General features: G+C 53.6%; 1 protein-coding gene across 1 annotated transcript; it reads right to left on the bottom strand.

The window, feature by feature from the left end:
• Positions 1 to 28,008: 28,008 nt before the first annotated feature.
• LOC138372064 (pneumococcal serine-rich repeat protein-like) lies at positions 28,009 to 56,428 on the bottom strand. Its single transcript, XM_069337248.1, has 13 exons — positions 56,287 to 56,428; positions 52,278 to 52,507; positions 49,470 to 49,784; positions 46,654 to 46,899; positions 45,835 to 46,215; positions 41,718 to 41,942; positions 40,530 to 40,823; positions 39,684 to 39,977; positions 37,437 to 37,694; positions 36,192 to 36,485; positions 34,113 to 34,406; positions 33,627 to 33,884; positions 28,009 to 28,083 (listed from the first exon to the last, which is right to left on the bottom strand). The coding sequence occupies exons 1-13, from the start codon at positions 56,426 to 56,428 to the stop codon at positions 28,009 to 28,011; spliced, it is 3,306 nt and encodes a 1,101-aa protein (XP_069193349.1).
• Positions 56,429 to 71,283: the final 14,855 nt, after the last annotated feature.

Below are 71,283 nucleotides of genomic sequence, written 5' to 3'. Positions count from 1 at the left end.
GTCCCCAGTTCAAGATCAGAGCAGATCCAAACCTCAGAGGCGAATATATTCTGAGGCCCAAAAACAAGACAGCTGTAACGAATCCTAAAAATAACAGGAAATGCGACGAACTCAACCGGAGGCCAAAATAAGGAAAATCATTGTCCTCCACTTTTTCCTGCGCATGGCCCTAAAGCATTTCGAAATGCTGAATTATGTGGTATCAATAGAAAGATGCCAGGAAAAATCCACGAAGCAAGAAACCTGACAAGTCCTTCTCACAGTAAAAGGACGGATTACACAGAATCTTTATCTTGGCATTTGTGGGGGGGGGGGGGGGGGGGAGGGTTTTTCAACACAGTCTTACACCCCAGGTTATCTTGAGTTATCTTCAGTTGATTTCGGGGCTTTTTAGTGTCCCCGCGGCCCGGTCCTTGACCAGGCCTCTACCCCCAGGAAGCAGCCCGTGACAGCTGACTAACACCCAGGTACCTATTTACTGCTAGGTAACAGGGGCATTCAGGGTGAAAGAAACTTTGCCCATTTGTTTCTGCCTCGTGCGGGAATCGAACCCGCGCCACAGAATTACGAGTCCTGCGCGCTATCCACCAGGCTACGAGGTCCCCTCAGATGCTTCAAATATCAGAAACTTGGACATTGGACATCATAAGGACGGCTGCTAACGCCCTGTACTCACCTAGTTGTACTCACCTAGTTGTGCTTGCGGGGGTTGAGCTCTGGCTCTTTGGTCCCGCCTCTCAACCGTCAATCAACAGGTGTACAGGTTCCTGGGCCTATTGGGCTCTGTCATATCTACACTTGAAACTGTGTATGGAGTCAGCCTCCACCACATTACTTCCTAATGCATTCCATTTGTCAACCACTCTGACACTAAAAAAGTTCTTTCTAATATCTCTGTGGCTCATTTGGGCACTCAGTTTCCACCTGTGTCCCCTAGTGCGTGTGCCCCTTGAGTTAAATACCCCTGTCTTTATCAACCCTGTCGATTCCCTTGAGAATCTTGAATGTGGTGATCATGTCCCCCCTAACTCTTCTGTCTTCCAATGAAGTGAGGTTTAATTCCCGTAGTCTCTCCTCGTAGCTCATACCTCTCAGCTCGGGTACTAGTCTGGTGGCAAACCTTTGAACCTTTTCCAGTTTATTCTTATGCTTGACTAGATATGGACTCCATGCTGGAGCCGCATACTCCAGGATTGGTCTGACATATGTGGTATATAATGTTTTGAGAGATTCCTTACTCAAGTTTCTAAAGGCCGTTCTTATGTTAGCCAACCTGGCATATGCCGCTGATGTTATCATCTTAATATGAGCTTCAGGGGACAGGTCTGGCGTGATATCAACCCCTAGGTCTTTCTCTCTCTCTGACTCTTGAAGTATCTCATCTCCCAAATGATACCTTGTATCTGGTCGCCTGCTTCCTACCCCCTATCTTCATTACATTACATTTGCTTGGGTTAAACTCTAACAACCATTTGTTCGACCATTCCTGCAGCTTGCCCAGGTCTTTTTGAAGCCTCAAGTTGTCCTCCTCTGTCTTAATCCTTCTCATAATTTTGGGGTGCGGAGTCTGCAGCCAGCCACACGATACTAAAATATACCTTGGTAAACACAAAGCAAACAAACCCACCCAAGCTAAGTACCTAAATTGCTCCAAGGCACACCACACCTGGAACTTAAGATGCCCCAAAGACTTAAAAGGATCCAAACGATCAACCCCAAGCATACAGCAGAGCAGAAGCCCCAACCAAAACATATACCAGCTCCCCTGCCCACAAAAACAGCGTGAAACTTACCAAGACTAAACCAGGTGGAGAGGGCACATGGCACTCCACCATCGGCCATGGTGAAAGGTGTGAAGGCCTCCGTCCAGGACAGAGGGATGGCTGGGGGGCCACAAGAAAATAGTTCAACGCAATCGCTTTCTTATTGCACCCAGTAAGCACACTGGTGACAATAAAAGTAAGAGTGTCCAAGTTTTCACTGATAAGGGCCACATAGTAAACAGGCCCCAAACCAGCTCAGAAGTAAGTAGTGCTCCTGCACAACTGAACACCCTCTGGCCAATGCTTAAGGCCTTGGTCACGGAATTGGTCGTAAGTTTGCTGTCGAAACACGGTCTCAAGTAAACAATAGACATTCGAAAGACAATTGAGCACAAGCTCAAGAAATTCGAAAAAACAATATCCTCACCTTCATGCACGCAGGGCAGGAAACACTCGCCTAAAAAAAACAGGTAGAGTCCAGTACTTCTGAAAGCGACATTGATGAGTACGTTTCAAGTACACCAAGATCCTCAACTCCAATTTCAACTTCCATGGCGAGTTCATCTGGCTCCATGGATACAACGTTAATATCATGAAGATCCAACATCCTAGAAGACTAAAGATCCTGCAATGGAATGCGCAAGGGCTGCCCACAATTATGCAACACTTGCAATGCATAGCAGCAACCAAATGCATAGACATCCTGATACTACAGGAGAGCTTGTTTCGAAACGGATTAGAACCTAAAATCTCAGGCTATCAGGGCTTCTTCCATCCATGGGTCAACGGGCAATCAGAGGAAGTGATATCTATGTGAAATGTGACCTGATCTCCAAGCACATAACCAACCCACCTGATTGTGGTCCAGAGACAGAGGTGATGAGAGTATCCATCGAGCTAAGACACGACAAGCTTGAAGTGTTTAATATTTACAGGTCTCCACGTGCTGAAATGGCTCTCTAAGTGTTATTTGGATATGTGACTACATCAAACACAATAATTTATGGTGATTTCAATGCCCATCATCGATTGGCACTGGGCTCGAACACAACAAATGAGATAGACACTCACATAGTACATCTACTAAACCATCTTTCAGAAATCCAAATCCTAAACAAGAATGAACCCACCCACATCCAAGGAGGTAGAGTAGACATTACCTTCGTTTCAGCCTCCCTAAGAAATGCAGCAACATGGTCAGTTGAGCCCACACTCATAAGCGACCACTATGGGGTTCCAAATTGATCTAAAGTCGGATCTACCCACCTCCACCAGAAGCCTGGAACTTCGCATTTGCAAAATGGGACCGATTTCAAAACCTCATCTCCGAGGGGCATAGAAACTATGATGTTCCCGAAGACATCATCGTTTAATCAGACAGAACAAGATTTTGTCAAAGTGATTCAAAGTGCAGCCAAACACTCAATTCCCCTAAAAAAAAAATTCCACCAGACTCCACAAATATCACTGGTACTATTGCGAATGTGTCAAAGAACTCAATCAGACTCAACATCTCAATAAGCTATACAAAAAGCAGTAAAGTGACCGCAGTAGGACTTTACTTTGTGAGGCCAAGGAACATGTGCATCAAGAGACAAGGATGATAAAAGAACAAAAGTAGCTGGGATGGTGTTCATATCTGAATGAACACACTTCTCTTGGAGAAATGTGGCAGCAAATCCGCAGGCCAAAGGAAATAAAGCACCTAAAGCCCAACACCCTAAGGATCTTCAACAGGAAGCCGAAGTACTGGCAACCAAGTTTGCCGAAAGAGCAGCCAGTAATCAGCTTCCACCAGATGTACTAACAGTGCAGACAGGATTAGAGGAAGAAAGGTGGCACAGAATCCTTACAACATGTGCAGAAGTCTCTGATACTAATACCCCTTTCCAACCCGTTCTCGCAAATTCGTAAAGTCAATATTGACTTATTAACTACGTGCATAGGTGATATACTAAACATAATAGATACCCTTAAAAAGATTCATAGAAAACACCGACCTTACCTAACCTTGTTAGTATCTTAAGATAAGCATCTTATTGCTTCGTAATTACAATTATTACCTAACCTATACCTATTATAGGTTAGGTAATAATTGTAATTACGAAGCAATAAGATGCTTATCTTAACATACTAAGTAGGTTAGGTAAGGTCGGTGTTTTCTATGAATCTTTTTAAGGGTATCTATTATGTTAAGTATGTCACCTATGCACATATTTAATAAGTCAATATTGACTTATTAAATTTGCGAGAACGGGTTGCCCCTTTCACACTGGATGAGCTCAATCGGGCTAAGAAAAACTCCTAGGATACATTCCCTGGAGACGACAAAATAACCTATAAAATTATTAGAAACATCAGCCCAAAGGGAGACGCAGCATACCTTAATTAATTTAAGGTATGTAGGTTTACTAATAAAGTCTGAACTTCTCAAACTTGACCTACAGCTTGGAATAGGGCAGACATAGTGCCGATACCAAAACTCAAAGATTTAGCTAATTCAGAACCCATCTCTCTTCAAAGCTGTGCAGCCAAAACGGCTGACAGAATGGCACTCAACAGACTTGAGTGGAAATTGCTAAACTATACCAGGATATGTATGTCTATAGAAGCGGGGTTGGCTCAGTGGAGTGTATTACAACTCTGTTATCTCACTTGAATGACAGACCAGGAATGCTCATATTCCTGGACCTCGAGAAAGCCTTTGAACTGGCTAGCGCCCCAGCTATTCTCTGTTGCCTCATCGACAAAGAGGTCAAAGGCAACCTGCTCTCCTGGACCAAAAACTGACTCACGAACAGAGAAGCAGGTGTGAAACTTTATGGCACAGTCTCTGAATACAAAAGACATGAAAGTAGTGCAACACAAGTAAACACTCTCAGCCCTCTTCTCTTCAACTGTTAAATGTAAAGAATAATGAAGCTGAAACTCCCACATCACTGCAGGCTGCTGAACTACGCAGACGACTTTGTCATCATAATAAAAGGAAGGGATGCGGCGCGCCTTGCACATAAATGCTTAGACTACATCAGTGAAGAGGCAAAGCAGATTGGTATCAAATTCAACCGCACCAAGACAAAGGCCATGTCCATAAAAATAGTGAAACCCAACATCCAACTCACAGTACAGGGTCAACCAACTGAATGGGTGGAAACTTATCAGTATCTAGGAATAATCCTGGACACACATAAATTTTAATGCTGAGGTCACTTAAGAGAGAGAATTGTGGCCAAGACGGCAATCCTCAGGTCGCTAACCTCCCTCTCTGGAGGAGCCAATCTGCAAGTCCTTCGCACATACTATGTACAGGTAGTCTGATCAGTGATCGATTATGCCGCACCTGCACTCACAAGCCTATCACAACAATAGTGGAAAAAACTTGAAGTAGCCTAAAACAATGCTATGAGAGCTGCCCTGGGAGCCCCTATGTGGGAGCCAGAATTGAAACTTTAAGACTGTAAATTAGTTTTCCCTCTCTTCAAGAAAGAATATATCAAAGAACAACTACGATTATCAGTAAGATAATTATTTCCCCCTGATCCAGTCCCAGTACGGCAGGCCTTGATTGTTGGACTTGGCCAAAACAACGGAAACTCTTGGGCTGCCAGACCAGGAAAAATCCTAAACACACTACAGTTAAAAAGAATAATTCTTGATAGAAGTGATCAACCACACTCAAACTGCACTTATCCCCCCACCGTGGGAGGACCCTACCTTTAAAACAGTAACAGTAATAGAAAGTCTTCCGATGAAAAAGGCTGACTATGATCCAACAAGCCTAAGTCGCATCATAGAAAAACATATGAGCAGCATTACAGTAGCAGGAGCCACCCACATCTTCACAAATGGATCGGTGGACACAGAAAATGAGAGTGCTGGCGCTGCTCTTTGCACGGACAGTGGTTAGGCATATTGGAGACTGGGAGGACCAGTACCATCAACTCAAACTGAGCTGTCTGCCATACAACAGGCATTCGCGTATATGATTGCACAAAACACTCAAAATGCAGTCATGCACACAGACTCAAAAGCTGAATTTCAAATATTAGGAAAAAAGCAGTAGAAAGACAACGTGAAAATAATTACCACCATTTTGAATCTTGGAGCAGTAGCTAAAGACCAAAGACTCAACATGACCCTAAACTGGATAACATCCCATGTTGGAATCCCATTAAATGAGACCTTCCATTCCGATGAAATTGCTAAATTGGCAACTTGTCATCCAGTGATACATAAAACAATCCAACCCAGCCTAGAGTACATAAAAAACACCATCACCAAAAAACTCTCACATCTCAACTAAGCCCATCTACACCAGAGTATAGCAGAAGGTTCGCTCTCTACAATATGGTATCTTCAGGCCAGAAGAAATCCATAGGGAAACAGCAGTTCAGGTATATAGACTACGTCTAAGTTACAGATGCTACTGGCAGACAGAGAGAATGCATCTTCTGCTAAACAATTACAGAAAAATCACTACTTCACTATCTCCTGGAATGTAAAGCAACCAACGACTTTAGATCAGCGACAGTATACATTTACTAAATCAAAAATCTACCACTTACGGGCTATTCATTCCCATGTATCCTCTTGGGAGGCTTAATCTTCCTCAATCAATCAATGTTTGTAAACTCTCCAATGACAGCATATTCATGTCAACTCGCAGCAAGACTCAGACTATGAAAAAACGGAAGACCTAGAGGTCTTCAATAACTAACCAGCTCTATAGTTTTATAGCTAGCCCTCCGAGACCGCTTCTCCCTCTCCCCCCCCCCCCCAAAAAAAAAAAAAAATTCCATCCATACACAGATCTTCAGTATCAGTTGTTGGTACTGGTAGTGGCTCCAAGGAGCGTCCACTTACGGGCTATTCATGCCCGAGCCACCTTTTGGGTGGCTTATTTTTTCCCGATCAGTCAATCTTGTAAACACAGTACAGATGTGTTAGTGTAACAAAGTGTACTCCTGAAGATGTTACATTGTTGATGAAACATCGAACAATCAAAATGGAAAGATTTAGTGATCTAGTGTTTCTTCACTTATTGTACTTCTTTGTAACAGAATAACTCTTTCCTTTTATCAGTATTAATATTAATATTAACCTCCCTAGTTATTATTATTAACCTTTCTATTTATGTCTATTAACCTTCCTAGTTATCGCTATTTTCCTTCCTAGATATTTTTATGAGCCTTCCTACTCATTACTAATAAACTTCCTAGTTATCATTATTAACTTTCCTTGCTATCACTATAAACATAGTTGAAATATAATTGACGTTCCTAGTTATTACTGTCTCTAGTATCACTATTAACGTTCCTAGCCTTTACTCGAAACCTTCCTAGCAATTATATCTTGAGGTTATCTTGAGATGATTTCGGGGCTTTAGTGTCCCCGCGGCCCGGTCCTCGACCAGGCCTCCACCCCCAGGAAGCAGCCCGTGACAGCTGACTTAACTCCCAGGTACCTATTTACTGCTAGGTAACAGGGGCATTCAGGGTAAAAGAAACTTTGGCCATTTGTTTCTGCCTCGTGCGGGAATCGAACCCGCGCCACAGAATTACGAGTCCTGCGCGCTATCTACCAGGCTACGAGGCCCCTATAGACCACAATAATGACACAAACATCAAATTAAAGTAGAAGTTGACATAAATTTAGGGATAAAAACTTTGTGAAATAAATGAGAGCTGAAAAAATGTAAGAGTGGCGACATTTTATCGGACTAAAATATTAAGCCAACCACACAACACCAAGATATTCAAAAGCCCCCCACAAGATAGTGTTACTAACCAATCACAACTCACGCAAACAATTTAATTGATCCATAGTAGAGCATTTCGCCAATGAAAATCCGTGAAGCAGAGTAAAATGGCTGCTGGCTTGGTAACTGGCCAATCAGCGGCGAGAACCCCGCCCCGGCCACAGGAACAAAGGAACTCTGGCGGTATAATCAATACTGAGGTGGGGAGATAAGGGACCAGATTCACGAAGCAGTTACGCAAGTACTTACAAACCAGTCCATCTTTTCTCAATCTTTTGCGGCTTTGTTTACAATTATTAAACAGTTAATGAGCTCCGAAGCACCAGGAGGCTGTTTATAACAATAACAACAGTTGATTGGGAAGTTTTCATGTTTGTAAACTATTTAATAAATGTAACGAAAGCCGGCAAAGATTGATAAAAGATGTACACGTTCGTAAGTACTAGCGTAACTGCTTCGTGAGTCAGGTCCTGCTACAGTCAGAGGAGCGGCGCTGCACTCTCTACTTCATGTCTATACATGTTATCACTCATTTATTTTATAGACTACCAGTTGAGGTAAAATGTTTGCCAAAAATAATTATCAACTTCATAAGTTAAAAAACGAAAACAATAAACATTGCATAATACAAAGTAGTAATTAGAAAGTTCAAAATTATTTTATATTATGACAGTATTTAAAAATAGCCATTTTTTAAGACCTATAATCAACTGGAGAATTATTATGGCCTCTGCAAGAGCTATCCGACCCCAAGGAAAGAGAGCTCAAACAAACAACCAGAGCTCAAATTTTCCATCACAGACAACCTGTAAGGAGAAATAATAATGACATCGCGAGACCAACAGACTGCAAATTACTTAGAAAAAGTAAAAGTCCTGCAAGGGAAACCTGTTTGCTGAGAAAAGCTGGATCCTTCATATGGACGCACACGAGTCGTGCTCTTGAGATACCAAATCAACTTTTCCCTGGACACAGCAGTAGAACACAAGCAAATCCGGAATGCGGAACGATGCCGCACAAAAGTAGACAAAGCAGCGACACGTCAGGTTCTGGTGACCGTCATGGGACATGTGCCAGAAACACTCAATCTTGGAAATTGGGGAATATACCGACAGAGACCATACGTACCGGAACCCCTGCGCCGCTACAGGTGTCAGAAATACGGCCACCATCAATCACGCTGCACCGGGCAGGAGAAATGCGGAGTGTGCAGCCTGAGACATCCAACCGAAGGCTGTATAGCCAAGCACAAGGTAAACCAGACCACAACAGACAAAATGTCCAAATTGTGGAGGCAAACTTCATGCCTGGAGCACAACCTGCTCTGCACGGAAAGAAAAGGTGCAGACAGCTGAGGCCAGGATAAACACACACACACACACCAGCACTACATACACCAACACCAACGTCTGGAACACTCGTGCACAGCAATAACAGAGATCCACTCACACAGAACAAAATTTTTCCAATCTATCAACTCCAAATCAGAAAATACACAAAAATGCTGCAGAAATACAACAAAAGCAAAAAAAAAGCAAACAAATTACTTTCGGAAACAACACAACTAATTTACAGTTTTACCGAAGTTCAGCTGAAAAATCATTGTGAAGATCATGGCAGAGACCGTTATCAATTGTCTACAGATGACTCAGAAAGCATTACAACAACAGACTCAGGAAATTGTGTATTAATAACTTGTGTATTAATGGACAAGATCGTGCAACAGAACACAGTTACACAAGAAATAGACAGTCTGAGACAAGACGAAGTACAAGAAGGCAAACAACGCGACATGGACATCAAGATTACCAACAACAGTCGGGTAGTCAAGACACTAGACCATTAACATTCACAAAAGCAACTGCAAGAAGCAGTGACCACTCAAGATCAACAGAATCTTACAATACAAGAGACAGACAACAATGCACTCTGATATGCAACAATATCAACAAAGAAGAGTGTTGTTGCCTGCCTGGCTGCGTGCTGACGTGGCCGTTTCGACATGGGGGGCCCTGGCCATTCCTCCTGTGTTACGGGTAAATTCCGTGGGCCTGGAATTCACGTGTAAGGCTGGTTATCCGGCCGTTGAGTTAGTTATGTGCGACATGCTTCGTGTCCTGGTGGAAGCTGTGTATGGCGTTGAGCTTGTTACGGCCCACCGGGTGATTGTCAAGTTCGTGGGGGAGGAGGAGAATCGGGATTTCCTCCGGCGGAACGAGGGGCGTTCATTGCAGTTGCCGGATGGCGCCGGCTCCGTTACGATCTCGGACCGAAGTGGTGCCCTGACATATGTCAGTGTGCACGGTGCGCCCCTGGAGTTCCCTGAAGACCTTCTCCGGCGCTTCTTCGGGAGGTATGGTGTAGTCATCAGTGTGTGGGTGAACAAGCTGTCCTCGGGGAAGTATGCTGGGAAGCAGACGAACGTCCGTACATTAGGTATGCGCCTGCGGTCGGATATCCCATCTTCTGTCCGGCTGCTGGGCTACTACGTTCGGGTGTCCTATGCCCGGCAGCCCCGTACTTGTTTCCGGTGTGGCCAGTTGGGGCATCAGGCTGCCGGGTGCTCTGAGACACCTGCTGCACCCGTTAACTTATTCCGGGAGGAGGATTTCCCGCCGCTCCCTCAGGGCGTGGATACCGGAGATGAAGTGGAGCAGGTCCCAGTCGCTACTGATGCGGCCCCTCCTGCGTCACCCGACATGCCCCCGGTGCTTGTTGTCCCTCAGCCGAGTGCGTCTGCGTCTTCCTCGACTCCTGCTGCTGCGCCTGGTCCTGCACCCTCGCCAGGTGTTCCGGCTGTGCTGGGTGTTGGGGGGGCTGCGGAGCATCCTGTTGTGTGCGGCCCGGTTCCCAATGTGGTTGAGGCTGCTGCAGTACTGCGACGGGCGTTGGTTCGCCCGGTTCGTGAGGGCCGTGGTTCTGGGTCCGCCTCCGGCTGTGAGGATGTGCGGCCAGTGCCCAAGCGTTCTAGGCGCTCTTCTACTGCTTGGGCTGATATGGAGGACTACGACACGGGTGGAGCTTCGGGAGATGGTGTGGCGATTCCGGGTGCCTCGTGCTCTACGACGCTGGTGGTGGCTGATGTCCATGTGTCTGCTGTTGACGATGGTTGTGCGTCTAATTTACCTCCTGTTCTTTCTCCTGCAGTAGGTTCTCCGCAGTGGGAGGTGGTTGCTCCTACGGGCGTGGATGGTGTGGATCCTGGTGCACGCCGAGGCATCAAGCTGGTGCTGAAAAAGGATGCCAAGCGTGGGGGGTCCCAGCAGATACAACGTTCGGTGGTTGACGAGGGGCCCTGTGAGGCAGCTGAGGAGGCTCCTAGTGTGCTGCCCATTGCCCGGCCTCATGGGAAGGTGCCTCTCCCTCTCATCTTGGCCTCCAGAGTGGCGAATGATGCTGACCATCCGTTGAGTTTTGATATTGTTGACCGTGTGCGTCCTGATCCGTGGTGCCCTTCTACCATCTGGATTCGTCGGGCTAAGTGTTTTATTGTAGGTGTGCCAGAGTTAATGCCTGATCCTCGTACGCTCAATAGTGACCATGTTTCGGAGGACATTATGCTACTTTGGGAGGCGTATTGTATTCGCTTCCCGGCGGACGAGTGGCCGGACAAGTATGAGATCTTTTCGTAGTCTGTGTGCTTGCTGTGTGTTTGGTGTGGTGTTGTGATGTTTTCTTGTATTTTTTCTTTTGTTTTCTTGTGTTTTTGATGTCGGCCCTTCAGGCCGGTGTTTTGTGACTTTGTATGGTTGTGAATTAATTTGTTTGTTTCTTGATGTACTTTGTTGTTGCATTCTTGGTCCTTCAGGCTAGTTGTTGTGTTTATGCCTGATTTGTTTTCAGGTGTGCGTGTTTATTGTAATTGTTTATTTTGGCCTAGCCTTTTGTTTACGGGGCGGATGGCTTGGTGTGTGTTTTTTTTTTATTAATGTATTGATTTTATGTTGCTTTACCTGTTGTACGTGTTTGGACAGTCTTGTGTTTCCACTGTTCTGTTTCCTGCTATGCCTCTTGTTGTATGTACTGTGATTGTTGGATTGCCATTGTATTCTGTTTTGTGCTTTGATGTATGCTGTATTTTTTATGTTTTTCTTGTGTATGTGTTTTGTTGTGCTATGCTGTTTTGTTGTGCTATGCTGTCGGCCCTTCTGGCCGGTGGTCTGTTGTTTTCCTTTGTATTCTGTATTTTTATTGTATTTAATTTGCATGCTCTGCATGTAAAAATAAAAAAAAAATAAATAAAAAAAAAAATATCAACAAAGAATTATTGAACAGCAGAGATTCACAGGTTCCAACAATACAAGAGGAGGGCATGAACAATCAATGCATCCCAATGTGCAGCAACATCAACAACGAAACACTGGATGGCAGAGATGCACAGATTCCGACAACACAAGAAAAGGCCACGAGCAATCAATACATTCCGATGTGCAGCAATACCAACAGCAAAGCGATGGACCACAGTTATGGATAGATTCCAACAATGTAGGGGATGACCACGAGCAATCAGTGCAGTCCGATGTGCAGCGACACGAGTTGCGAGGTGGAGAATATAAACGTCGATTCCGAAGAGTAGTTCTACTAGAACAGGCAACACCAATCGAAACCGTCGTCTGGTCATTACAAATACTGCAGTGAAACATACAAGGTCTTGGAAATAAAAATCCCATCCTTCAGGAAGACGCAATCAGTGCGAAAGCAGATATAATCGTTTTGCAAGAGACTCTTTTTCCCAGCCACGAAGTCCTTCAGATTAGCTAGATATCAGCACTATATTATACCGTATGAACAGGGAAGACAAAGAGGGTTAATGACCCTAGTTAGAAACACCATACCCAGCAAGAAAATAGACCCAATGTCATGTAGGGATGGAACAGAGATATTAGCAGTAACAGTGAATATGGCTAATATTGAGCTCCTCATATACAACGTCTACAAGCCCCCTAGACGTAAACTAGAAGCAGAGGCAGTACTTGCCTTGGCCATGCATGAAAATGTAATTATTGCTGGGGGTTTTAATGTTCATCATCAAGAGTTAGGTGCGATTGGGCCAGCCAATGCAGATGGGCACCATTTAGCTGCAGCTCTGCAAGAAGTACCTGAAATTACACTTCTCAATACTGAGAAACCCACTCACATTCTAGGATGTTCCCTTGATCTTACATTAATCTCAACAGCACTCAAGCATTAGGCGAAGTGGGAGGAAGACCCGGTGATCACCAGTGACCTCTATGTTACTGTCATAACACTAAACATAGAACGACCTCCTACACCACCTGCACAATATAGGTGGAATTAAAAAACTGGAATATATATACCAAGAGGAACTTGAAAATTGGAATACAACATTCACGCCTCCTGAGGATTTGAGCATACACGATACCAGTCTCCAGGAAGCCATTACTATTCCAATCATTATCCCAGGAAACACAAAACGAAAGAACTATTGTTTCTATAGAAATGAAGTTACAGAACCTAACCACAGAGTCAACATCTTCAGAAAACATCTAAATAGAAACCCCACACCAGAAGGAAGAACATCGCTAAGAGCGATGATATCCGAAGCAAGACGAGTTTCTAGAGAGGTAAAGGAGGCAAGATGGTTTGAGTGGTGTCAAACTCTAAATGATCATAGTTGTCTTTGCAAGATATAGGGTTATCTTGAGATTCTTGAGGTTATCTTGAGATGATTTCGGGGCTTTTTAGTGTCCCCGCGGCCCGGTCCTCGACCAGGCCTCCACCCCCAGGAAGCAGCCCGTGACAGCTGACTAACACCCAGGTACCTATTTTACTGCTAGGTAACAGGGGCATAGGGTGAAAGAAACTCTGCCCATTGTTTCTCGCCGGCGCCTGGGATCGAACCCAGGACGACAGGATCACAAGTCCAGCGTGCTGTCCGCTCTGCCGATCGGCTCCCTCCAGATTAAAACCATATCAGGTCGACCAGCCTGACCACAGGCATGTATTCAACCATCATTGCAGGAGGCTGAGAGACTTGCTCTCCAATTTGCAGAAAGAACAGCTTCATATCAGCTTCCAGCAATAGTCAGAAGGCAGCGAGAACAATTAAAACAAGAGAGGTTGACAGCCATTAATGAGAGCAAAGCTACAAATGACGAATGTGACTGTCCCTTCACCAAACAAGCCAAAAAAGGTGGTGGGGACGCTGCACCAGGTGCTGATAACATTCCATACTCAATGATCGCACATGCAGGTCTTGATGGAGAACAAGGGAGACGATACCAATGTATCTTGGCAACAAGGCAAACTACCGACCTCTTGGAAGAAAGCAAACATCATTCCAGTTCCTAAGCCGAAATAACCTGGCAACTACAGACCCATATCATTTACATCATGCATTAGTAAAAGTGCAGAACGGTCTTAAATAGGCTACTGTGGAAGACAGGAGACCTTCATAAACACATCTTTGGCTTTACTAGAGGAGTAGGTACTGCCAACTACATAGCAACATTACTAGGAACAGTTAACTCAGGTCCATCTATAGTGATCTTCCTTGATCTAGAAAAAACATTCAAACTTGCAAGCCCGCAAGCAATTTTACACACCTTAGTTAAAAAGGGTGTAAGGGAAATATAATAGGATGGATTCAAGATTATCTAAGTAACAGGTATGCCAGAGTAAAGTTGCAAAGACAAGTGTCGGACTACCTCTTGCATGAGAATGGGACTCCATATGAGGAGTCTTCAGTCCTAGTCTTTTTAACATCCTTATGGAAAACTTCGTTACTTCATTTGCCGAGGGGGGTTAAATTGCTAAACTATGCTGATGGTATAGCATTAGTCATTACAGGTCCTTCACATCTAAATAAAGCACAAGTGGATAAAGTAACAACTGAATGCAGAATTTTAGGGCTAAAAATATCTGCACAGAAGTCTAAGGCAATGAGACTAGGTGGCAACACTCTAGACAGGCACCTACGCATTCAAGACACGTTACACAATACAATACAGTGGGTTACACAATATCAATATCTCGGAGTGTGGATAGATTCTAAAATGACATTCAACAAGCAAATTCAATATCTGAAAGAGAAAGCAAAATCACGACTGAATATAATGAGAGCAATCACAGGGCCCCGTCTAGGAGAGGGACACAAAGTGTTAAGAATGTTTTACATACACGCCGTTCGTTCCATAGTTTATTATGCAGCGCCTGCCTTACTCACTCTTTCTCCTGGCCAGTGGGCAAACGTTGAGGTTATTCAAATGATGCAATGCGAGTCACAACAGAGGGTTCCCAGAGGGACTAAATACTGAACCTAAGAATAGAAACCAAGCTATCGTCGAGTGAAATCAGGGTAAAAGGGATTGCTGCGTGCATGCTGACCAAGATATTGACTAGACACTACAATCAGTTCACTTAAAGATATAATACCTGGAGCACTAACTTGGTACAGAAAAGCATCCAGTAGCAACAGGTGGACCCAATGTGCGACAAACACCATCAATACATTCGATATCAAAAAAACATAATCATGTCACTGAGAGGGGTGTCGTCGAAATACATGACTTCATGCAAGCCACTTGGGAATCATATCACTTATAAATATAACTTTAAAATTATTACTCTTGCAAGAAAAAAGAACCAGACTAATCCTCATCTGCTACGTAATATTATACAAATGCATATAGAAGCAAACTTGGCATCTGACAGCTTCACATACTTCACAGCTAAAATCAGTAGACCAACAGAGACAAGAAACCGAAAGGTGCAGTTAAAGCAGGAAACTATGTAAATAGTTAGAGACTCTCAAATGGGTGTTCCACTTTACAAACAGAGATGCTAGCCATTTAAAAGGCTTTGGAGCGTTCTCTTGCTAACATCGACAAGATGTTATCATATATACAGATTCTAGAACTGCCATTGAAACCTTGCAACAAGAACACATATGTGATAACATCCATCTGATCACAAATGTCATATCATTAATCCAAACACTCAAACGTCAATGCCGTCGGGTACTTATCAACTGGGTGCCAAGTCATGTGGGAATAATAGGAATTGATATTGCAGACGAAGCTGCAAAACCTGCAACTAAGAGATGAAATGTAAACATTTACATACCACTGAGTCTATCACAGATTAAGAAAGTAATTAGAAACCGAGCAATGCAAAAGATGTACAGTGACCACAACATCAGGATCTGCGGGTTGGTACAAGAATTCAACCAACTATGAACCACTTAGTTTGATGAAAGGGAGCAGAAGAACGACAGAAGTAAACTTACATCGCATCATGCTTGGTTTCCCATGTGCATGGGAAATAGGCTTACAGGTTCCAGAAGATGAGAGGAAATGTCAGCACTGTGGAGAAATGCCCGACAGATCACTGGAACATAATCTAATAGTGCAGAGTTACAAACTCATAAAGATTTCAACTTGGATTCAACAGAGCAGAAGTTGTTAAACACATGGGACAAAATCAAACTGAAGCGACCACAGGAGTCATAAATACACATACTCCGCCAAGTAAAACCAAAGCAAGCAACACTTAGTGGGCCAGCCAGAGGTTTAGGGCCAGCCAGAGGTTTAGGGCCAGCCAGAGGTTTAGGGCCAGCCAGAGGTTTAGGGCCAGCCAGAGGTTTAGGGCCAGCCAGAGGTTTAGGGCCTGTGCAGGGTTTTCCCAGCAAAAAAACAAACAAAAAAAAAACAGGGATGACTGGCCCGTTTATGTTAGGGGAGATGGCTGGCTAGTGTGTATTTCAGGAGAGATATCTGGCCAATGTACGATAGGAGAGATGGCTGACCCGTGTGAATATTAGGAAGGATGGCTGGCCTGTTTATGTTAGCAGAGATGGCATGCTCGTGTGTATCTTAGGAGCGATGGCTGAGCCGTGTATATGTTAGGAAGGATCGCTGGCTAGTCTTTTTGTTATGAGAAATGGCTGGCTAGTGAATGTTAGGAGAGATAGCTGGCCCGTGTGTATGTTAGGAGAGATAGCTGGCCCGTGTGTATGTTAGGAGAGATAGCTGGCCCATGTGTATGTTACGTAAGCTGGATGGCCGCCCGCCAAACACACCCCGAAACTACGACGTTGGTACAACGTTCGAACAAGTTTTAACACCTCCTAACCAGTTATAACAACCAATATAGTAAGTTGTAACAACGTTCTAATACGTCATAAACACGTTAAGCCAAGATGTAACAACTTTATTACAAGTTGTAAAAAGCGGAAAATAGAGACAGTTTCGGTTTGTGTTTCCAGGGCGGTGTGTATGTTAGGAGAGATGGCTGGCCAGTGTGTATGTTAAGAGAGATGGCTGGCCCGTGTGTATGTTAGGAGAGATGGCTGGCCCGTGATTATGTTAGGAGAGATGGCTGGTCCGTGTGTATGTTAGGAGAGATGGCTGGCCCGTGTGTATGTTAGGAGAGATGGCTGGCCCGTGATTATGTTAGGAGAGATGGCTGGTCCGTGTGTATGTTAGGAGAGATGGCTGGCCCGTGTGTATGTTAGGAGAGATGGCTGGCCCGTGATTATGTTAGGAGAGATGGCTGGTCCGTGTGTATGTTAGGAGAGATGGCTGGCCAGTGTGTATGTTAGGAGAGATGGTCGGCCCGTGTGTATGTTAGGAAAGATGGCTGGCCCGTGTGTATGTTAGGAGAGATGGCTGGTCCGTGTGTATGTTAGGAGAGATGGCTGGTCCGTGTGTATGTTAGGAGAGATGGTCGGCCCGTGTGTATGTTAGGAAAGATGGCTGGCCCGTGTGTATGTTAGGAGAGATGGCTGGTCCGTGTGTATGTTAGGAGAGATGGCTGGTCCGTGTGTATGTTAGGAGAGATGGCTGGTCCGTGTGTAAGTTAGGAGAGATGGCTGGCCTGTGTGTATGTTAGGAGAGATGGCTGGTCCGTGTGTATGTTAGGAGAGATGGCTGGCCCGTGTGTATGTTAGGAGAGATGGCTGGCCAGTGTGTATGTTAGGAGAGATGGCTGGCCCGTGTGTATGTTAGGAGAGATGGCTGGTCCGTGTGTATGTTAGGAGAGATGGCTGGCCCGTGTGTATGTTAGGAGAGATGGCTGGCCAGTGTGTATGTTAGGAGAGATGGCTGGCCCGTGTGTATGTTAGGAGAGATGGCTGGTCCGTGTGTATTTTAGGAGAGATGGCTGGTCCGTGTGTATGTTAGGAGAGATGGCTGGCCCGTGTGTATGTTAGGAGAGATGGCTGGCCAGTGTGTATGTTAGGAGGGATGACTGGCCCGTGTGTATGTTAGGAGAGATGGCTGGTCCGTGTGTATGTTAGGAGAGATGGCTGGCCTGTGTGTATGTTAGGGAGATGGTCGGCCCGTGTGTATGTTAGGAGAGATGGCTGGCCAGTGTGTATGTTAGGAGAGATGGTCGGCCTGTGTGTATGTTAGGAGAGATGGCTGGCCAGTGTGTATGTTAGGAGAGATGGCTGGCCAGTGTGTATGTTAGGGAGATGGCTGGCCAGTGTGTATGTTAGAAGAGATGGCTGGCCCGTGATTATGTTAGGAAAGATGGCTAACCCATGTGTATTTTAAGAGAGATGGATTGTTGGAAGTTTTCGACACCCAAATTACTAACCCCTAGCACAGCAAGATAAATGCGTTGTTAGGAAATCAAATTTACTAACAACATTAATTTCGAGCGAGGAAGAGCCAAAAGTTACCTAGTATCGATGGTGGACTATGGTATGATCCACCACGTCTCACGCGGTGGGGATTTCTTTATCTAATTCAGATTAAAACCAATTTTACCAAGTCAAAAAACCAAGGCTAAAATTTGTTTTTATTTGCATTTCTTATTTAGATTGGAAATTAATTAAATTTAACAAGAACTAAAGTGTACTTCCGTCCCAACATTAGTTTCCACGTCCGAAACATTTTGATTCACGGGAAAAATAATAATCACGTCACGTATTCAGCATTTCTTAAATGTGCTTTAAATCACGAAAAATCTTTTGATCCAGTGGTTTATGTAAAATATTATCGCGTAAAATGACGCCAATACCGTCTCATTAGTGAACGAGATGAATTAAATAGCATGACTAATTTCCCAAACGCTCGAAATTTCCCTGCCCGAAACGCTGCGCGTGCTAGTGGCTTTACAAGACTGTAATTACCATATTTGTATCTTCACATTCCTTATGTACATTCTTGTATATGCATAAATAAATAAATAAATAAATTAACGTTCACCATGATCACGGGAAGAAGACGCGTCATTTGCGCAGAGTCTCACTACAACACGAGCTCCATCTGAGCCCTGCTGAAGCAAGCCGACTATCATCGTCTAATATTTGAGTCATCCGACGCACCACAGCTCCCAAACTTTGCTGCTAGCTTCACACGACAAGGGAAATTGTGTCCGGTCGGTTATTAACATTCAATTGGGATTAATGGCCATATTTACCTGTATTAGAATTAGCCGCCAGTTACACCACAGGATTATCTTAAACATCCAGAATAAGGTTTTGGTCTAAACAAGAAGTTATTATATTCATTTGAGACTAACTGGGGGTATATTAGTTACGTTGTATGTTTTCCGCAAAGTGGAGAGAAGCAACTGGGAGCCAGCCCCCTCAACGTATTGGTTTCACGTGGGCTCGACACCACCAACCAGCAGGAGGCGATAAATATGACTGACTCTCGAGACGTTCCCCATGACGTTTCATAAGCAAACCAACTCTGCAGCTAATCCCTCCAAACTTATTCATTGATAATCGTAGTTAGTCTACTAACTTTATAAAGAATTATTAATTACCATAATTTACTAACCCCATTATTACATACAATTATAAGGCGGAATTAGCAATATTAAATCAACCTCCCAAGGTTGTGTAAGTGGTAACACCTGACAAGTATAAATCAATTATCCAGTCCACTCAATCTTAACTAATCTTAACATAAATAAACACCTACTGAAAAATTCCCCCACAATTTTAAGGTGGACTTCGAACCGGATAGACAACTTCATCAACTTTAAATCACTGGTTCACGGACCATCACAACTTTATGATCCTAATAAACAACATCATGCTAATGATCCAATAAAAAATCAGTGCACCAAACTTTACAAATATTGGTTTAAGGCCAAATTATTATAGTTAGGATAGCCAGAAATTAGGCTGTTCACAATCAAATTATAAATTACGGCAGCAAGTAGACTGCCACAACTCCTTGCCAAACTCGACCAACCTCCATTAATAATTAAGTGATTGTCTCCACAGATGCCATTTTATGAAACCTAATGTACAATGTAGCAATAGTGGGCCAGACCCCACAAGCCCCCCTGAAACAAGAGATACAAATATTCAGATCACAAAGAGCTACGGCTCATAACTTCTTTAATAATCCAGTACTAACAGCAGCTTTGGAGTGGCCACACAATTTAACCATTATTTACTTTGGTGGTAACGATATACACCCCCACGCCGAGACAATCAACCACCTTAGAAGTATAATTAATTCCTGCAAGGAAAACAATTCCATTGTTGTGTTCACTCTCAAAGAACCTCGCCAACCAACCAACGGGAAATAATCGTTAGGGCGTGAATTCAGAGTATTTCAAACTCACAGCTAATTACATAAAGTTACACTTTTCAGAAGTGCGCGGTTGGAAGTCACCTATATACATTTTACAGCTCGATCATTCTGTGAAAATATTTCCCCAGACGGAGTTCACCTTTCACATGAATCAAGAGCACATGTGGCCAACAAATTAATTAATACTATAGTAGGTTGTGGCAAGAAAGCCAAACATAAATTGTGTATATATATATATCAAAATATTAATTGTACATATCTCTTATAAACAAAATTTAAAAAATTAGCACTATTCAGTTGTGCACATTCTTGTATATTATAAATTTCAGCCAACTCTCAGATGTGGGTAGGACAACTTAGGCTAGAATTGAACTAAATAATTGCTCAACCTAGCCTAATCTAATTCTTTCTGCTAAGTCACTAGGGGCCGGATTCAGGAAGGTACTTACGAAGGTTTTTCCTCTTAGCTAAGAGCGTTTTCCGTCTTAGCGCCTTCGTGGCGGCTACGTTCGTATTCAATTAACTACCCTAAGTGGAAAAACCTTCGTAAGTTCATTCCGGGATTTAAGTGTGGTTTCGACCACTCGTAGCTTTACGTAAACTGGATATAAGTCATTTTTTCTCTACTACATAACACTGGGATCGATTTATGATATTGGAACATGACCAAAATATTATAGCTGGTGAATCTAGTGAAGAAGAATCCTTCGTGTTAGTTATATATGCATTCTCTGCTTGAAACTTGAAGTAAATATGTGTTTGATGATAGTAGAATTAGTTTTATAATAGCAACATATTATACCCGTAGTTATTAAGTAAATAAACACTGGTGAACATGAAATATGAGAGAAGGTGATGAGCCCTGCCTGATGGGATCATTTACTATCACCAAATGCCCCTGTTCACCTAGTAGTAAGGGTGTACCTTAGCTATACATACCCATTTCTAATTTATTTAGTTTGGTTTTATTTTGAAATTAAATCTGGGTGAGACATAAAATAAAAATATGCTGCACAAATGATGTTAGGTAAGGAAAAGGGTAAAAATGTCAAAAACTTTATTCATTGAATACTTAAAGCTATAATTATGACTATATAGATTATTAAAAAAGAGAGAGGGAAGTAGGGGTCCAAGACCTCTTCCTGTTATACAATTTGGGTGTGGAACAAGTAATTATCAAAAGAAGGCACCATGCCGGGAAGGCTATGTAGCAGTAAGGCAGTGAGGTGAGGCAGCTACTTATTTGAGAAATGCTTATTTGATTTACCTTATAAGCTGAGGCAACTTATTTTATTTGAGGAATACTCAGCTGATTTCTCTACATTTAGCATGGAACAAATTTGTGTCCAAGACCTCTTCCTGTTACTCAATTTGGCTGTGTGTAACCAAACTAGAAGTGCTCTACAAATCAAGGAACCCAGAATGTGGAATGACCTCCCGAATCATGTCAAAGGCTGTACCTCTCTCAACCAGTTTAAGAGTTAAACCAAGTACTGCCTAATTAACTCCATGTAACCTAACTTACCTCCTAAATGTCAACCCATGTCTTGCTATTTTTTAAACAACGCTGTTCACCAACATGTGCAATTGCTGATTTATGCTATGTTAACCCCTTTTTGTATTTTTTATTCCTTCTTTCAACACAATTTATACCTAATCTCGATTGCTATTAAGTTTTAGTCTGTGTTTTTTTCCCCCCACACCTTGCCCGAAATGCTCTGAGTATTAGTGGCTTTAGGTATTGTATGTACTAGCTCTGCCTATAAATCCAACATTATGTTTGTAAATCAACTGTATGTACTTTTCCTGAATAAAATGTATTTATTATTTATTTTTTAATCAGTAAGTATTAAAAGAAGGCACCAAGCTGGGAAGGCTATGTAGCACCATTGTGTGTAACAATAAACCAAATTTTTTTTTAACAAATAATACACCTGTATGGGAAAACAAATCCTGTCAGCTGTAAAAATATTGATGCAGTTATTTAAATGAAAAATATAATGAAAGAAATATTACTGGTTTATTTTTATCCTATCTTTTTGTACTGTACAGTATATCCAAGGAAGTGAAAAATTAAGACGTAATGCACAATTTAATGAATGATTAGCATGGATTAGCAGTTCAAAAGAAATATGACTTGTATTACATATCAACATGAGATCTTAATGATCCATGGTCAACATGATTTAATAAGGATAATACAGTACTGTATTTGTAATAATACAAACTATAATTTAAAATCTTTATTACTGATTTTTTTTATTAAGAAGATTAGGTATACACAGCAATGTGCTGCTACCCTATTCTATATGGAATATTACACAGTGTAGATAAAAAACTAGCTATAAGTTTATCTAATACTCCCATCTCACAGGATGGTTAGACATACTGTACATGGAATCAATTTAGAAAATACCAGCCTCAATACAAAAAACAAATCAACTCTGACTAAACAACTCTAAGCAATTTTCACAAGAGGTAAGCACTGAATCATGGAAACATTATATTATAATTACTCTTACCAGTTTCTACAAAACTCCTCTCAAACAATGTATTTTTAAACATGTTTAGGTATACAAAGCAATGTGCTGCTTCCCTATTCTGTATAAAGGACCACACAGTGTAGATCAAAAACCAGCTACAAGCTCACCCAACATCCTCACCTCACAGGATGGCCAGTCATACATGGAATTAGGAGAGAACAAAATACTTAATGCTGATCTATTAGCCTCCACTGGCAAAATCTGGGTGCAGCACAAGAATATCTTCCAATATTCCTGAGTGTATGAAGTAATTACAGAGCTCAAAGTACCTCATACCATTTGGTATGAAGTCACTGATAACAGGACAATCACAGATATAGTGTTTGGAGAGTATGTTCTCTCAAGTAGGACTGAAAACAGATGTTTTTTTTCCACCAAGAGGGCTATAAACCCATGGAACCGCCTACCCGCTGAAGCCGTAAATGCCAAATTCCAGCTAAAAAATAACATTAATTCAATTGGCGGGCCCTTTAACAAGCCGCCGGCTTTCTGTCCTCTTCGAGGTCACTAGATAGTTAGTGGCCATTGGGTAAATTCAATAAATATATACAATAATTGTCAGCGCATCTTCCGAGCAACAAGGACAGCTACACAGTATCTCTTAGAATTACGTAGGTAAACAACAAATGTAACATATTTGTTTACTACAATGTCGGTGCTGGCTGTAGAAGTTGAAAAAAACATTGTTTTACTTCGAAATATACTAATTTTATAAGAAAATTCGACGTAAATAGGAGGCAGTAGAGCTCCTATAAGCCAGCGCTAAATCTTCAATATGAAGAATGTTGCTGCTCTCTGATTGGCCAAACGAAACACAGTAGTGACCTCTATCGGCACGCAGGTGAACCAACAATTTTCTTCCTAAGTATACCTTATTGAATCGCACCTAAGCATCTTCTTAGGGCACACTTAGGAACCTTCGTAGCAAACCCACTTACGAAGAAATACACAGAGCTTCCTAAATCTAGGTCTAGATTGGGATTATTACTCAGCTAGCAATGTCCTAAAGAATGTACAGCCTAGCCAACGTTTAATATTTTGCAGACCCAATTTAGGATTGGAATAATTAATTACACAAATTGTGTTCAACATATATTTAATACTATAATTTATTTTATTGTATTTCATTTTTGAGTGCTTCAAGATATCACTATTCCAAATAAAGGCAAAAATGAAGAACGAACCCGAGGTGCACCTTACAGTGAAACTGAGTATCACTCAAATCTTGTATATTTAATATTTAATCTGTATGCCAACCTCTAAGTGAGGTAGGAAAATATAGCGTAGTGTAGAAAATTAAATACTAGGCATTCTTCAATTGTACTTGTTACAACTTTATAAACAAGTAACACAGCAATAGTTATATAAGTCCTACAAGGCCTTGTACATATAACCCATAGCCAGCATAGCTACACCAATAAAGGTAGAAAGAAGTTTGATAGGCCTTAAAAACCACCTGACAAAGCTAATCAATAAATGTGACCGTTGATCACAAGTGTATCCAGTTAATATCATGATGCTAGAAGTCTACACAAAGGCGGCTAACCAAAAATCCAAACAAGTAAAAGAAATGATTGGGTTGTACATATGTGAACTCACTGTCAGTAACACTGACCCTTATGAAATAGATCAAATCAAATCTGACCTAGCCAACTACGAAGACAAAATTCAAGCCAGGTTAGATCACTATAAAGGTGCTTACACCAGAGGATATTTATGCAGGGCAGGATCCCCATTTGCAGCATATTCACGCAAAAGCAAGAACCCACCATATCAGATGAAAGGGATGATCTGAAGGCTGAAGCCGAAACAGAAACTTTAAGCTAAAATAATGATAGCGCTAATCACCTGTGGTGTTTGTGTGTTGCTGAGGAAGTCTTGGTTGTAGGGTTGATATAAAGCCATTGCTTGGTTACTGACTTTAATACTTATAAACGATTACATTAGTAGCTACTAAGCTTGGCGGGCATCCTGTACGCTCTATTGTTTACCTCTCTCCCTGCGTCTGAGCCGCAGCACATAGAAAACGGATGGTACCGTTTTCTGTGAACATGACATCCCTCCTTTTCTTTAAAAAGAATGAATACAGGATGTCTACCATTCTTGTAGCACAAAGCAAAGTTATTGACACAGAGTAAGTTATTAACATATCAAGAGATATTGCATACATTTAACATTAATTAAGCACACAAAGAATTTAAACAACTTAATCTTTACCACACAGGATTTCATTTTGCTCGATATCACTCCAGTACCATGATGCATTTTTCTTCAGGAGCTCACGTAGAGGTTTCGTAATGGTAGCAAAATCTGGAATGAAGCGAGAACAGTAGTTTGCCATTCCCAGAAAACTATGTACTTCAGTGGATGTTGAAGGAGGTGCAGCATTCTTGATATCTGCAACTTTCTTAGGATCTGGAGACAGACCTTTGTCACTAAGTACATGTCCAAGGAATTCAATTTTATGTTGATTGAACTCACACTTTGCTTGGCTTAGCGTCAAATTCTTTTTGTAAGCGTTGCAATGTTGCACGAAGAGCTTTGTCATGTTCAGCTTGGGTACGGTTGCAAGATCATTTTATTCTGTGATTGATTGTACTCCATAAATGTAATCACATTCACTGTCAACTGAGACTGGTTGTAATGAAATGTTGTCTTGTACATTATTAACATTCTGGATATGAGGTGCAATATTGTGTTTACCACCTCGACCCCTATGACCTGATCCTCGTACAGTGCTTTTATTCACTGACTGTTGTTTCTTGAGTGCGGAACGACACATAGCACCAAAATGACCTAGTTTTCCACACTCATAGCACTTCTTACCTTGAGCAGGACAAACATTATCTTGGTGTGGGTAGTCTCCTCCACAATTGTAACATTTATTGTTGACACCCTCTGATGTGGGTCGTTGTGACTGCTTGAGTCTTGTTCCATGACTCCAGTTGTGATGTGGTTCTCGGCTCAATTTACTGTTAGGTTTGCCATGATATCTTCTTTGATCACGGTGTCCTCCCTGAACCTTACATACCTCATCACTGTTAGTAACAGTGGCAGAACCGTTGTTGGCACTGCACTCCGTGACACGAGCATCACGTGCAGAATCTTCCAGTCGACGAGCTATATCCAGTGTCTTGGTAAGAGAACTTTCATCATCAACAAGTTCTAGAGCTCTTCGACGGAGACGTGTAGATGTGCATGTTTCAGTTATTTGCTGTTTGATTTCTTTGTCAACATCAGCAAACTCACAATGGGCTGCTAAACCCTGCAGACGTGTGTGGTATTGATCCACAGTTTCATTAGAGAGTTGTTTTGATCTCCTGAAATGCATAATTTCCATTGCAGTATTTTGCCTTGGTTTGAAATGTTCAGTTAATTTGGCTTTGGCAATGTCATAATCTTTGGCACCACCAGTGTGTTTTAGTGTGTCAAAGATGTCACAAACTCTATCACCTGCATAATGAAGTAGAAAGGGCACGCTTTCTTTCAGCACTTTTGATGTCAGAAACTATCAAGAAATTTTCAAACCTTTTAAGCCATTTGGTCCACCTCTGTGACAGGTTTGTCTGGTCACAGTCAGGATCAAATGCAGGAAACTGAGGTATATTTGCATTTTTTACTGTATAAAAGTAAACTAATCACTTAAAATGTTCCTCAGAATACTAAACACTTATTGCACTGTATATGTTAGTTAAGAATTCACTGTAATTACTTTAATTCTGCACTGTATACAAGAATTTTAATGCAAAATTTCACAGCAGTGCACAATACAGCAGCAACTGACTTCTTACCTAGCCCTTGTGTACATGTGTTGTTCCTACTCACAGCAACACAGCAGTTGGTACAGCAGTTGGCAGCAGTCGGCACAGTAGTCAGTTCACAGTGTGAAGAATTGTAGCACATAGCGCGTTTTGTATACAAAACATCGGGTTTTGTATACAGCATCAAAGCATCATTTCGTACACCGCATCAGCAGATTCCCAGATTCCTTAGTACACAGCTTCAGTCATCACATAGCATTGGTTAGCACATAGCTTGGGTTAGCACACGGCACTGGATAGCACACAGCATTGGTTAGCACGCAGCATCGGGTATGGTGCTCACAGACAGCACGACTTCCCTCCTCCTCCGGGGTGAGACAGCATGTTCTCCTTGTGTTTTAAGCTGAACAAATACCTGCGTTCACAGTTCATCCTCGTCACCAGTGTGGTGTTTGTGTGTTGCTGAGGAAGTCTTGGTTGTAGGGTTGATATAAAGCCATTGCTTGGTTACTGACTTTAATACTTATAAACGATTACATGACTAGTACCTACCAAGGTTGGCGGGCGTCCTGTACGCTCTATTGTTTACCTCTCTCCCTGCGTCTGAGCCGCAGCACATAGAAAACGGATGGTACCGTTTTCTGTGAACATGACATCACCCAATCCAGCTCCCTAGGAAAAATGCGACAAAGAAAAGACTATCATATCTCGCATGCACCAGTTACTTGACTTAATCCAGCCAGATAAAACAGTTAACTTGTTACAAGTCTATCGAGTCACGATCTCGGATCGTGATCTCGAGTCTCTGCTAAGATCATTCAATAGTGAAGTGGATCAACCCACTGCTGAATGGATGACTAAAATTGTCATCCAAAGGAAATTGTCCAGTGAGCTGCTAGACGAGTTATATTCATATCAAACTGGTACAGTCCTTATCTCACAGGACATCATTGAAGGCTTGCATACAGTCGTAAATAAAAGACAAGGGAACAAGGCACTTACAGCCTACACTAAACCTCAAGAAACCGTGTCCACTTCAAGTTCTTCAATTGACAACTCTGAAACGACACAGTCAGTAAGAAATACAGGTACTAGTAATCAATTTGACAATAACAGGTCAAACACTGATTTATCAGTGAGACTTAAGAGTACTATAAGTACTCCCAAGAAACACCAACCAAATACTTCCACACCAAAGTGGAAGAAACAAGGCAGTAAGGGCACTCAAGCAACAAATCCCTCAAAACCTGTAGTTACTGTTTCACCTAAACCGGTGACCCTTAAACATGCTATAGGCTGGGGGGCTGTCTGTTTTGCCATCAAGATCATTCACTATATCACTGCACAAGTTATCCTACTGGAGACAACCGAGTCAGGCGACTCAAGCAATTACACAGATATACCAGGTGTCTCAAACCACATAATGCTAACCACTGTGAGATCCCACTCAACATATGCAATAGGTGTTAAAAGGGTCGGTATCATGCTGCACTGTGCAAGTGTACTAAATTAAAATATGGAAGTTCAGGATGATAGATAGACATTCCACCAAAGTACTGTGCTGCAAGGTGCGAGAAAACTACTGTATATAATCAGCAAAATCTAAAGTTAATGCAACATTGCCCACTGCACAACTTCTAATCAAGAACAAAGGAACCAAGATTACCCCACGCGGGTAATGAAGGGTCCCAGAAAACCTTTGTCACACAGGAAGTAGCAGATAGCTAAAACTAAAACCTGTAACACAGGTAAAATTCAATCTTTCAGGGTTCATGATAAACAGAGAGCCCCAAGACTACACAGTAGTCCAGCCACTAGTACGCCTAGGCGGTTATGTCCGACCTGTACAGGCCATAGTGGTTGACCAAATCCCGTTTGACCTGTTAATGGTCTAGGGAAAACAAGCAGATTCCTTCAAGAAAGGGAAGTCAAATTGGCTGATAACAAGATAATGTCTTACCACCTCGCCGATGTGTGTATACTTGTAGGGGGCAGACTATTACTACCAGTTTAATACTGGACAAACCAAATATCAGGGAATGAACCTGTTAAGGTCAGCAGGAGGCCATCTACTCACAGATACAGTCTTAAACCTACAGAAGCCTATGCCTGCTAACCATCAGTACTGCTAGTAAAACGAATTTATCAGCTGAATATAAATTTCCAGCGCCCCAGCATAAAGGAGAATACAGCTGACTATATATATCAAAGATTGAGTTTGGTATAGTTAGGATTAGCCAAGGTGAATAATGGGCCTCAGTGGATAATCAGTGGCCAGTAGCCTAAAACAGCTACAAGTCATAGCGACCAAAGCCACTGATCCCACTGCAGTCCCAGAACCATACTTGACTGTAATAACTGACCACTCTGTTCTCTAAGCTAATAAAATACAATAAAGCTAGAACACCTTGCACCCAATGAATTTAGTGGGGAAAGTGAAGTCACAAAGAAGCTTCCCACAACTGCAAATCCCTACAAGGACAATAGTCCAGTACAAGCTAACGCACAAGGTCAGCCAACCATTACAATAAAATGCCTTAGGGTAGGTCTTCAGAGGAGAAGACCGCAGCTATAAATACCTTAGGGTAAGTCTTCAAATGAGAAGACCGCAGCTAAAATACCTTAAGGTAAGTCTTCGAAGGAGAAGACCACAGTTAAAATGCCTTAGAATAGGTCTTCTAAGGAGAAGACCGAAATCACGCAGAGTCTCTCAGGACCAGGATCTCCGTAAACCACTTGATGAAAATTTCACCTGCAGGGATGCATCAGTTTTGTTTGGTGCTACTTGTTTTTCCTCGTTTCTGCCTTAGCAACCTTAGATACGTCTTTGAAGAAGAACCTTAGCACAGACCAAATTGAAAACTCGCAAAAGCCTGTAAGTGAATACTTACCAGAGGACTATCGGTAGCGAAACAAATAGGACGGGATGATCCGTTACCAAGTACCTTCCAAGAAAGATTGATTGCAGTAAAAACTGATCCATTTATCTTAAACAACCTGAAGTTCTCACAAGAGAATCAACTCAAAACAAACGAGCAGGCCCCACTGCTCATAGATTAGCTAGGGTGGCACCACTGAAGGAAACGGTAAATTGCCACAATTAGCATTAACCTTCTGTTTGGGTAGGCATTAGGGAAATTAGTTGAGGTCAGCAGAATACAAGCTGAGTCTGTACTCACTACAGAAATACAGCTGACTATATTCACAGAGTCTAATTGCAATATCCATTTATCCATTACAGTTCAATATCCATTACAGTTGAAGATGAGTTAGTGAGTCTTCAGTGAGAGAATGTGCTGTCTCAGGCCTAGCCCTGTGGCAGCGGTCAGGATCTCTAATTTTGATTCATATATATGTTAAATTTTTTGTCCTGTTTGAACTTTAAGATAATATATCATCTTTGAAGAAAGTATTTTGAGAAATAATATCAAGGTGAGCTGGCAATCCTGGTCTGTTGGTCTACACAAGTATTCCGTTCATCTCACACCTTCCATCCTGTAGGCTGTCTACCAGCTGGCTGCCACACCTGCTACCAGCTGGCTGCCACACCTGCTACCAGCTGGCTGCCACACCTGCTACCAGCTGGCTGCCACACCTGCTACCAGCTGGCTGCCACAGCTGCTACCAGCTGGCTGCCACACCTGCTACCAGCTGGCTGCCACAGCCGCTACCAGCTGGCTGCCACAGCTGCTACCAGCTGGCTGCCACAGCTGCTACCAGCTGGCTGCCACAGCTGCTACCAGCTGGCTGCCACACCTGCTACCAGCTGGCTGCCACAGCTGCTACCAGCTGGCTGCCACACCTGCTACCAGCTGGCTGCCACAGCCGCTACCAGCTGGCTGCCACACCTGCTACCAGCTGGCTGCCACAGCTGCTACCAGCTGGCTGCCACAGCTGCTACCAGCTGGCTGCCACACCTGCTACCAGCTGGCTGCCACAGCTGCTACCAGCTGGCTGCCACACCTGCTACCAGCTGGCTGCCACAGCCGCTACCAGCTGGCTGCCACACCTGCTACCAACTGGCTGCCACAGCTGCTACCAGCTGGCTGCCACACCTGCTACCAGCTGGCTGCCACAGCTGCTACCAGCTGGCTGCCACACCTGCTACCAGCTGTCTGCCACAGCCGCTACCAGCTGGCTGCAACACCTGCTACCAGCTGGCTGCCACACCTGCTACCAGCTGGCTGCCACACCTGCTACCAGCTGGCTGCCACACCTGCTACCAGCTGGCTGCCACACCTGCTACCAGCTGGCTGCCACACCTGCTACCAGCTGGCTGCCACAGCTGCTACCAGCTGGCTGCCACAGCTGCTACCAGCTGGCTGCCACAGCTGCTACCGCCTGCCGCCACTATCCGCCACAGCCCGCCACAACGGCCACCACCACAACAGAGTCACCGGCGCTGCAGTACTCACGCCGCCGTCACAACCGACTCCGCCGCCGTCACAGCCGCCTCTGCCGTCACAGCCGCCTCTGCCGTCACAGCCGCCTCTGCCGTCACAGCCGCCTCTGCCGTCACAGCCGCCTCTGCCGTCACAGCCGCCTCTGCCGTCACAGCCGCCTCTGCCGTCACAACCGCCTCTGCCGTCACAGCCGCCTCTGCCGTCACAGCCGCCTCTGCCGTCACAGCCGCCTCCGCCGTTACAGCCGCCTCTCCCGTCACAGCCGCCTCTGCCGTCACAGCCGCCTCTGCCGTCACAGCCGCCTCCGCCGTCACAGCCGCCTCTGCCGTCACAGCCGCCTCTGCCGTCACAGCCACCTCTGCCGTCACAGCCGCCTCTGCCGTCACAGCCGCCTCTGCCGTCACAGCCGCCTCCGCCGTCACAGCCGCCTCTGCCGTCACAGCCGCCTCAGCCGTCACAGCCTCCTCTGCCGTCACAGCCGCCTCTGCCGTCACAGCCGCCTCTGCCGTCACAGCCGCCTCTGCCGTCACAGCCGCCTCTGCCGTCACAGCCGCCTCTGCCGTCACTGCTGCCGCCGCCGTCACAGCCGCCTCTGCCGTCACAGCCGCCTCTGCCGTCACAGCCGCCTCTGCCGTCACAGCTGCCGCCGCCGTCACAGCCGCCTCTGCCGTCACAGCCGCCTCTGCCGTCACAGCCGCCTCTGCCGTCACAGCCGCCTCTGCCGTCACAGCTGCCTTTGCCGTCACAGCCGCCTCTGCCGTCACAGCCGCCTCTGCCGTCACAGCCGCCTCTGCCGTCACAGCCGCCTCTGCCGTCACAGCTGCCTCTGCCATCACAGCCGCCTCTGCCGTCACAGCCGCCTCTGCCGTCACAGCCGCCTCTGCCGTCACAGCCGCCTCTGCCGTCACAGCCCCCTCTGCCGTCACAGCCACCTCTGCCGTCACAGCTGCCGCCGCCGTCACAGCCGCCTCTGCCGTCACAGCCGCCTCTGCCGTCACAGCCGCCTCTGCCGTCACAGCCGCCTCTGCCGTCACAGCCGCCTCTGCCGTCACAGCCGCCTCTGCCGTCACAGCCGCCTCCGCCGTCACAGCCGCCTCTTCCGTCACAGCCGCCTCTGCCGTCACAGCCGCCTCTGCCGTCACAGCCGCCTCTGCCGTCACAGCCGCCTCTGCCGTCACAGCCGCCTCCGCCGTCACAGCCGCCTCCGCCGTCACAGCCGCCTCCGTCGTCACAGCCGCCTCTGCCGTCACAGCCGCCTCTGCCGTCACAGCCGCCTCTGCCGTCACAGCCGCCTCTGCCGTCACAGCCGCCTCTGCCGTCACAGCCGCCTCCGCCGTCACAGCCGCCTCTGCCGTCACAGCTGCCGCCGCCGTCACAGCCGCCTCTGCCGTCACAGCCGCCTCTGCCGTCACAGCCGCCTCTGCCGTCACAGCCGCCTCCGCCGTCACAGCCGCCTCCGCCGTCACAGCCGCCTCTGCCGTCACAGCCGCCTCTGCCGTCACAGCCGCCTCTGCCGTCACAGCCGCCTCTGCCGTCACAGCCGCCTCTGCCGTCACAGCCGCCTCCGCCGTCACAGCCGCCTCCGCCGTCACAGCCGCCTCTGCCGTCACAGCCGCCTCTGCCGTCACAGCCGCCTCTGCCGTCACAGCAGCCTCTGCCGTCACAGCCGCCTCTGCCGTCACAGCCGCCTCTGCCGTCACAGCCGCCTCTGCCGTCACAGCCACCTCTGCCGTCACAGCCGCCTCTGCCGACACAGCCGCCTCTGCCGTCACAGCCGCCTCTGCCGTCACAGCCGCCTCTGCCGTCACAGCCGCCTCCGCCGTCACAGCCGCCTCTGCCGTCACAGCCGCCTCTGCCGTCACAGCCGCCTCTGCCGTCACAGCCGCCTCTGCCGTCACAGCCGCCTCTGCCGTCACAGCCGCCTCTGCCGTCACAGGCCGCCTCCGCCGTCACAGCCGCCTCCGCCGTCACAGCCGCCTCCGCCGTCACAGCCGCCTCTGCCGTCACAGCCGCCTCTGCCGTCACAGCCGCCTCTGCCGTCGCAGCCGCCTCTGCCGTCACAGCAGCCTCTGCCGTCACAGCCGCCTCTGCCGTCACAGCCGCCTCTGCCGTCACAGCCGCCTCTGCCGTCACAGCCGCCTCTGCCGTCACAGCCTCCTCTGCCGTCACAGCCGTCACAGCCGCCTCTGCCGTCACAGCCGCCTCTGCCGTCACAGCTGCCGCCGCCGTCACAGCCGCCTCTGCCGTCACAGCCGCCTCTGCCGTCACAGCCGCCTCTGCCGTCAGAGCCGCCTCCGCCGTCACAGCCGCCTCTGCCGTCACAGCCGCCTCTGCCGTCACAGCCGCCTCTGCCGTCACAGCCGCCTCCGCCGTCACAGCCGCCTCTGCCGTCACAGCCGCCTCTGCCGTCACAGCCGCCTCTGCCGTCACAGCTGCCGCCGCCGTCACAGCCGCCTCTGCCGTCACAGCCGCCTCTGCCGTCACAGCCGCCTCTGCCGTCACAGCTGCCTCTGCCGTCACAGCCGCCTCTGCCGTCACAGCCGCCACAGCCACCTCCGCCGCCTCTGCCGTCAAAGCCGCCTCTGCCGTCACAGCCGCCTCTGCCGTCACAGCCGCCTCTGCCGTCACAGCCGCCTCTGCCGTCGCAGCCGCCTCTGCCGTCGCAGCCGCCTCTGCCGTCACAGCCGCCTCTGCCGTCACAGCCGCCTCCGCCGTCACAGCCGCCTCTGCCGTCACAGCCGCCTCCGCCGTCGAAGCCGCCTCTGCCGTCACAGCCGCCGCCGTCACAGCCGCCTCTGCCGTCACAGCCACCTCTGCCGTCACAGCCGCCTCTGCCGTCACAGCCGCCTCTGCCGTCACAGCCGCCTCCGCCGTCACAGCCGCCTCTGCCGTCACAGCCACCTCTGCCGTCACAGCCGCCTCCGCCGTCACAGCCGCCTCAGCCGTCACAGCCTCCTCTGCCGTCACAGCCGCCTCTGCCGTCACAGCCGCCTCTGCCGTCACAGCCGCCTCTGCCGTCACAGCCGCCTCTGCCGTCACAGCCGCCTCTGCCGTCACAGCTGCCGCCGCTGTCACAGCCGCCTCTGCCGTCACAGCCGCCTCTGCCGTCACAGCCGCCTCTGCCGTCACAGCCGCCTTTGCCGTCACAGCCGCCTCTGCCGTCACAGCCGCCTCTGCTGTTACAGCCGCCTCTGCCGTCACAGCCGCCTCTGCCGTCACAGCCGCCTCTGCCGTCACAGCTGCCGCCGCCGTCACAGCCGCCTCTGCCGTCACAGCCGCCTCTGCCGTCACAGCCGCCTCTGCCGTCACAGCTGCCGCCGCCGTCACAGCCGCCTCTGCCGTCACAGCCGCCTCTGCCGTCACAGCCGCCTCTGCCGTCACAGCTGCCTCTGCCGTCACAGCCGCCTCTGCCGTCACAGCCGTCACAGCCACCTCCGCCGCCTCTGCCGTCACAGCCGCCTCTGCCGTCACAGCCGCCTCCGCCGTCACAGCCGCCTTCGCCGTCACAGCCGCCTCCGCCGTCACAGCCGCCTCTGCCGTCACAGCCGCCTCTGCCGTCACAGCCGCCTCCGCCGTCTCAGCCGTCTCTGCCGTCACAGCCGCCTCTGCCGTCACAGCCGCCTCTGTCGTCACAGCCGCCTCTGCCGTCACAGCCGCCTCTGCCGTCACAGCCGCCTCTGCCGTCACAGCCGCCTCTGCCGTCACAGCCGCCTCTGCCGTCACAGCCGCCTCTGCCGTCACAGCCGCCTCTGCCGTCACAGCCGCCTCTGCCGTCACAGCTGCCGCCGCCGTCACAGCCGCCTCTGCCGTCACAGCCGCCTCTGCCGTCACAGCCGTCTCTGCCGTCACAGCTGCCTTTGCCGTCACAGCCGCCTCTGCCGTCACAGCCGCCTCTGCCGTCACAGCCGCCTCTGCCGTCACAGCCGCCTCTGCCGTCACAGCCGCCTCTGCCGTCACAGCCCCCTCTGCCGTCACAGCCACCTCTGCCGTCACAGCCGCCTCTGCCGTCACAGCCGCCTCCGCCGTCACAGCCGCCTCTTCCGTCACAGCCGCCTCTGCCGTCACAGCCGCCTCTGCCGTCACAGCCGCCTCTGCCGTCACAGCCGCCTCTGCCGTCACAGCCGCCTCTGCCGTCACAGCCGCCTCTGCCGTCACAGCTGCCGCCGCCGTCACAGCCGCCTCTGCCGTCACAGCCGCCTCTGCCGTCACAGCCGCCTCTGCCGTCACAGCTGCCTCTGCCGTCACAGCCGCCTCTGCCGTCACAGCCGTCACAGCCACCTCCGCCGCCTCTGCCGTCACAGCCGCCTCTGCCGTCACAGCCGCCTCCGCCGTCACAGCCGCCTTCGCCGTCACAGCCGCCTCCGGCCGTCACAGCCGCCTCTGCCGTCACAGCCGCCTCTGCCGTCACAGCCGCCTCCGCCGTCTCAGCCGTCTCTGCCGTCACAGCCGCCTCTGCCGTCACAGCCGCCTCTGTCGTCACAGCCGCCTCTGCCGTCACAGCTGCCTCTGCCGTCACAGCCGCCTCTGCCGTCACAGCCGCCTCTGCCGTCACAGCCGCCTCTGCCGTCACAGCCGCCTCTGCCGTCACAGCCGCCTCTGCCGTCACAGCCGCCTCTGCCGTCACAGCCGTCACAGCCGCCTCTGCCGTCACAGCCGCCTCTGCCGTCACAGCTGCCGCCGCCGTCACAGCCGCCTCTGCCGTCACAGCCGCCTCTGCCGTCACAGCCGTCTCTGCCGTCACAGCTGCCTTTGCCGTCACAGCCGCCTCTGCCGTCACAGCCGCCTCTGCCGTCACAGCCGCCTCTGCCGTCACAGCCGCCTCTGCCGTCACAGCCGCTCTGCCGTCACAGCCCCCTCTGCCGTCACAGCCACCTCTGCCGTCACAGCCGCCTCTGCCGTCACAGCCGCCTCCGCCGTCACAGCCGCCTCTTCCGTCACAGCCGCCTCTGCCGTCACAGCCGCCTCTGCCGTCACAGCCGCCTCTGCCGTCACAGCCGCCTCTGCCGTCACAGCCGCCTCCGCCGTCACAGCCGCCTCTTCCGTCACAGCCGCCTCTGCCGTCACAGCCGCCTCTGCCGTCACAGCCGCCTCTGCCGTCACAGCCGCCTCTGCCGTCACAGCCGCCTCTGCCGTCACAGCCGCCTCTGCCGTCACAGCCCCCTCTGCCGTCACAGCCACCTCTGCCGTCACAGCCGCCTCTGCCGTCACAGCCGCCTCCGCCGTCACAGCCGCCTCTTCCGTCACAGCCGCCTCTGCCGTCACAGCCGCCTCTGCCGTCACAGCCGCCTCTGCCGTCACAGCCGCCTCTGCCGTCACAGCCGCCTCTGCCGTCACAGCCGCCTCTGCCGTCACAGCCACCTCTGCCGTCACAGCTGCCGCCGCCGTCACAGCCGCCTCTGCCGTCACAGCCGCCTCTGCCGTCACAGCCGCCTCTGCCGTCACAGCCGCCTCTGCCGTCACAGCTGCCTCTGCCGTCACAGCCGCCTCTGCCGTCACAGCCGTCACAGCCACCTCCGCCGCCTCTGCCGTCACAGCCGCCTCTGCCGTCACAGCCGCCTCCGCCGTCACAGCCGCCTTCGCCGTCACAGCCGCCTCCGCCGTCACAGCCGCCTCTGCCGTCACAGCCGCCTCTGCCGTCACAGCCGCCTCCGCCGTCTCAGCCGTCTCTGCCGTCACAGCCGCCTCTGCCGTCACAGCCGCCTCTGCCGTCACAGCCGCCTCTGCCGTCACAGCCGCCTCTGCCGTCACAGCCGCCTCTGCCGTCACAGCCGCCTCTGCCGTCACAGCCGCCTCTGCCGTCACAGCCGCCTCTGCCGTCACAGCCGCCTCTGCCGTCACAAGCCTCCTCTGCCGTCACAGCCGTCACAGCCGCCTCTGCGTCACAGCCGCCTCTGCCGTCACAGCTGCCGCCGCCGTCACAGCCGCCTCTGCCGTCACAGCCGCCTCTGCCGTCAGAGCCGCCTCCGCCGTCACAGCCGCCTCTGCCGTCACAGCCGCCTCTGCCGTCACAGCCGCCTCTGCCGTCACAGCCGCCTCCGCCGTCACAGCCGCCTCTGCCGTCACAGCCGCCTCTGCCGTCACAGCTGCCGCCGCCGTCACAGCCGCCTCTGCCGTCACAGCCCGCCTCTGCCGTCACAGCCGCCTCTGCCGTCACAGCCGCCTCTGCCGTCACAGCTGCCGCCGCCGTCACAGCCGCCTCTGCCGTCACAGCCGCCTCTGCCGTCACAGCCGCCTCTGCCGTCACAGCTGCCTCTGCCGTCACAGCCGCCTCTGCCGTCACAGCCTCTGCCGTCACAGCCGCCTCTGCCGTCACAGCCGCCTCTGCCGTCACAGCCGCCTCTGCCGTCACAGCCGCCTCTGCCGTCGCAGCCGCCTCTGCCGTCGCAGCCGCCTCTGCCGTCGCAGCCGCCTCTGCCGTCACAGCCGCGTCTGCCGTCACAGCCGCCTCCGCCGTCACAGCCGCCTCTGCCGTCACAGCCGCCTCCGCCGTCACAGCCGCCTCTGCCGTCACAGCCGCCGCCGTCACAGCCGCCTCTGCCGTCACAGCCACCTCTGCCGTCACAGCCGCCTCTGCCGTCACAGCCGCCTCTGCCGTCACAGCCGCCTCTGCCGTCACAGCCGCCTCCGCCGTCACAGCCGCCTCTGCCGTCACAGCCACCTTTCCGTCACAGCCGCCTCCGCCGTCACAGCCGCCTCTGCCGTCACAGCCACCTCTGCCGTCACAGCCGCCTCCGCCGTCACAGCCGCCTCAGCCGTCACAGCCTCCTCTGCCGTCACAGCCGCCTCTGCCGTCACAGCCGCCTCTGCCGTCACAGCCGCCTCTGCCGTCACAGCCGCCTTTGCCGTCACAGCCGCCTCTGCCGTCACAGCTGCCTCTGCTGTCACAGCCGCCTCTGCCGTCACAGCCGCCTCTGCCGTCACAGCCGCCTCTGCCGTCACAGCCGCCTCTGCCGTCACAGCCGCCTTTGCCGTCACAGCCGCCTCTGCCGTCACAGCTGCCTCTGCCGTCACAGCCGCCTCTGCCGTCACAGCCGTCACAGCCACCTCCGCCGCCTCTGCCGTCACAGACGCCTCTGCCGTCACAGCTGCCTCTGCCGTCACAGCCGCCTCTGCCGTCACAGCCGTCACAGCCACCTCCGCCGCCTCTGCCGTCACAGCCGCCTCTGCCGTCACAGCCGCCTCTGCCGTCACAGCCGCCTCTGCCGTCACAGCTGCCTCTGCCGTCACAGCCGCCTCTGCCGTCACAGCCGCCTCTGCCGTCACAGCCGCCTCTGCCGACACAGCCGCCTCTGCCGTCACAGCCGCCTCTGCCGTCACAGCCGCCTCTGCCGTCACAGCCGCCTCTGCCGTCACAGCCGCCTCTGCCGTCACAGCCGCCTCTGCCGTCACAGCCGCCTCTGCCGTCACAGCCGCCTCTGCCGTCACAGCCGCCTCTGCCGTCACAGCCGCCTCTGCCGTCACAGCCGCCTCCTGCCGTCACAGCCGCCTCCGCCGTCACAGCCGCCTCCGCCGTCACAGCCGCCTCTGCCGTCACAGCCGCCTCTGCCGTCACAGCCGCCTCTGCCGTCACAGCCGCCTCTGCCGTCACAGCCGCCTCTGCCGTCACAGCCGCCTCTGCCGTCACAGCCGCCTCTGCCGTCACAGCCGCCTCTGCCGTCACAGCCTCCTCTGCCGTCACAGCCGTCACAGCCGCCTCTGCCGTCACAGCCGCCTCTGCCGTCACAGCCTGCCTCCTGCCGTCACAGCCGCCTCTGCCGTCACAGCCGCCTCTGCCGTCACAGCCGCCTCCTGCCGTCACAGCCGCCTCTGCCGTCACAGCCGCCTCTGCCGTCACAGCCGCCTCTGCCGTCACAGCCGCCTCCGCCGTCACAGCCGCCTCTGCCGTCACAGCCGCCTCTGCCGTCACAGCTGCCGCCTGCCGTCACAGCCGCCTCTGCCGTCACAGCCGCCTCTGCCGTCACAGCCGCCTCTGCCGTCACAGCCGCCTCTGCCGTCACAGCTGCCGCCGCCGTCACAGCCGCCTCTGCCGTCACAGCCGCCTCTGCCGTCACAGCCGCCTCTGCCGTCACAGCGCCTCTGCCGTCACAGCCGCCTCTGCCGTCACAGCCGCCACAGCCACCTCCGCCGCCTCTGCCGTCAAAGCCGCCTCTGCCGTCACAGCCGCCTCTGCCGTCACAGCCGCCTCTGCCGTCACAGCCGCCTCTGCCGTCGCAGCCGCCTCTGCCGTCGCAGCCGCCTCTGCCGTCACAGCCGCCTCTGCCGTCACAGCCGCCTCCGCCGTCACAGCCGCCTCTGCCGTCACAGCCGCCTCCTGCCGTCACAGCCGCCTCTGCCGTCACAGCCGCCTCGCCGTCACAGCCGCCTCTGCCGTCACAGCCGCCTCTGCCGTCACAGCCGCCTCTGCCGTCACAGCCGCCTCTGCCGTCACAGCCGCCTCCTGCCGTCACAGCCGCCTCTGCCGTCACAGCCGCCTCTGCCGTCACAGCCGCCTCTGCCGTCACAGCCGCCTCTGCCGTCACAGCCTGCCTCTGCCGTCACAGCCGCCTCTGCCGTCACAGCCGCCTCTGCCGTCACAGCCGCCTCTGCCGTCACAGCCGCCTCTGCCGTCACAGCCGCCTCTGCCGTCACAGCTGCCGCCGCCGTCACAGCCGCCTCTGCCGTCACAGCCGCCTCTGCCGTCACAGCCGCCTCTGCCGTCACAGCCGCCTCTGCCGTCACAGCCGCCTCTGCCGTCACAGCCGCCTCTGCCGTCACAGCCGCCTCTGCCGTCACAGCCGCCTCTGCCGTCACAGCCGCCTCTGCCGTCACAGCTGCCGCCTGCCGTCACAGCCGCCTCTGCCGTCACAGCCGCCTCTGCCGTCACAGCCGCCTCTGCCGTCACAGCTGCCGCGCCGTCACAGCCGCCTCTGCCGTCACAGCCGCCTCTGCCGTCACAGCCGCCTCTGCCGTCACAGCTGCCTCTGCCGTCACAGCCGCCTCTGCCGTCACAGCCGTCACAGCCACCTCCGCCGCCTCTGCCGTCACAGCCGCCTCTGCCGTCACAGCCGCCTCCGCCGTCACAGCCGCCTTCGCCGTCACAGCCGCCTCCGCCGTCACAGCCGCCTCTGCCGTCACAGCCGCCTCTGCCGTCACAGCCGCCTCCGCCGTCTCAGCCGTCTCTGCCGTCACAGCCGCCTCTGCCGTCACAGCCGCCTCTGTCGTCACAGCCGCCTCTGCCGTCACAGCCGCCTCTGCCGTCACAGCCGCCTCTGCCGTCACAGCCGCCTCTGCCGTCACAGCCGCCTCTGCCGTCACAGCCGCCTCTGCCGTCACAGCCGCCTCTGCCGTCACAGCCGCCTCTGCCGTCACAGCTGCCGCCGCCGTCACAGCCGCCTCTGCCGTCACAGCCGCCTCTGCCGTCACAGCCGTCTCTGCCGTCACAGCTGCCTTTGCCGTCACAGCCGCCTCTGCCGTCACAGCCGCCTCTGCCGTCACAGCCGCCTCTGCCGTCACAGCCGCCTCTGCCGTCACAGCCGCCTCTGCCGTCACAGCCCCCTCTGCCGTCACAGCCACCTCTGCCGTCACAGCCGCCTCTGCCGTCACAGCCGCCTCCGCCGTCACAGCCGCCTCTTCCGTCACAGCCGCCTCTGCCGTCACAGCCGCCTCTGCCGTCACAGCCGCCTCTGCCGTCACAGCCGCCTCTGCCGTCACAGCCGCCTCTGCCGTCACAGCCGCCTCTGCCGTCACAGCTGCCGCCGCCGTCACAGCCGCCTCTGCCGTCACAGCCGCCTCTGCCGTCACAGCCGCCTCTGCCGTCACAGCTGCCTCTGCCGTCACAGCCGCCTCTGCCGTCACAGCCGTCACAGCCACCTCCGCCGCCTCTGCCGTCACAGCCGCCTCTGCCGTCACAGCCGCCTCCGCCGTCACAGCCGCCTTCGCCGTCACAGCCGCCTCCGGCGTCACAGCCGCCTCTGCCGTCACAGCCGCCTCTGCCGTCACAGCCGCCTCCGCCGTCTCAGCCGTCTCTGCCGTCACAGCCGCCTCTGCCGTCACAGCCGCCTCTGTCGTCACAGCCGCCTCTGCCGTCACAGCTGCCTCTGCCGTCACAGCCGCCTCTGCCGTCACAGCCGCCTCTGCCGTCACAGCCGCCTCTGCCGTCACAGCCGCCTCTGCCGTCACAGCCGCCTCTGCCGTCACAGCCGCCTCTGCCGTCACAGCCGCCTCTGCCGTCACAGCTGCCGCCGCCGTCACAGCCGCCTCTGCCGTCACAGCCGCCTCTGCCGTCACAGCCGTCTCTGCCGTCACAGCTGCCTTTGCCGTCACAGCCGCCTCTGCCGTCACAGCCGCCTCTGCCGTCACAGCCGCCTCTGCCGTCACAGCCGCCTCTGCCGTCACAGCCGCCTCTGCCGTCACAGCCCCCTCTGCCGTCACAGCCACCTCTGCCGTCACAGCCGCCTCTGCCGTCACAGCCGCCTCCGCCGTCACAGCCGCCTCTTCCGTCACAGCCGCCTCTGCCGTCACAGCCGCCTCTGCCGTCACAGCCGCCTCTGCCGTCACAGCCGCCTCTGCCGTCACAGCCGCCTCCGCCGTCACAGCCGCCTCTTCCGTCACAGCCGCCTCTGCCGTCACAGCCGCCTCTGCCGTCACAGCCGCCTCTGCCGTCACAGCCGCCTCTGCCGTCACAGCCGCCTCTGCCGTCACAGCCCCCTCTGCCGTCACAGCCACCTCTGCCGTCACAGCCGCCTCTGCCGTCACAGCCGCCTCCGCCGTCACAGCCGCCTTTTCCGTCACAGCCGCCTCTGCCGTCACAGCCGCCTCTGCCGTCACAGCCGCCTCTGCCGTCACAGCCGCCTCTGCCGTCACAGCCGCCTCTGCCGTCACAGCCGCCTCTGCCGTCACAGCCACCTCTGCCGTCACAGCTGCCGCCGCCGTCACAGCCGCCTCTGCCGTCACAGCCGCCTCTGCCGTCACAGCCGCCTCTGCCGTCACAGCCGCCTCTGCCGTCACAGCTGCCTCTGCCGTCACAGCCGCCTCTGCCGTCACAGCCGTCACAGCCACCTCCGCCGCCTCTGCCGTCACAGCCGCCTCTGCCGTCACAGCCGCCTCCGCCGTCACAGCCGCCTTCGCCGTCACAGCCGCCTCCGCCGTCACAGCCGCCTCTGCCGTCACAGCCGCCTCTGCCGTCACAGCCGCCTCCGCCGTCTCAGCCGTCCTCTGCCGTCACAGCCGCCTCTGCCGTCACAGCCGCCTCTGTCGTCACAGCCGCCTCTGCCGTCACAGCTGCCTCTGCCGTCACAGCCGCCTCTGCCGTCACAGCCGCCTCTGCCGTCACAGCCGCCTCTGCCGTCACAGCCGCCTCTGCCGTCACAGCCGCCTCTGCCGTCACAGCCGCCTCTGCCGTCACAGCCGCCTCTGCCGTCACAGCCGTCACAGCCGCCTCTGCCGTCACAGCCGCCTCTGCCGTCACAGCTGCCGCCGCCGTCACAGCCGCCTCTGCCGTCACAGCCGCCTCTGCCGTCAGAGCCGCCTCCGCCGTCACAGCCGCCTCTGCCGTCACAGCCGCCTCTGCCGTCACAGCCGCCTCTGCCGTCACAGCCGCCTCCGCCGTCACAGCCGCCTCTGCCGTCACAGCCGCCTCTGCCGTCACAGCTGCCGCCGCCGTCACAGCCGCCTCTGCCGTCACAGCCGCCTCTGCCGTCAAAGCCGCCTCTGCCGTCACAGCTGCCTCTGCCGTCACAGCCGCCTCTGCCGTCACAGCCGTCACAGCCACCTCCGCCGCCTCTGCCGTCACAGCCGCCTCTGCCGTCACAGCCGCCTCTGCCGTCACAGCCGCCTCTGCCGTCACAGCCGCCTCTGCCGTCGCAGCCGCCTCTGCCGTCGCAGCCGCCTCTGCCGTCGCAGCCGCCTCTGCCGTCACAGCCGCGTCTGCCGTCACAGCCGCCTCCGCCGTCACAGCCGCCTCTGCCGTCACAGCCGCCTCCGCCGTCACAGCCGCCTCTGCCGTCACAGCCGCCGCCGTCACAGCCGCCTCTGCCGTCACAGCCACCTCTGCCGTCACAGCCGCCTCTGCCGTCACAGCCGCCTCTGCCGTCACAGCCGCCTCTGCCGTCACAGCCGCCTCCGCCGTCACAGCCGCCTCTGCCGTCACAGCCACCTTTTCCGTCACAGCCGCCTCCGCCGTCACAGCCGCCTCTGCCGTCACAGCCACCTCTGCCGTCACAGCCGCCTCCGCCGTCACAGCCGCCTCAGCCGTCACAGCCTCCTCTGCCGTCACAGCCGCCTCTGCCGTCACAGCCGCCTCTGCCGTCACAGCCGCCTCTGCCGTCACAGCCGCCTTTGCCGTCACAGCCGCCTCTGCCGTCACAGCTGCCTCTGCTGTCACAGCCGCCTCTGCCGTCACAGCCGCCTCTGCCGTCACAGCCGCCTCTGCCGTCACAGCCGCCTCTGCCGTCACAGCCGCCTTTGCCGTCACAGCCGCCTCTGCCGTCACAGCTGCCTCTGCCGTCACAGCCGCCTCTGCCGTCACAGCCGTCACAGCCACCTCCGCCGCCTCTGCCGTCACAGACGCCTCTGCCGTCACAGCTGCCTCTGCCGTCACAGCCGCCTCTGCCGTCACAGCCGTCACAGCCACCTCCGCCGCCTCTGCCGTCACAGCCGCCTCTGCCGTCACAGCCGCCTCTGCCGTCACAGCCGCCTCTGCCGTCACAGCCGCCTCTGCCGTCACAGCTGCCTCTGCCGTCACAGCCGCCTCTGCCGTCACAGCCGCCTCTGCCGTCACAGCCGCCTCTGCCGACACAGCCGCCTCTGCCGTCACAGCCGCCTCTGCCGTCACAGCCGCCTCTGCCGTCACAGCCGCCTCCGCCGTCACAGCCGCCTCTGCCGTCACAGCCGCCTCTGCCGTCACAGCCGCCTCTGCCGTCACAGCCGCCTCTGCCGTCACAGCCGCCTCTGCCGTCACAGCCGCCTCTGCCGTCACAGCCGCCTCCGCCGTCACAGCCGCCTCCGCCGTCACAGCCGCCTCCGCCGTCACAGCCGCCTCTGCCGTCACAGCCGCCTCTGCCGTCACAGCCGCCTCTGCCGTCACAGCCGCCTCTGCCGTCACAGCAGCCTCTGCCGTCACAGCCGCCTCTGCCGTCACAGCCGCCTCTGCCGTCACAGCCGCCTCTGCCGTCACAGCCTCCTCTGCCGTCACAGCCGTCACAGCCGCCTCTGCCGTCACAGCCGCCTCTGCCGTCACAGCTGCCGCCGCCGTCACAGCCGCCTCTGCCGTCACAGCCGCCTCTGCCGTCAGAGCCGCCTCCGCCGTCACAGCCGCCTCTGCCGTCACAGCCGCCTCTGCCGTCACAGCCGCCTCTGCCGTCACAGCCGCCTCCGCCGTCACAGCCGCCTCTGCCGTCACAGCCGCCTCTGCCGTCACAGCTGCCGCCGCCGTCACAGCCGCCTCTGCCGTCACAGCCGCCTCTGCCGTCAAAGCCGCCTCTGCCGTCACAGCTGCCTCTGCCGTCACAGCCGCCTCTGCCGTCACAGCCGTCACAGCCACCTCCGCCGCCTCTGCCGTCACAGCCGCCTCTGCCGTCACAGCCGCCTCTGCCGTCACAGCCGCCTCTGCCGTCACAGCCGCCTCTGCCGTCGCAGCCGCCTCTGCCGTCGCAGCCGCCTCTGCCGTCGCAGCCGCCTCTGCCGTCACAGCCGCGTCTGCCGTCACAGCCGCCTCCGCCGTCACAGCCGCCTCTGCCGTCACAGCCGCCTCCGCCGTCACAGCCGCCTCTGCCGTCACAGCCGCCGCCGTCACAGCCGCCTCTGCCGTCACAGCCACCTCTGCCGTCACAGCCGCCTCTGCCGTCACAGCCGCCTCTGCCGTCACAGCCGCCTCTGCCGTCACAGCCGCCTCCGCCGTCACAGCCGCCTCTGCCGTCACAGCCACCTTTTCCGTCACAGCCGCCTCCGCCGTCACAGCCGCCTCTGCCGTCACAGCCACCTCTGCCGTCACAGCCGCCTCCGCCGTCACAGCCGCCTCAGCCGTCACAGCCTCCTCTGCCGTCACAGCCGCCTCTGCCGTCACAGCCGCCTCTGCCGTCACAGCCGCCTCTGCCGTCACAGCCGCCTCTGCCGTCACAGCCGCCTCTGCCGTCACAGCCGCCTTTGCCGTCACAGCCGCCTCTGCCGTCACAGCCGTCTCTGCCGTCACAGCCGCCTCTGCCGTCACAGCCGCCTCTGCCGTCACAGCCGCCTCTGCCGTCACAGCTGCCGCCGCCGTCACAGCCGCCTCTGCCGTCACAGCCGCCTCTGCCGTCACAGCCGCCTCTGCCGTCACAGCTGCCTCTGCCGTCACAGCCGCCTCTGCCGTCACAGCCGTCACAGCCACCTCCGCCGCCTCTGCCGTCACAGCCGCCTCTGCCGTCACAGCTGCCTCTGCCGTCACAGCCGCCTCTGCCGTCACAGCCACCTCCGCCGCCTCTGCCGTCACAGCCGCCTCTGCCGTCACAGCCGCCTCTGCCGTCACAGCCGCCTCTGCCGTCACAGCCGCCTCTGCCGTCACAGCTGCCTCTGCCGTCACAGCCTCCTTTGCCGTCACAGCCGTCACAGCCGGCTCTGCCGTCACAGCCGCCTCTGCCGTCACAGCTGCCGCCGCCGTCACAGCCGCCTCTGCCGTCACAGCCGCCTCTGCCGTCAGAGCCGCCTCCGCCTACACAGCCGCCTCTGCCGTCACAGCCGCCTCTGCCGTCACAGCCGCCTCTGCCGTCACAGCCGCCTCCGCCGTCACAGCCGCCTCTGCCGTCACAGCCGCCTCTGCCGTCACAGCTGCCTCTGCCGTCACAGCCGCCTCTGCCGTCACAGCCGCCTCTGCCGTCACAGCCGCCTCTGCCGTCACAGCTGCCTCTGCCGTCACAGCCGCCTCTGCCGTCACAGCCGTCACAGCCACCTCCGCCGCCTCTGCCGTCACAGCCGCCTCTGCCGTCACAGCCGCCTCTGCCGTCACAGCCGCCTCTGCCGTCACAGCCGCCTCAGCCGTCGCAGCCGCCTCTGCCGTCGCAGCCGCCTCTGCCGTCGCAGCCGCCTCTGCCGTCACAGCCGCCTCTGCCGTCACAGCCGCCTCCGCCGTCACAGCCGCCTCTGCCGTCACAGCCGCCGCCGTCACAGCCGCCTCTGCCGTCACAGCCACCTCTGCCGTCACCGCCGCCTCTGCCGTCACAGCCGCCTCTGCCGTCACAGCCGCCTCCGCCGTCACAGCCGCCTCTGCCGTCACAGCCACCTCTGCCATCACAGCCGCCTCCGCCGTCACAGCCGCCTCAGCCGTCACAGCCTCCTCTGCCGTCACAGCCGCCTCTGCCGTCACAGCCGCCTCTGCCGTCACAGCCGCCTCTGCCGTCACAGCCGCCTCTGCCGTCACAGCCGCCTCTGCCGTCACAGCTGCCGCCGCTGTCACAGCCGCCTCTGCCGTCACAGCCGCCTCTGCCGTCACAGCCGCCTCTGCCGTCACAGCCGCCTCTGCCGTCACAGCCGCCTTTGCCGTCACAGCCGCCTCTGCCGTCACTGCCGTCTCTGCCGTCACAGCCGCCTCTGCCGTCACAGCCGCCTCTGCCGTCACAGCCGCCTCTGCCGTCACAGCTGCCGCCGCCGTCACAGCCGCCTCTGCCGTCACAGCCGCCTCTGCCGTCACAGCCGCCTCTGCCGTCACAGCTGCCTCTGCCGTCACAGCCGCCTCTGCCGTCACAGCCGTCACAGCCACCTCCGCCGCCTCTGCCGTCACAGCCGCCTCTGCCGTCACAGATGCCTCTGCCGTCACAGCCGCCTCTGCCGTCACAGCCGCCTTTGCCGTCACAGCCGCCGCCGCCGTCACAGCCGCCTCCGCTGTCACAGCCGCCTCTGCCGTCACAGCCGCCTCTCCCGTCACAGCCGCCTCTGCCGTCACAGCCGCCTTTGCCGTCACAGCCGCCTCTGCCGTCACAGCCACCTCTGCCGTCACAGCCGCCGCCGCCGTCACAGCTGCCGCCGCCGTCACAGCCGCCTCTGCCGTCACAGCCGCCTCTGCCGTCACAGCCGCCTCTGCCGTCACAGCCGCCTCTGCCGTCACAGCTGCCTCTGCCGTCACAGCCGCCTCTGCCGTCACAGCCGTCACAGCCACCTCCGCCGCCTCTGCCGTCACAGCCGCCTCTGCCGTCACAGCTGCCTCTGCCGTCACAGCCGCCTCTGCCGTCACAGCCGCCTTTGCCCTTACAGCCGCCGCCGCCGTCACAGCCGCCTCCGCCGTCACAGCCGCCTCTGCCGTCACAGCCGCCTCTCCCGTCACAGCCGCCTCTGCCGTCACAGCAGCCTTTGCCGTCACAGCCGCCTCTGCCGTCACAGCCGCCTCTGCCGTCACAGCCGCCTCTGCCGTCACAGCCGCCTCTGCCGTCACAGCCGCCTCTGCCGTCACAGCCACCTCTGCCGTCACAGCCGCCGCCGCCGTCACAGCTGCCGCCGCCGTCACAGCCGCCTCTGCCGTCACAGCCGCCTCTGCCGTCACAGCCGCCTCTGCCGTCACAGCCGCCTCTGCCGTCACAGCCGCCGCCGCCGTCACAGCCGCCTCTGCCGTCACAGCCGCCTCTGCCGTCAAAGCCGCCTCTGCCGTCACAGCCGCCTCTGCCGTCAAAGCCGCCTCTGCCGTCACAGCCACCTCTGCCGTCACCGCCGCCTCTGCCGTCACAGCCGCCTCTGCCGTTACAGCCGCCTCTGCCGTCACAGCAGCCTCTGCCGTCACAGCCGCCTCTGCCGTCACAGCCGCCTCTGCCGACAACGCCGCCTCTGCCGTCACAGCCGCCTCTGCCGTCACAGCCGCCTCTGCCGTCACAGCCGCCTCCGGTGTCACAGCCGCCTCTGCCGTCACAGCCGCCTCTGCCGTCACAGCCGCCTCTGCCGTCACAGCCGCCTCTGCCGTCACAGCTGCCTCTGCCGTCACAGCCGCCTCTGCCGTCACAGCCGCCTCCGCCGTCACAGCCGCCTCCGCCGTCACAGCCGCCTCCGCCGTCACAGCCGCCTCTGCCGTCACAGCCGCCTCTGCCGTCACAGCCACCTCTGCCGTCACAGCCGCCTCTGCCATCACAGCAGCCTCTGCCGTCACAGCCGCCTCTGCCGTCACAGCCGCCTCTGCCGTCACAGCTGCCGCCGCCGTCACAGCCGCCTCTGCCGTCACAGCCGCCTCTGCCGTCACAGCCGCCTCTGCCGTCACAGCCGCCTCCGCCGTCACAGCCGCCTCTGCCGTCACAGCCGCCTCCGCCGTCACAGCCGCCTCCGCCGTCACAGCCGCCTCTGCCGTCACAGCCGCCTCTGCCGTCACAGCCGCCTCTGCCGTCACAGCTGCCGCCGCCGTCACAGCCGCCTCTGCCGTCACAGCCGCCTCTGCCGTCACAGCCGCCTCTGCCGTCACAGCTGCCTCTGCCGTCACAGCCGCCTCTGCCGTCACAGCCACCTCCGCCGCCTCTGCCGTCACAGCCGCCTCTGCCGTCACAGCCGCCTCTGCCTTCACAGCCGCCTCTGCCGTCACAGCCGCCTCTTCCGTCACAGCCGCCTCTGCCGTCGCAGCCGCCTCTGCCGTCGCAGCCGCCTCTGCCGTCGCAGCCGCCTCTGCCGTCACAGCCGCCTCTGCCGTCACAGCCGCCTCCGCCGTCACAGCCGCCTCTGCCGTCACAGCCGCCTCCGCCGTCACAGCCGCCTCTGCCGTCACAGCCACCTCTGCCGTCACAGCCGCCTCTGCCGTCACAGCCGCCTCTGCCGTCACAGCCGCCTCTGCCGTCACAGCCGTTACAGCCGCCTCTGCCGTCACAGCCACCTCTGCCGTCACAGCCGCCTCCGCCGTCACAGCCGCCTCAGCCGTCACAGCCTCCTCTGCCGTCACAGCCGCCTCTGCCGTCACAGCCGCCTCTGCCGTCACAGCCGCCTCTGCCGTCACAGCCGCCTCTGCCGTCACAGCTGCCGCCGCCGTCACAGCCGCCTCTGCCGTCACAGCCGCCTCTGCCGTCACAGCCGCCTCTGCCGTCACAGCCGCCTCTGCCGTCATAGCTGCCTCTGCCGTCACAGCCGCCTCTGCCGTCACAGCCGTCACAGCCACCTCCGCCGCCTCTGCCGTCACAGCCGCCTCTGCCGTCACAGCCGCCTCTGCCGTCACAGCCGCCTCTGCCGTCACAGCCGCCTCTGCCGTCGCAGCCGCCTCTGCCGTCACAGCCGCCTCCGCCGTCACAGCCGCCTCCGCCGTCACAGCCGCCTCCGCCGTCACAGCCGCCTCTGCCGTCACAGCCGCCTCTGCCGTCACAGCCGCCTCCGCCGTCCTCAGCCGCCTCTGCCGTCACAGCCGCCTCTGCCGTCCACAGCCGCCTCTGCCGTCACAGCCGCCTCTGCCGTCACAGCCGCCTCCGCCGTCACAGCCGCCTCTGCCGTCACAGCCGCCTCTGCCGTCACAGCCGCCTCTGCCGTCACAGCCGCCTCCGCCGTCACAGCCGTCTCTGCCGTCACAGCCGCCTCTGCCGTCACAGCCGCCTCTGCCGTCACAGCCGCCTCTGCCGTCACAGCCGCCTCTGCCGTCGCAGCCGCCTCTGCCGTCGCAGCCGCCTCTGCCGTCACAGCCGCCTCTGCCGTCACAGCCGCCTTTGCCGTCACAGCCGCCTCTGCCGTCACAGCCGCCTCTGCCGTCACAGCCGCCTCTGCCGTCACAGCCGCCTCTGCCGTCACAGCCGCCTCCGCCGTCTCAGCCGCCTCTGCCGTCACAGCCGCCTCTGCCGTCACAGCCGCCTCTGCCGTCACAGCCGCCTCTGCCGTCACAGCCGCCTCCGCCGTCACAGCCGTCTCTGCCGTCACTGCCGCCTCTGCCGTCACAGCCGCCTCTGCCGTCACAGCCGCCTCTGCCGTCACAGCTGCCTCTGCCGTCACAGCCGCCTCTGCCGTCACAGCCGTCACAGCCACCTCCGCCGCCTCTGCCGTCACAGCCGCCTCTGCCGTCACAGCTGCCTCTGTCGTCACAGCCGCCTCTGCCGTCACAGCCGCCTTTGCCGTCACAGCCGCCGCCGCCGCCGTCACAGCCGCCTCCGCCGTCACAGCCGCCTCTGCCGTCACAGCCGCCTCTCCCGTCACAGCCGCCTCTGCCGTCACAGCCGCCTTTGCCGTCACAGCCGCCTCTGCCGTCACAGCCACCTCTGCCGTCACAGCCGCCGCCGCCGTCACAGCTGCCGCCGCCGTCACAGCCGCCTCTGCCGTCACAGCCGCCTCTGCCGTCACAGCCGCCTCTGCCGTCACAGCTGCCTCTGCCGTCACAGCCGCCTCTGCCGTCACAGCCACCTCCGCCGCCTCTGCCGTCACAGCCGCCTCTGCCGTCACAGCTGCATCTGCCGTCACAGCCACCTCTGCCGTCACAGCCGCCTTTGCCGTCACAGCCGCCTTTGCCGTCACAGCCGCCTCCGCAGTCACAGCCGCCTCTGCCGTCACAGCCGCCTCTCCCGTCACAGCCGCCTCTGCCGTCACAGCCGCCTTTGCCGTCACAGCCGCCTCTGCTGTCACAGCCGCCTCTGCCGTCACAGCCACCTCTGCCGTCACAGCCGCCTCTACCGTCACAGCCGCCTCTGCCGTCACAGCCACCTCTGCCGTCACAGCCGCCGCCGTCACAGCTGCCGCCGCCGTCACAGCCGCCTCTGCCGTCACAGCCGCCTCTGCCGTCACAGCCGCCTCTGCCGTCACAGCCGCCTCTGCCGTCACAGCCGCCGCCGCCGTCACAGCCGCCTCCGCCGTCACAGCCGCCTCTGCCGTCACAGCCGCCTCTGCCGTCAAAGCCGCCTCTGCCGTCACAGCCGCCTCTGCCGTCACAGCCGCCTCTGCCGTCACAGCCGCCTCCGCCGTCACAGCCGCCTCCGCCGTCACAGCCGCCTCCGCCGTCACAGCCGCCTCTGCCGTCACAGCCGCCTCTGCCGTCACAGCCGCCTCTGCCGTTACAGCCGCCTCTGCCGTCACAGCAGCCTCTGCCGTCACAGCCGCCTCTGCCGTCACAGCCGCCTCTGCTGACAACGCCGCCTCTGCCGTCACAGCCGCCTCTGCCGTCACAGCCGCCTCTGCCGTCACAGCCGCCTCCGGTGTCACAGCCGCCTCTGCCGTCACAGCCGCCTCTGCCGTCACAGCCGCCTCTGCCGTCACAGCCGCCTCTGCCGTCACAGCCGCCTCCGCCGTCACAGCCGCCTCTGCCGTCACAGCCGCCTCCGCCGTCACAGCCGCCTCTGCCGTCACAGCCGCCGCCGTCACAGCCGCCTCTGCCGTCACAGCCACCTCTGCCGTCACAGCCGCCTCTGCCGTCACAGCCGCCTCTGCCGTCACAGCCGTTACAGCCGCCTCTGCCGTCACAGCCACCTCTGCCGTCACAGCTGCCTCCGCCGTCACAGCCGCCTCAGCCGTCACAGCCTCCTCTGCCGTCACAGCCGCCTCTGCCGTCACAGCCGCCTCTGCCGTCACAGCCGCCTCTGCCGTCACAGCCGCCTCTGCCGTCACAGCTGCCGCCGCCGTCACAGCCGCCTCTGCCGTCACAGCCGCCTCTGCCGTCACAGCCGCCTTTGCCGTCACAGCCGCCTCTGCCGTCACAGCCGCCTCTGCCGTCACAGCCGCCTCTGCCGTCACAGCCGCCTCTGCCGTCACAGCCGCCTCTGCCGTCACAGCTGCCGCCGCCGTCACAGCCGCCTCTGCCGTCACAGCCGCCTCTGCCGTCACAGCCGCCTCTGCCGTCACAGCTGCCTCTGCCGTCACAGCCGCCTCTGCCGTCACAGCCACCTCCGCCGCCTCTGCCGTCACAGCCGCCTCTGCCGTCACAGCCGCCTCTGCCGTCACAGCCGCCTCTGCCGTCACAGCCGCCTCTGCCGTCACAGCCGCCTCCGCCGTCACAGCCGCCTCCGCCGTCACAGCCGCCTCTGCCGTCACAGCCGCCTCTGCCGTCACAGCCGCCTCTGCCGACAACGCCGCCTCTGCCGTCACAGCCGCCTCTGCCGTCACAGCCGCCTCTGCCGTCACAGCCGCCTCCGGTGTCACAGCCGCCTTTGCCGTCACAGCCGCCTATGCCGTCACAGCCGCCTCTGCCGTCACAGCCGCCTCTGCCGTCACAGCCGCCTCTGCCGTCACAGCCGCCTCCGCCGTCTCAGCCGCCTCTGCCGACACAGCCGCCTCTGCCGTCACAGCCGCCTCTGCCGTCACAGCCGCCTCTGCCGTCACAGCCGCCTCCGCCGTCACAGCCGTCTCTGCCGTCACAGCCGCCTCTGCCGTCACAGCCGCCTCTGCCGTCACAGCCGCCTCTGCCGTCACAGCTGCCTCTGCCGTCACAGCCGCCTCTGCCGTCACAGCCGTCACAGCCACCTCCGCCGCCTCTGCCGTCACAGCCGCCTCTGCCGTCACAGCTGCCTCTGTCGTCACAGCCGCCTCTGCCGTCACAGCCGCCTATGCCGTCACAGCCGCCGCCGCCGTCACAGCCGCCTCCGCCGTCACAGCCGCCTCTGCCGTCACAGCCGCCTCTCCCGTCACAGCCGCCTCTGCCGTCACAGCCGCCTTTGCCGTCACAGCCGCCTCTGCCGTCACAGCCACCTCTGCCGTCACAGCCGCCGCCTCCGTCACAGCTGCCGCCGCCGTCACAGCCGCCTCTGCCGTCACAGCCGCCTCTGCCGTCACAGCCGCCTCTGCCGTCACAGCTGCCTCTGCCGTCACAGCCGCCTCTGCCGTCACAGCCGTCACAGCCACCTCCGCCGCCTCTGCCGTCACAGCCGCCTCTGCCGTCACAGCTGCATCTGCCGTCACAGCCGCCTCTGCCGTCACAGCCGCCTTTGCCGTCACAGCCGCCGCCGCCGTCACAGCCGCCTCCGCCGTCACAGCCGCCTCTGCCGTCACAGCCGCCTCTCCCGTCACAGCCGCCTCTGCCGTCACAGCCGCCTTTGCCGTCACAGCCGCCTCTGCCGTCACAGCCGCCTCTGCCGTCACAGCCACCTCTGCCGTCACAGCCGCCTCTACCGTCACAGCCGCCTCTGCCGTCACAGCCACCTCTGCCGTCACAGCCGCCGCCGCCGTCACAGCTGCCGCCGCCGTCACAGCCGCCTCTGCCGTCACAGCCGCCTCTGCCGTCACAGCCGCCTCTGCCGTCACAGCCGCCTCTGCCGTCACAGCCGCCTCTGCCGTCACAGCCGCCTCCGCCGTCACAGCCGCCTCTGCCGTCACAGCCGCCTCTGCCGTCAAAGCCGCCTCTGCCGTCACAGCCGCCTCTGCCGTCACAGCCGCCTCTGCCGTCACAGCCGCCTCCGCCGTCACAGCCGCCTCCGCCGTCACAGCCGCCTCCGCCGTCACAGCCGCCTCTGCCGTCACAGCCGCCTCTGCCGTCACAGCCGCCTCTGCCGTTACAGCCGCCTCTGCCGTCACAGCAGCCTCTGCCGTCACAGCCGCCTCTGCCGTCACAGCCGCCTCTGCTGACAACGCCGCCTCTGCCGTCACAGCCGCCTCTGCCGTCACAGCCGCCTCTGCCGTCACAGCCGCCTCCGGTGTCACAGCCGCCTCTGCCGTCACAGCCGCCTCTGCCGTCACAGCCGCCTCTGCCGTCACAGCCGCCTCTGCCGTCACAGCCGCCTCCGCCGTCACAGCCGCCTCTGCCGTCACAGCCGCCTCCGCCGTCACAGCCGCCTCTGCCGTCACAGCCGCCGCCGTCACAGCCGCCTCTGCCGTCACAGCCACCTCTGCCGTCACAGCCGCCTCTGCCGTCACAGCCGCCTCTGCCGTCACAGCCGTTACAGCCGCCTCTGCCGTCACAGCCACCTCTGCCGTCACAGCTGCCTCCGCCGTCACAGCCGCCTCAGCCGTCACAGCCTCCTCTGCCGTCACAGCCGCCTCTGCCGTCACAGCCGCCTCTGCCGTCACAGCCGCCTCTGCCGTCACAGCTGCCGCCGCCGTCACAGCCGCCTCTGCCGTCACAGCCGCCTCTGCCGTCACAGCCGCCTTTGCCGTCACAGCCGCCTCTGCCGTCACAGCCGCCTCTGCCGTCACAGCCGCCTCTGCCGTCACAGCCGCCTCTGCCGTCACAGCCGCCTCTGCCGTCACAGCTGCCGCCGCCGTCACAGCCGCCTCTGCCGTCACAGCCGCCTCTGCCGTCACAGCCGCCTCTGCCGTCACAGCTGCCTCTGCCGTCACAGCCGCCTCTGCCGTCACAGCCACCTCCGCCGCCTCTGCCGTCACAGCCGCCTCTGCCGTCACAGCCGCCTCTGCCGTCACAGCCGCCTCTGCCGTCACAGCCGCCTCTGCCGTCACAGCCGCCTCTGCCGTCACAGCCGCCTCCGCCGTCACAGCCGCCTCCGCCGTCACAGCCGCCTCCGCCGTCACAGCCGCCTCTGCCGTCACAGCCGCCTCTGCCGTCACAGCCGCCTCTGCCGACAACGCCGCCTCTGCCGTCACAGCCGCCTCTGCCGTCACAGCCGCCTCTGCCGTCACAGCCGCCTCCGGTGTCACAGCCGCCTCTGCCGTCACAGCCGCCTCTGCCGTCACAGCCGCCTCTGCCGTCACAGCCGCCTCTGCCGTCACAGCCGCCTCTGCCGTCACTGCCGCCTCTGCCGTCACAGCCGCCTCTGCCGTCACAGCCGCCTCCGCCGTCACAGCCGCCTCTGCCGTCACAGCCGCCTCTGCCGTCACAGCCGCCTCCGCCGTCACAGCCGCCTCCGCCGTCACAGCCGCCTCTGCCGTCACAGCCGCCTCTGCCGTCACAGCCGCCTCTGCCGTCACAGCTGCCGCCGCCGTCACAGCCGCCTCTGCCGTCACAGCCGCCTCTGCCGTCACAGCCGCCTCTGCCGTCACAGCTGCCTCTGCCGTCACAGCCGCCTCTGCCGTCACAGCCACCTCCGCCGCCTCTGCCGTCACAGCCGCCTCTGCCGTCACAGCCGCCTCTGCCGTCACAGCCGCCTCTGCCGTCACAGCCGCCTCTTCCGTCACAGCCGCCTCTGCCGTCGCAGCCGCATCTGCCGTCGCAGCCGCCTCTGCCGTCGCAGCCGCCTCTGCCGTCACAGCCGCCTCTGCCGTCACAGCCGCCTCCGCCGTCACAGCCGCCTCTGCCGTCACAGCCGCCTCCGCCGTCACAGCCGCCTCTGCCGTCACAGCCGCCGCCGTCACAGCCGCCTCTGCCGTCACAGCCACCTCTGCCGTCACAGCCGCCTCTGCCGTCACAGCCGCCTCTGCCGTCACAGCCGTTACAGCCGCCTCTGCCGTCACAGCCACCTCTGCCGTCACAGCCGCCTCCGCCGTCACAGCCGCCTCAGCCGTCACAGCCTCCTCTGCCGTCACAGCCGCCTCTGCCGTCACAGCCGCCTCTGCCGTCACAGCCGCCTCTGCCGTCACAGCCGCCTCTGCCGTCACAGCTGCCGCCGCCGTCACAGCCGCCTCTGCCGTCACAGCCGCCTCTGCCGTCACAGCCGCCTCTGCCGTCACAGCCGCCTCTGCCGTCACAGCCGCCTTTGCCGTCACAGCCGCCTCTGCCGTCACAGCCGCCTCTGCCGTCACAGCCGCCTCTGCCGTCACAGCCGCCTCTGCCGTCACAGCCGCCTCTGCCGTCACAGCTGCCGCCGCCGTCACAGCCGCCTCTGCCGTCACAGCCGCCTCTGCCGTCACAGCCGCCTCTGCCGTCACAGCTGCCTCTGCCGTCACAGCCGCCTCTGCCGTCACAGCCACCTCCGCCGCCTCTGCCGTCACAGCCGCCTCTGCCGTCACAGCCGCCTCTGCCGTCACAGCCGCCTCTGCCGTCACAGCCGCCTCTGCCGTCACAGCCGCCTCCGCCGTCACAGCCGCCTCCGCCGTCACAGCCGCCTCCGCCGTCACAGCCGCCTCTGCCGTCACAGCCGCCTCTGCCGTCACAGCCGCCTCCGCCGTCTCAGCCGCCTCTGCCGTCACAGCCGCCTCTGCCGTCACAGCCGCCTCTGCCGTCACAGCCGCCTCTGCCGTCACAGCCGCCTCCGCCGTCACAGCCGCCTCTGCCGTCACAGCCGCCTCTGCCGTCACAGCCGCCTCTGCCGTCACAGCCGCCTCTGCCGTCACAGCCGCCTCTGCCGTCGCAGCCGCCTCTGCCGTCGCAGCCGCCTCTGCCGTCACAGCCGCCTCTGCCGTCACAGCCGCCTCTGCCGTCACAGCCGCCTCTGCCGTCACAGCCGCCTCTGCCGTCGCAGCCGCCTCTGCCGTCACAGCCGCCTCTGCCGTCACAGCCGCCTCCGCCGTCTCAGCCGCCTCTGCCGTCACAGCCGCCTCTGCCGTCACAGCCGCCTCTGCCGTCACAGCCGCCTCTGCCGTCACAGCCTCCTCCGCCGTCACAGCCGTCTCTGCCGTCACAGCCGCCTCTGCCGTCACAGCCGCCTCTGCCGTCACAGCCGCCTCTGCCGTCACAGCCGCCTCTGCCGTCACAGCCGCCTCTGCCGTCGCAGCCGCCTCTGCCGTCGCAGCCGCCTCTGCCGTCACAGCCGCCTCTGCCGTCACAGCCGCCTCCGCCGTCACAGCCGACGTCACAACCGCAGCCTCCTTACTCACTCAGCCATCACAGGCGCCATCGTACTCATGCCGACGTCACAGTCGCCACCTCTATCATCGTCACAGTCGCCACCTCTATCATCGTCACAGTCGCCACCTCTACCATCTTTTTCACTGTCACTTTGCATGTCTGTGTACCTCTTTCTGTCTATTTCTCCTTTCTCCATATGTCTTTCTCTTCTCTTTTGCTCTGTCTCTCTGTCTCCATCTATTTGCTTGTTTGTCTGTCTCTGTCTTTCTCTCTGACTGTTTTCATGTCCTTCTATCTTTTTGTCTGTATCTTATTCTCTTTCTTGTCTCTTCTATCTTCCTCTTGTTTCTCTACATCGATTGTCTGTCACTCTCTCTCCATCTGTCTGTCTGTCTATGTCTCGCTGTCTCTCTCTCTCTCTCTCTCTCTCTCTCTCTCTCTCTCTCTCTCTCTCTCTCTCTCTCTCTCTCTCTCTCTCTCTCTCTCTCTCTCTCTCTCTCTCTCTCTCTCTCTGTCTCTCTCTCTCTCTCTCTCTCTCTCTCTCTCTCTCTCTCTCTCTCTCTCTCTCTCTCTCTCTCTCTCTCTCTCTCTCTCTCTCTCTCTCTCTCTCTCTCTCTTCCTCGTTTTTCCTATTTTCATCTCTCTCTCTGCTTCTCTGTCTCCTCTCTCTCTCTTAAATTCTCCGTCTTTTTCATCCTCACTCTTCCTCTCTCCTTCTCTTTCTCATCTACCTCTTAAATTCATTCTCTCTTTTTTCTTCTTCCTCTCTTTTCTTTCTCTGTTCCCTCTTTTCTAGCTTCTCTCTCTCGGCCTCTCTCTGTTTCTTCCTCATTCTCTATCTCCCTTTGATTCTCTCCCACCACTTTCTTTTTGATTGTCTCTCTCCCTTTCTTTCTCTCCTCTTTCCTTCTGTTTGTCTCTTTCCTTTGTTTATCTCCTCTTTTTTCCTGACTGTCTCACTCCCTTTGTTTCTCTCCCTCTTTTCTGTCTGTCTCTCTTGGCAACTCTCCCTTTTCCCTCTGCCTCTCTCTCTTTCTCTCTCTCTTCATGTATCTCTCTCTTTCTGACTCTCTTTTCTCTCTTTCTGTCTCTCCTTGACTGTCTATCTCTCTTTAAAGTTCAATAAAGATAATTATACTTAATATATACAATAATTAGTAATTAGAATAAATATGTTATAAAAATGATAAAGCGTGTTATTAAAACGTTATGGCTTCACGTTTTATAATCGTATTTACAAATTCTCAAAACACGTGTATAACACGTAATTAAAAACGTTATTCAAACAATCAAATATGATTTTGATCATGTTTTAAAAACGAGAAAATGATTGTTAGGTATAAGGTTTTTCAGATCTTTTGTTATCCATTTCGATTATTAGTATTCGATCTATCTAATTTGTATGGTATACTACGTTCATGTGCTTTGCTTAGTATTGTTTAAATTGGTTATATTTTAAATCCACATCGAAATCCCTTTATACATCACCCATCGCTGGGTTCATGTCTCGCTCCAAGACCGGCCCACCCGCCCATGCCCAAGACTTTCCAATCTATTTCACCGCCAAAAAAACTTATGCTATTAAAATCAGCTTTTCGAAAATCTGGCATTTTAACTGATTTTTTCCTTACAAATCTATTCAATTCCATAATAAAACTGATTTTTCTGTGATCACTGTTCCTTTGCTCACTCCTTATTTCGATGCCATTAATCTGCGTTTCCCTGTTAGTTAACACTAAATCTAAAATATTTTTTTCTGCGCGTTGGTTTCTTAACGTGTTGTGTAAGAAAGCAATCATCAATTTTTTGTTAGCAAATCTTTTGCTTCACTTTTCCCTGTTTTGTTAAACCAGTATTCCACTAAAATTAAAGTCATCCATGACACAAATACTGTTAGACCTAGATGCTTTAGATATTTCATCCCATAGATACTTTGCTTCCATTCTGTCTAAGTTTGGTCGCCTGTATATAACTCCTAATATAAGATTTTTTGCTTTTTCGTTTAATTCTAGCCAAATAGTTTCTGTGTGTAGCTCAGTTTTGTTTCTTTCTTTGAGACTACATTTTACATTTTCCCTAACATATATATCTACTCCCTCTCCTCGACTAACATATCTGTCTGTGTGAAATACTTTAAATCCGTTTATTTATTATTCAGCTAATAGTTCTCTATTTTCTACAATCATCCATATTTCGTTAAGTGCAATAACATCTATTGTTTCTGTGCAGACAAGCTCATTTAAATAATTTCTTTTGTTTCTGAGACTCCTACTGTTTGTACAATATACCCTAAGTCTTTTATTATTTTGAGGTGTTACTTCTCTTTCCCTGTTGATTTTGCCAATTTGTTTTCCCCCACAAACATATATTTTTATTACTTCCTTTCTCCATGTCAATTCCCATACCACTATCTACTAACAGTTTTAACCCAAACAAACCACTCTAACCACAGGTTCCAACGAGTTCGCAACAGCAACAACCCCCAGCCCTAGATAGATGAACCCCATTCTGAGCATACATGTCATTTCTCCCATAGAAGTGTTCATAATTATCTATGAAAGATATTGCATTTTATATGCAATATTTGTCCAGTCGGCAATTAACACCAAGTGCCCTCAACATTCATTTCTTTACAACTCGCATTCTTGGAAGAATGCGACATATGATCGGGATTCCTCCCTTGCTCCTAACTAATTCTATTGCTGTCTTAAACCTCTGTATCAGTGCCTCACTCCTAACTCGTCCAACATCATTTCCACTTTCACTGATACAAATAATGGGTTTGTTCCCATTTCCAGCAAAAATATCATTCATGTTGTGAACAATGTCACCAATTCCACCTCCTGAATAGCAAACTATTAACCTGTTCTCCCTTATCTCTGGCCTGATAAGTTCCCCCTGTCTCCTAATAAGGACAGAGATGCAGTGAATGAAATATTAAAGGGGCTAGAGATGGAAGAGGCTGCACACTGCATTGAGAAGGTTTTCAGATTAGGCTGGTACAGAAAGGATAGAGATCGCCTGATAAAGATAGTGTTTGCAAAAGAGACCACGAAGGAGAATATTCTAGCAAGGCAGATCCAACTGCAATATGTGGGAGAATTAAAAAAAGTATTCCTCTATTGGAACATGACGAGGGAAGAGAGAGCCATGGCAGCAGAAGCAAGGAAGAGTCCCAGGGTGAGAGGAGAAAACGAAAACCAGGAAATCACAGCTCCCAACACAACATGCCCTGTGGTGAGGGGGGGGGGGGGGGGGAGGGGGAACACACAACCAGCAATCCAATATTACCAGAGGGGGAGGGCAACTCCACCACCCTCCTCTGCATACAACCCCCTCCTCTAACCCAAACCCTCCCAGCCCCCACCCAAATGCTCAGATAACCCTCAAACCTCCCTCACCCCATTCCCACCCTGCTACCCCTCCCCCATTCCCACCATGTCCCCTCTTTCCCTTTCTCTCCTTGTACCCCTCCCCCCTTCATCCCATACCCTCCCTGTTCCCCTTCACTTGACCCCCCACACGTCACCCCTGTATCCTCTAAGACCCCTAATATCTACCTCACAAATCCTTACACCTATGGAACAGCTTCCTCATCTGCAGAACGCTCACAAAGAAGGGGACATGAGAAGACACAGAAGAAAGTGAGCTTCAAGGCGATGTATACTAACATAGATGGGATTACAAATAAAACAAATGAACTTGAAGAATGGGTACTAGAAGAAAACCCAGACATAATAGCACTCACCGAAACAAAGCTAAAGAAAACCATAACAAATATAATGTTTCCACAAGACTACTGTGTTGTGAGGAAAGAGAGATAGAGATGAGGAGGTGGTGGTGTAGCTTTGCTGGTAAGAAAAGACTGGTGTTTTGAGGAGACGGTTATTCAAGGCTGTGAAGGTTTCAGTGATTGCATAATAGGTACCATAGCAATTGGAGGACAAACAACTATAGTAGTAGTCATCTATAACCCACCACCAAATGACAGAAGACTCAGACAGCAACATGGCCACCATTCACATAATAGAGAGAGCAGCTTATGTTGCTAGCAGGAAAAGATCTGGACTACTAATCATGGGAGACTTCAACCATGGAAAGAGAGATAGGGATCACAGAGATCCACTTGCAGGACCAGACACATGGAGAGCTAAGCTGCTGGACGTGGTAACAAGAAACTTACTTTCTAAGTCAACACATCAAGGGACCGTCAAGAATGAGAGGGAAAGATGAACCTGCCATTGCATGATCTCATATTTACCCTAAATGAGTGGGATATAAGGGAGGTTAAGTTGGAAGCACCCATGGGAATGAGTGATCAAACTGCATTGATCTTTGAGTACCTGGTAGAGCTAGAATTTATGTCTCCCCCACCCCCACCCCCATAGAAGAACTATGAAAGAAAAGGCTGGCATACCGAAAGGGATATTATGAGGAGATGTGAAGTTTCCTAATGGACATACCATGGGATATAGAAACCAGAGCCAAGTTTGTACTAGACATGGTGAACTATGTCACCCAAGTGTGTCAAGAAGCAGCAAACAGGTTTATCCCGGCACTAAATGAAAAATCTGAGAAGCACAAGAAGAAGCCACTGTTTAATAGGGCATGTACGGAATCAAAGGAACTGAACAAAAGGGCATAGAGGAACTTCCAAAATAACATAACACCAGAAAGAAGAGAGATACCAGAGAACCAGGAATGAGTAGGTTTGTGTGAGAAGAGAAGCAGAGAAAAATATGAAAATGATATTGCAAACAAAGCCAAGACTGACCCAAAGCTACTCCAGTCACATCAGGAGGAAAACAACAGTGAAAGAACAGGTGATGAAACTTAGAATAGGTGAGGACAGGTATACAGTGATTGACATAGAGGTGTGTGAAGAACTCAACAAGAGGTTCCCGGAGGTCATCACAACAGAATGAGGTGAAGTCACTGCAGTATGAGAGGTCCAGTAAACCAGGCGGACTTGGAAAGGTTCGAAATTACAAGAGATGACGTCAAGAGACACCTGTGTGATCTGGATGTGAGAAAGGCTGTTGATCAAGGCGGAATCTCACTATGGGTATTGAAAGAGTGTGCAGAGTCACTGTGCTTGCTTTTCTATATAGTGAATAGTAGGTCACTGGAGACGGGAGAACTAGTAGACATATGGAAGACGGCTAATGTAGTCCCAATATACAAAAAGGGTGACAGACATGAGGCACTGAACGACAGGCCACTTTCCTTATCTTGAATACCGTGCAAGATAATTGAGAAGATCATGAGAAAAAACCCAGTAACAAATCTGGCGAGAAGTGACTTCGTAAAAAACTCGCCAACATGGGATCAGGGAGGGTAAATCTTCCCTCTCAGGTGCAATAGATTTCTAAGATCAGGTGACAAAGGTTAAGCAAGAAAGAGAAGGTTCGGAGGACTGCATTTTCTTGAACTGTCGGAATCCTTTGACAAAGATAAGAGGCTGGTACATAAGCTGGAGAGACTGGCAGGAGTAACTGGTAAGGTGCTCCAGTAGATAAGGGAGTACCTAAGCAATAGGAAGCAGAGAGTTACAGTGAGGGATAAGGCCTCAGACTGGCGTGAAGTCACCAGAGGAATCCCACAGGGCTCTGTACTCGGACATATCCTGTTTCTGATATACGTAAATTATTACCAAAGGGTATAGACTCATTCCTCTCAATGTTTGCTGACGACGTCAAAATTAAGAGAAGGATTAAGACCGCTTGAGGCTTCAAGAAGACCTGGACAAACTGAAGAAATGGTCGAACAAATTCCTGTTAGAGTTTAACTCAAACAAGCAATGTTATGAAGATAGGTGTAAGGAGCAGGAGGCCAGATACAAGGTATCATTTGGGAGATGAAAATGCGCAAGAGTCAGAGAGAGAGAAAGAATTGGTGATTGATATCACGCCAGGCCTTTCCCTTGAAGCCCATATCAAGAGGATAACATCAGCGGCATATACCAGATTGGCCAACATAAGAACGGCCCTTAGAAACTTGTATAAGTTCTGAATCATTAAAAAAATTGTATACCACATATGTCAAACCAATCCTAGAGTTCGCAGCCCCAGCTTGGAGTCCATATCTAGTCAAGCATAAGACTAAACTTGAAAAAGTTCATAGCTTTGCCACCAGAGTAGTACGCGAACTGAGAGGTATGAGCTACTTGGAGAGACTACAAGAATTAAACCTCACGTCACGAAAGACAGAAGAGTTAGGGAGACATGATCACCACATATAAGATTCTCAGAGGAATTTATAGGGCAAGATAAAGACGAGCTATTTAACACAAGGGGGCGCACGTACTAGGGAACACAGGTGGAAACTGAGTGCCCAAATGAGCCACAGAGATATTAGAAAGAACTTTTTTAGTGTCAGAGTGGTTGACAAATGGAATGCATTAGGAAGCGATGTGGTGGAGGCTGACTCCATACACAGTTTCAAGTGTAGATATTATAAAGCCCAGTAGGCTCAGGAACCTGTACATCAGTTGACTGACAGTTGAGAGGCGGGACCAAAGAGTTAGAGCTCAACCCCCGCAAGCACAACTAGGTGAGTTCAACTAGGTTGGAACACACACGCACACTCATACAGGAGTAACTGGAAGGGCGCTCCAGTGGAAAAGGGAGTGTCTAAGCAATAGGAAGCAGAGAGTTACAGTGAGGGGTGAGACCTCAGATTGGCGTGAAGTCACCAGTGGAGTCCCACAGGGCTCTGTACTCGAACCTATCCAGTTTCTCATATACGTAAATGATCTCCCAGAGGGTATAGACTCATTCCTCTCAATGTTTGCTGACGACGCCAAAATTATGAGAAGGATTAAGACAGAGGAGGACAGCTTAAGGCTTCAAGAAGACCTGGACAAGCTGCAGGAATGGTCAAACAAGTGGTTGTTAGAGTTAAACCCAAGCAAATGTAATGTAATGAAGATAGGTGTAGAGAGCAGGAGACCAGATACAAGGTTTCATTTAGAAGATGAAATACTTCAGGAGTCCGAGAGAGAGAAAGACCTAGTGGTTGATATCACGCCAGACCTGTCCCCTGAAGCTCATATCAAGAGGATAACATCAGCGGCATATGCCCGGTTGGCCAACATAAGAACGACCTTTAGAAACTTGTGTAAAAAATCATTCAGAACTTTGCATACCACATATGTCAGACCAATCCTGGAGTATGCGGTTCCAGCATGGAGTCCATACTTAGTCAGACATAAGACTAAGTTGGAAAAGGTACAATGGTTTGTCACCAGACTAGTACCCGAACTGAGGGGTATGAGCTACGAGGAGAGACTTCGGGAATTAAACCTCACGTCACTGGGAGATAGGAGAGTTAGGAGGACATGGTCACCACCTTACCTTGAGGTTACCTTGAGGTGCTTCCGGGGCTTAGCGTCCTCGCGGCCCGGTCGTCAACCAGGCCTCCTGGTTGCTGGACACTTACAAGATTCTCAAAGGAATTGATAGGGTAGATAAAGACAGACTATTTAACACCAGAAACACAAGCACTAGGGGACACTGGTGGAAATTGAGTGCCCAAATGAACCTTAGAGACGTTAGAAAGATTTTTTCAGTTTCAGAGTAGTAGACAAATGGCATGCATTAGGAAGTGATGCGGTGTAGGATGACTCAAATCTAACTTCAAGTGTAGATATGATAGAGGCCAGAAGGATCAGGAATCTGTTCATTAGTTGATTGGCAGATGAGAGGCGGGACCAAAGAGCCAGAGCTCAACCCCCCCTCAAGCACAACTAGGTAAGTACAACTAGGTTGTACTACACACACACACTGGTGGCGTGTCCACTTATACTTCCAGAACTCCACACAAGGGAGTCTGGTAGATGAGTGGACAGTGCGCAGGACTCGTAATTCTGTAGCCCGGGTTCAGTTTCCGGACCAGGCTGAAACAAATGGGCAAAGTTTCTTTCACCCTGTTACCTAGAAGTAAATAGTTACCTGCATGTAACTATTTGTTACATTTGTTATACTAGGTATGTGTGTGTGTGTGTGTGTGTGTGTGTGTGTGTGTGTGTGTGTGTGTGTGTGTGTGTGTGTGTGTGTGTGTGTGTATGTGTGTGTGTGTGTGTGTGTGTGTGTGTGTGTGTGTGTGTGTGTGTGTGTGTGTGTGTGTGTGTGTGTATGTGTGTGTGTGTGTGTGTGTGTGTGTGTGTGTGTGTGTGTGTGTGTGTGTGTGTGTGTGTGTGTGTGTGTGTGTGTGTATGTGTGTGTGTGTGTGTGTGTGTGTGTGTGTGTGTGTGTGTGTGTGTGTGTGTGTGTGTGTGTATGTGTGTGTGTGTGTGTGTGTGTGTGTGTGTGTGTGTGTGTGTGTGTGTGTGTGTGTGTGTGTGTGTGTGTGTGTGTGTGTGTGTGTGTGTGTATGTGTGTGTGTGTGTGTGTGTGTGTGTGTGTGTGTGTGTGTGTGTGTGTGTGAATGTGTGTGTGTGTGTGTGTGTGTGTGTGTGTGTGTGTGTGTGTGTGTGTGTGTGTGTGTGTGTGTATGTGTGTGTGTGTGTGTGTGTGTATGTGTGTGTGTGTGTGTGTGTGTGTGTACTCACCTAGTTGTACTCACCTAGTTGTGTTTGCGGGGGTTGAGCTCTGGCTCTTTGGTCCCGCCTCTCAACCGTCAATCAACAGGTGTACAGATTCCTGAGCCTATCGGGCTCTGTCATATCTACACTTGAAACTGTGTATGGAGTGAGCCTCCACCACATCACCCCCTAATGCATTCCATTTGTCAACCACTCTGACACTAAAAAAGTTCTTTCTAATATCTCTGTGGCTCATATGGGCACTCAGTTTCCACCTGTGTCCCCTTGTGCGTGTTCCCCTTGTGTTAAATAGACTGTCTTTATCTACCCTATCAATCCCCTTCAGAATCTTGAATGTGGTGATCATGTCCCCCCTAACTCTTCTGTCTTCCAGCGAAGTGAGGTTTAATTCCCGTAGTCTCTCCTCGTAGCTCATACCTCTCAGCTCGGGTACTAGTCTGGTGGCAAACCTTTGAACCTTTTCCAGTTTAGTCTTATCCTTGACTAGATATGGACTCCATGCTGGGGCTGCATACTCCAGGATTGGCCTGACATATGTGGTATACAAAGTTCTGAATGATTCTTTACACAAGTTTCTGAATGCCGTTCGTATGTTGGCCAGCCTGGCATATGCCGCTGATGTTATCCGCTTGATATGTGCTGCAGGAGACAGGTCTGGCGTGATATCAACCCCCAAGTCTTTTTCCTTCTCTGACTCCTGAAGAATTTCCTCTCCCAGATGATACCTTGTATCTGGCCTCCTGCTCCCTACACCTATCTTCATTACATTACATTTGGTTGGGTTAAACTCTAACAACCATTTGTTCGACCATTCCTTCAGCTTGTCTAGGTCTTCTTGAAGCCTCAAACAGTCCTCTTCTGTTTTAATCCTTCTCATAATTTTAGCATCGTCCGCAAACATTGAGAGAAATGAATCGATACCCTCCGGGAGATCATTTACATATATCAGAAACAAGATAGGACCGAGTACAGAGCCCTGTGGGACTCCACTGGTGACTTCACGCCAATCGGAGGTCTCACCCCTCACCGTAACTCTCTGCTTCCTATTGCTTAGATACTCCCTTATCCACTGGAGCACCTTACCAGCTACACCTGCCTGTCTCTCCAGCTTATGTACCAGCCTCTTATGCGGTACTGTGTCAAAGGCTTTCCGACAATCCAAGAAAATGCAGTCCGCCCAGCCCTCTGTGTGTGTGTGTGTGTGTGTGTGTGTGTGTGTGTGTGTGTGTGTGTGTGTGTGTGTGTGTGTGTATGTATGTGTGTGTGTGTGTGTGTGTGTGTGTGTGTGTGTGTGTGTGTGTGTGTGTGTGTGTGTGTGTATGTGTGTGTGTGTGTGTGTGTGTGTGTGTGTGTGTGTGTGTGTGTGTGTGTGTGTGTGTGTGTGTGTGTGTATGTGTGTATGTGTGTGTGTGTATGTGTGTGTGTGTGTGTGTGTGTGTGTGTGTGTGTGTGTGTGTGTGTGTGTGTGTGTGTGTGTGTGTGTGTGTATGTGTGTATGTGTGTGTGTGTGTGTGTGTGTGTGTGTGTGTGTGTGTGTGTGTGTGTGTGTGTGTGTGTGTGTGTGTGTATGTGTGTGTGTGTGTGTGTGTGTGTGTGTGTGTGTGTGTGTGTGTGTGTGTGTGTGTGTGTGTGTGTGTGTGTGTGTGTGTGTGTATGTGTGTGTGTGTGTGTGTGTGTGTGTGTGTGTGTGTGTGTGTGTGTGTGTGTGTGTGTGTGTGTGTGTGTGTGTGTGTGTGTGTGTGTGTGTGTACTCACCTAGTTGTACTCACCTAGTTGTGCTTGCGGGGGTTGAGCTCTGGCTCTTTGGTCCCGCCTCTCAACCGTCAATCAACAGGTGTACAGGTTCCTGGGCCTATTGGGCTCTATCATATCTACACTTGAAACTGTGTATGGAGTCAACCTCCACCACATCACTTCCTAATACATTCCATTTGTCAACCACTCTGACACTAAAAAAGTTCTTTCTAATATCTCTGTGGCTCATTTAGGCACTCAGTTTCCACCTGTACTCACCTATATGTACTCACCTATATGTGCTTGCAGGATCGAGCATTGACTCTTGGATCCCGCCTTTCTAGCTATCGGTTGTTTACAGCAATGACTCCTGTCCCATTTCCCTATCATACCTAGTTTTAAAAGTATGAATAGTATTTGCTTCCACAACCTGTTCCCCAAGTGCATTCCATTTTTGTACTACTCTCACCCTAAAAGAAAATTTCCTAACATCTCTGTGACTCATCTGAGTTTCCAGTTTCCACCCATGTCCCCTCGTTCTGTTATTATTACGTGTGAACATTTCATCTATTTCCACTTTGTCAATTCCCCTGAGCATTTTATATGTCCCTATCATATCTCCTCTCTCCCTTCTTTTCTCTAGTGTCGTAAGGTTCAGTTCCTTCAGCCGCTCTTCATATCCCATCCCTCGTAGCTCTGGGACAAGCCTCGTCGCAAACCTCTGAACCTTCTCCAGTTTCCTTATGTGTTTCTTCAGGTGGGGGCTCCATGATGGCGCAGCATACTCTAAGACGGGTCTCACGTAGGCAGTGTAAAGCGCCCTAAAAGCTTCCTCATTTAGGTTTCTGAATGAAGTTCTAATTTTCGCCAGTGTAGAGTACGCTGCTGTCGTTATCCTATTTATATGTGCCTCAGGAGTTAGATTAGGTGTCACATCCACTCCCAGGTCTCTTTCTCGAATCGTTACAGGTAGGCTGTTCCCCTTCATTGTGTACTGTCCCTTTGGTCTCCTGTCACCTGATCCCATTTCCATAACTTTACATTTACTGGTGTTAAACTCCAGTAGCCATTTCCCTGACCATCTCTGCAGCCTGTTTAAGTCCTCTTGGAGGATCCTACAATCCTCGTCTGTCACAACTCTTCTCATTAATTTTGCGTCATCTGCAAACATTGACATGTATGATTCCACTCCTGTAAACATATCATTTACGTAAATTAGAAAGAGGATTGGTCCCAGCACCGATCCTTGAGGTACTCCACTTGTTACTGTTCGCCAGTCCGACTTTTCGCCCCTTACCATTACCCTCTGGCTCCTTCCTGTTAGGTAGTTCTTCACCCACACTAGGGCCTTTCCGCTTACTCCTGCCTGCCTCTCAAGTTTGTATAGCAGTCTCATGTGCGGTACCGTATCAAAGGCCTTTTGGCAGTCAAGAAATATGCAGTCTGCCCAGCCTTCTCTGTCCTGCCTTATCCTTGTTACTTTATCATAGAATTCTAAAAGGTTTGTTAGGCATGATTTCCCTGTCCAGAACCCATGTTGGTGCTTGTTTACAAACCCAATGCTCTCCAGGTGCTCAACAAGTCTTAGCCTAATTATTCTTTCAAGTATTTTGCAGGGGATGCTTGTCAGTGATACGGGTCTGTAGCTAAGTGCCTCCTCCCTATCACCCTTTTTGAAAATCGGTACGACATTTGCCTCCTTCCAGCAACTGGGCAATTCTCCCGACATAAGTGACTCATTAAAGATCATTGCCAGAGGCACGCTGAGAGCCTGCGCTGCCTCTTTAAGTATCCACGGTGATACTTTGTCTGGCCCAACAGCTTTATTTGCATCCAGTGTTGTCAACTGTTTCATTACATCCTCTGCTGTCACCTCTATATCTGATAGTCTTTCATCTTGGGTAATCTCTTCTAACAATGGGAGCTGCTCAGGCTCGGTTGTGAACACTCCATGGAATTTTGCATTCAGTACCTCGCAGATTTCCTTGTCGCTTTCTGTATATGCCCCTTCTGTTTTCTTCAGTCTTGCCACTTGGTCATTTACCGACATCTTCCTTCTTATATGGCTATGTAGTAATTTTGGTTGCTTTTTCGCTTTGACTGCAATATCGTTCTCATAATTTCTTTCCGACACTCGTCTTATGTTAATGTAATCATTCCTAGCTCTGTTACATCTAATCCTGTTGTCCTCTGTCCTTTGTCTTCTGTACTTCCTCCACTCCCTCCTGCTTCTCACTTTTGCTTCCTGACACTGTCTATTAAACCATGGGTTATTATATTCCCTCCTGCTTTTTTCCTTTATTGTTGGAATAAATCTATCTTCAGCCTCCCCTGTGTCCCCTAGTGCGTGTTCCCCTTGTGTTAAATACCCCTGTCTTTATCAACCCTGTCAATTCCCTTGAGGATCTTGAATGTGGTGATCATGTCCCCCCTGACTCTTCTGTCTTCCAACGAAGTGAGGTTTAATTCCCGTAGTCTCTCTTCGTAGCTCAGACCTCTCAGCTCGGGTACTAGTCTGGTGGCAAACCTTTGAACCTTTTCCATTTTTAGTCTTTTCCATTGTGTTTACTAGTTGTGTTTTTGCGGGGGTTGAGCTTTGCTCTTTCGGCCCACCTCTCAACTGTCAATCAACTGTTTACTAACTAACTACTAACTTACTAACTACTTTTTTTTTTTTTTTTTTTTCCCACACCACACACACACACCCCAGGAAGCAGCCCGTGACAGCTGACTAACTCCCAGGTACCTATTTACTGCTAGGTAACAGGGGCACTTAGGGTGAAAGAAACTTTGCCCATTTGTTTCTGCCTCGTGCGGGAATCGAACCCGCGCCACAGAATTACGAGTCCTGCGCGCTATCAACCAGGCTATGAGGCCCCTTAGAGCCTTATTGCCCCCTTATTGTGTGTGTGTGTGTGTGTGTGTGTGTGTGTGTGTGTGTGTGTGTGTGTGTGTGTGCGTGTGTGTGTGTGTGTACTCACCTATTTGTACTCACCTATTTGTGCTTGCGGGGGTTGAGCTTTGGCTCTTTGGTCCCGCCTCTCAACTGTCAATCAACTAGTGTACAGATTCCTGAGCCTACTGGGCTCTATCATATCTACATTTAAAACTGTGTATGGAGTCAGCGTCCACCACATCACTGCCTAATGCATTCCATCCGTTAACTACTCTGACGCTGAAAAAGTTCCTTCTAACGTCTCTGGCTCATGTGGGTACTCAGTTTCCACCTGTGTCCCCTTGTTCGCGTCGCAACAGTGTTGAATAGTTCATCCTTGTTTACCCGGTCGATTCCTCTGAGGATTTTGTAGGTTGTGATCATGTCTCCCCTTACTCTTCTGTCTTCCAGTGTCGTAAAGTGCATTTCCCGCAGCCTTTCCTCGTAACTCATGCCTCTTAGTTCTGAGAAACAGTCTAGTGGCATACCTCGGAACTTTTTCCAGCTTCGTCTTGTGCTTGACATGGTGCGGGCTCCATGCTTGGGCCCCATACTCCAGGATTGGTCTTACGTATGTGGTGTACAAAATTCCAAACGATTCCTTACACAAGTTCCTGAAGGCTGTTCTGATGTTAGCCAGCCTTGCATATGCCGCAGACATAATTCTTTTTATGTGGGGTTCAGGAGACAGGTTTGGTGTGATATCAATTCCTAGACTTTTCTCTCTTTCCGTTTCATTAAATACTTCATCTCCTATTCTGTATCTTGTGTCTGGCCTCCTGTTTCCACCGCCTAGTTTCATTACTTTGCATTTACTCGGGTTAAACTTTAACAGCCATTTGTTGGACCATTCATTTAGTCTGTCTAGGTCGTCTTGTAGCCTCCTACTATCATCCTCTGTTTCAATCCTCCTCATAATTTTTGCATCATCAGCAAACATTGAGAGAAACGATTCTATGTGAATCATTGAGAGAAACGATGTGTGTGTGTGTGTGTGTGTGTGTGTGTGTGTGTACTCACCTGTTTGTACTCCTATTTGTGCTTCCAAGATCGAGCATTGACTCTTGGATATTCCTTTCCAGCCATCGGTTGTTTACAGCAATGACTCCTGTCCCATTTCCCTATCATACCTAATTTTAAAATTATGAATAGAGTTTTCTTACACAACCTGTTGCCCAAGTGCATTCCATTTTTCCACTACTCTCACATTAAAATAAAACTTCCTAACATCTCTTATGATTCATATGAGTTTCCAGTTTCCACCCATGTCCCTTCGCTCTGTTATTATTACGTGTGAACATTTCATGTTTCCACTTTGTCAATTCCCTTGAGTATTTTATATGTCCCTATCATATCTCCTCTCTCCCTTCTTTTCTCTAGTGTCGTAAGGTTCAGACGCTCTTCATATCCCAAGCCTCGTAACTCTGGGACAAGCCTCGTCGGAAACCTCTGAACCTTCTCCAGTTTCCTTATGTGTTTCTTCAGGTGGGGACTCCATGATGGCGCGGCATACTCTAAGATTGGTCTCACGTAGGCAGTGTAAAGCGCCCTAAAAGCCTCCTTACTTAGGTTTCTGAATGAAGTTCTAATTTTTGCCAATATAAGTACGCAGCTGTCGTTATCCTATTTATATGTGCCTCAGGAGTTAGATAAGGTGTTACGTCCACTCTCAGGTCTTTTTCTCGAATCATTACAGGTAGGCAGTTCCCCTTCATTCTGTACTGTCTCTTTGATCGCCTATCACCTGATCCCATTTCCATAACTTTACATTTACTCGTGTTGAACTCCAGTAGCCATTTCCCAGACCATCTCTGTAACCTGTTTAAGTCCTCTTAGA

Source organism: Procambarus clarkii, chromosome 37 (genome assembly GCF_040958095.1).
Source record: "Procambarus clarkii isolate CNS0578487 chromosome 37, FALCON_Pclarkii_2.0, whole genome shotgun sequence".
NCBI classification, from domain to species: Eukaryota; Metazoa; Arthropoda; class Malacostraca; order Decapoda; family Cambaridae; genus Procambarus; species Procambarus clarkii.
This window is presented reverse-complemented; position numbering and strand designations above follow the sequence as displayed.

Coding starts and splice junctions, on each gene's coding strand:
- LOC138372064 (XM_069337248.1), bottom strand. CDS start 56,428: ATGGAGAAAGGAGAAATAGACAGAAAGAGGTACACAGACATGCAAAGT. Junction 39,978..40,529: donor CTGTGACGGCAGAGGCGGCT/GTGACGGCAGAG, acceptor GTGACGGCAGAG/GCGGCTGTGACGGCAGAGGC. Junction 33,885..34,112: donor CTGTGACGGCAGAGGCGGCT/GTGACGGCAGAG, acceptor GTGACGGCAAAG/GCGGCTGTGACGGCAGAGGC.